The sequence below is a fragment of the Chenopodium album genome, chromosome 5 (genome assembly GCF_948465745.1).
Source record: "Chenopodium album chromosome 5, dcCheAlbu1.1, whole genome shotgun sequence".
Lineage (NCBI taxonomy): Eukaryota > Viridiplantae > Streptophyta > Magnoliopsida > Caryophyllales > Amaranthaceae > Chenopodium > Chenopodium album.
This window is the reverse complement of record NC_137838.1, coordinates 60,135,929-60,208,017: the sequence shown is the minus strand read 5'-3', so window position 1 is coordinate 60,208,017 and position 72,089 is coordinate 60,135,929. Positions and strand designations below refer to the sequence as shown.

The 72,089-nt window shown below is 37.5% G+C and overlaps 1 protein-coding gene, 2 long non-coding RNA genes and 1 pseudogene across 4 annotated transcripts; 1 reads left to right on the top strand and 3 right to left on the bottom strand.

The window, feature by feature from the left end:
• The first annotated feature begins 20,128 nt into the window (after positions 1–20,128).
• LOC145632953 (glutaredoxin-C11 pseudogene) lies at positions 20,129–20,437 on the top strand (annotated as a pseudogene).
• Positions 20,438–29,407: 8,970 nt separating this feature from the next.
• On the bottom strand, positions 29,408–34,691 carry LOC145632140 (uncharacterized). Of its 2 annotated transcripts, none has more exons than XM_081684437.1 (5): positions 34,574–34,691; positions 34,061–34,204; positions 32,936–33,192; positions 31,314–31,759; positions 29,408–29,739 (listed from the first exon to the last, which is right to left on the bottom strand). In XM_081684437.1, exons 2-5 carry the CDS (start codon positions 34,165–34,167, stop codon positions 29,482–29,484), a joined length of 1,068 nt encoding a protein of 355 aa, XP_081540563.1. In that variant the 5' UTR covers positions 34,168–34,204; positions 34,574–34,691; the 3' UTR covers positions 29,408–29,481. The 2 variants fall into 2 exon arrangements, with proteins under 2 accessions (XP_081540563.1, XP_081540562.1); XM_081684436.1 differs by having other exon boundaries at positions 34,463–34,610.
• Positions 34,692–43,715: 9,024 nt separating this feature from the next.
• On the bottom strand, positions 43,716–46,422 carry LOC145630804 (uncharacterized). The gene is made up of 2 exons (XR_014112254.1): positions 46,151–46,422; positions 43,716–43,926 (listed from the first exon to the last, which is right to left on the bottom strand). It is a non-coding gene; the product is annotated as an uncharacterized LOC145630804 (long non-coding RNA).
• A 6,270-nt stretch (positions 46,423–52,692) lies between these two features.
• Positions 52,693–56,225, bottom strand: LOC145630803 (uncharacterized). The gene is made up of 2 exons (XR_014112253.1): positions 56,105–56,225; positions 52,693–52,935 (listed from the first exon to the last, which is right to left on the bottom strand). It is a non-coding gene; the product is annotated as an uncharacterized LOC145630803 (long non-coding RNA).
• Between the last annotated feature and the right edge of the window lie 15,864 nt (positions 56,226–72,089).

Here is a 72,089-nt window from a genome sequence, read left to right as displayed (position 1 = left end):
GGATAAACAAATGTAACCTTCACTAAGTATCGAACTTAGTCAGGTAGATAGGGAATCCGCCTGGGTATGACCCGGATGGATAATCAAACAATAACTCAATTTTGCAAACAAAGTCTGAATCTTCATTAATTGACTCACTGTTTACAAAAAGTTTACAATCTCAGAAATAGTACTTTTTTAGATTGTCTACATTCCAAGTTCTAGGCAGACGCCTGCCGTCTGGAGTTTCCAGGCGATAGGTGTCATCCCTTACTTCTTCATAGATCCGGTAGGGGCCTTCCTAATTTGGGGTTAGCTTCCCCAGCTCATTGGCCCTACCGGTTGCCTCCATTTTTCGTAACACTAAGTCGTCAACTTTCAAAGGACGCTTGTGTACTTTTTTGTTGTAGGCTCTAGTCATTCTCAGACGGTAAATCTCATGACACAAGGCGGCATTGCCCCGGCGCTCTGGGAGTGAATCCAATGCCAGGCGCATTGCTTCCCAATTTGCCTCTTCATCATACAGCATGACTCTGAGAGTCGGCTCGTAGTGTTCGATGGGCAAGACGGCCTCAGCACCGTAAACCATGAGAAATGGGGTTTCACCGGTTGCCCCTTTCGCTGTTGTCCGGATGGCCCATAGGACATGGATTAATTCTTCTGCCCATAAGCCACCAGCTCTTTCTATTTTTTTTTTTAATGCCGTCTGAGATAAGTTTGTTAAAAGCTTCAACTTGGCCGTTTGCTTGGGGCCGGCCAACAGATGCAAAACAACTTGAGATCCCCTTATCTCCCAACCAAGTTTTTAGCTGAGGCGTCTCAAACTGAGGACCATTATCAAACACCATAGACATGGGTACCCCGTTCCGGGTGATAACATTCTTCCAGATGAAGGAAATGACGTCTGAGGTCTTGATGTTTTTAATCGCCTCAGCCTCAACCCACTTGGTGAAATAATCCACAGCCACTAAGATATAACGCTTTCCGCCTGGAGCAGGCGTGTAGGGACCCAGAATGTCCATACCCCACTTTGCAAACGGGATTGGACTGTGGATGGCCGTCAGATCAGTAGCCGGACGATGAATAAGTTTTCCAAACTTTTGGCACTTGTCACATTTTTTCACCAATTCCTTGGCGTCTGCCTCAAGAGTGGGCCAAAAGTAATGTCGTCTGGCTCTGACGGCTAGGGACCTGCCGCCTATGTAGGAGGCGCAGAATCCCGAGTGCAAGTCTTCGAGAACTTCTTTCCCTTTTTCTGGGGTGACACACTTCAACAAAGGCTTCAGAAACCCCGCCTTGAAGAGTTCTCCATTTTTCAACTCGAAGCTTGCAGCTCGCTTCTTCAGGACGGCTACTTCCTGTGGCGAATCAGAAAGTGTGTCGTCTGAGAGATAAGCCCGGATGCCATCCATCCAGGTAGAGCTTCGGTCCAAAACTCCAATGGGATCTTCATTGATGCTTCTCTTTTCCAGAACTTCCCAAAAGACAGACCGGGGCGTATCATGGCAGGCGGAAGATGCCAGTTTTGACAACGCATCCGCCTGGTTATTTTCAGACCTAGGCACTTGGTTCAGCCGGAATTCCTCAAGTGCCCCGGCCTCCTCTTTGACTGCCTGAAGATATTTGATCATAGCCGGATGGGTAGCCTCATAACTTCCCTCATACTGGCTAACAACCAATTGAGAATCAGAGTAGGCGTCAATTTTCATGGCCCCCGCCGCCTTACACATACGCATGCCGGCTAGCAGGGCTTCATATTCCGCCTCATTGTTAGAGGCCTGAAACTTGAAGCGTAGTGCATACTCAAATCTGTCTCCTTCAGGAGACTCATAAATTACGCCTGCACCACAGCCGTTCTTTGTAGAGCTCCCGTCTACATACACTTTCCAAACCTGATCAAGATTATCTGGAGCCACCGGACGAGTCATTTCTACAATGAAGTCGGCAAACGCCTGACCCTTCACTGCCTTTCTTGGTTCGTAAGTGATTTCAAGACTTTGCATTTCAATAGCCCATTTCAACATTCTCCCGGATGAGTCCAAGGTAGACATTGGCCGCTTGAGTGGCTGGTCCGTGTAGATCACCACCGGATGTGCCAAAAAGTAAGGCTTTAATTTTTTAAATGCCATATACAAAGCAAGACCAAATTTTTCAACCATGGGGTACCGGAGTTCAGCATTTTTAAGAACATGGCTAATGAAGTAAACCGGGAGCTGCACGCCGTCTCGCTCAGCAAGGAGAACGGCACTGAGGGCATGGTCTGAGACGGATAAGTACATGTACAACGTCTCCCTAGGCAAAGGGCTGACCAACCTAGGTAGAGAGTGTAAATGCTCTTTCAACCTCTGGAACGCCGTCTCAGCTTCATCCCCCCATTCAAATCTGGTCTTCTTCCTGATTGCTTGGAAGAAATAGAGGCATTTGTCGCCTGACCGGCTGAGGAATCTTCCCAAGGCGGCCAGGCAACCGGTGAGTCTCTGGACTTCCTTGACAGAACGGGGTGACTTCATGTCAATCACCGCCTGTATCTTCTCAGGGTTAGCCTCTATCCCCCTTTGATCAATCAGGAATCTGAGAAACTTCCCAGACTCAACACCAAAGACGCATTTCTTAGGATTTAACATAACCTTATGCCGCCTGAGTGTGGTGAAGGTTTCTCGGAGATCAGCAAGGTGATCCGCCTACTGCTTGGATTTAACTATCATGTCATCAATGTACGCCTCCACATTCCTCCCAATCTGATTAACAAAGACCGTATTAATCATCCGTTGGAAAGTGGCAGGCGCATTTTTCAAGCCAAACGGCATCACAGTATAACAGAATAACCCCTGATCAGTGACGAAGGTCGTCTTCTCTTGATCTTTTTTCCACAGGGGTATCTGATGGAAGCCGGAATAGGCATCCATAAAACTCATCAAGGCGTGGCCGGCTGTAGAGTCGACCAGACTGTCGATCTTTGGAAGCGGATAACTGTCCTTTGGACACGCCTTGTTGAGGTCTGTGTAATCAACACACATGCGCCAGGTCCCATTCGGTTTCTTAACAAGGACCACATTGGCCACCCAGTCGGGAAAATTACAAGGCCGAATGAACCTGGCATCTAGCAGCTTTTTGACTTCGGCAGCTGCCGCCTGACTTCTTTCCTCGCCGTGGTTTCTTTTCTTTTGTCGGATGGGCTTCTTTTTGGGATCCACGGCGAGTTTGAGGACAGCGAGATCCGGGCTGACGTCTGGCATCTCTTCCACTTCAAAGGAAAAAATGTCTTTGAATTCTTTCAGTAGAAGGTGCAAGCTTGCACCCAAAGTAGCATGCGCAACCGTCCCAACCTTAACAGTACGTTCTGGACGGCTGTCATCCAGAACGAGATCAATGCATTCGCCAGCCGGTTGGGGACAGAGCTCATCTAACCGCTCACCGGTCAGTGATTGCTATTTTTTCTCCTTCTTCACCTCCACCAGCAGAGGTGCCTTTCTTTTCTTACCGGCTGCTGGTGGGGCGGGAGCTGAGTCGGCATCCTTGACATTGTCAAGGTCTATTGGTTCCTGACCGCCTGGGGCCACGGTATCTCGAACGGCTGAGAGATAGCACTCTCGGGCCGTCTTCTGATCCCCATTCAAGGAACCAACAGAGCCGTCATCCCTCTCATACTTAATGAGCATGAGGGAAGGGATGATTACCGCCTTGGCTACGTTGAGGGTTGGCCTGCCAAGAATGATGTTATAGGCGGTCAACTCCTCAACGACCAAGAATCTGACGACAATGTGTCGTCCCTGGCCTTTCTCCCCCAGCCGGATGGGTAAGTCAATTCTCCCGGCTGGGTAGACCATCCCACCCCCAAAATCAACCAAGGGGTGGGTGACTGGATGCATGCTGCTGACATTGTATTTCAGCTTTTGCAGGCACCGGAGGCTGATGATGTCTGATGAGCTGTTGGTGTCTATAAGGATCCGTCCAACCAGCTGGTTGGCAACCTTACATTCAATGACCACCGGGTCATCATGCGGGCGGCGGACGCTGCCCCTGTCCTTCTCAGTGATCAGGTTGTCTGGGAAGGAGGAGCTGGCTTCCGCCTGCTCATCATCATCTTTTTCCATCTTTCGAAGATGGCTCTTGGTGCCCCGGATGGTAGGGCCACCACATGAGAACCCGCCTGCTATAGTGTAGACCGGCTCTTTGTCGGTATCCGAACTACTAGCAGGCTGGGGGGTAGTCTTGGAGGACTGACCCTTGTTTTTCTTTTTTGCCCCGGCTGGGGACTTAGAAATGTAGGACTTCAACAGCCCTTTGTCAGCCAGACGGTCCAACGCACGCTGAAGACTGAAGCAGTCGTTGGTGTCATGGCCAACTTCCTCATGGAACTGACAGAATTTATTCTTGTTCCGTGACTGGATAGAACTCTTCATAGGATTCGGCTTCTCAATGGACAGCCGATCCTTTACCTCCATGAGGATGGAGTTGGAGTCTTTGTTAAACTCGTACTTGGGGACGTACGGTTTAAACTCTTTCTTTTTCTTCTGGGACGGCTGGTCAGAGTCACTAACCGTCCAGACTTCTTTTCTCTTCTTGCTCTCTTCTTTCTTTTTTGCCGGCTGAGCAGGCTGGTTGTCTTTCTTCTTGTCAGACTTCTTAGAGTCCGACTGGCTACCAGGCGAGCAGAGGTCGGTAGCTTGAATATAGCTTTCCGCCTCCCTCAGGGCCGCCTGTAAGGTGAAAGCCCCTTTTCTGACGAGGTCGAACTTAAAGGTCGACCCGTCTCTCAGACCCTTAAAAAAGTCTGTAAAAGCTACCTCGTCAGACAGTCCTTGAATCTGGATTCTTATCAGATTAAACCGCCTGACATATGAGCGCAGCCCTTCTCTCTCTCCCTGCTTAACAGTGCTCAAATCAAGGCTCGTTTTCTTAGCAAGGATGTTCATTGAGAAGTTGGAAGCAAACAGGAAGGCAAGCTTCCTGAAACTATCGATGGACCCGGCTGGCAGATTGCCAAACCATTGTTGGGCAATGCCCTTCAATCTAGCCGGGAAACACCGACACCACGCGGCATCATCCAACCCCTGCAGATACATGAGGTTGGTGTACGCCATGAGGTGGTCTTCCGGGTTGGAGGTACCGTCATAGGTACCAACCAACACATTCTTAACCTTGGCCGGCTGAGCCGCCTCGGTTATCTCCCGAGTGAACGCTGAAGGTTGTTCACCCAGGCGCAGCAGGCGAAGCTGCCAGTCCAATGGTTGGACGTTTGGGTATGCCGCCTGACCCCCAAAGAAGGCCGGCTGCATGAAGTGAGGAGGATACTGCCCGTAGGCCTGAGTAGGCACATACGGGACAGCTCCGATCATATGAGGGCCAGTATGGACGGTATTACCGCCCGTCTGACTCTCATGCAAGGAAGGTGCACTTCCTGCAGAAATGTTGTTGAAGCTGTCTGGGAAATTCGACGTTGAAGCCGACTCAGACAGCGATGGATTTCTCTTCCGGTTGATAATTTCCCGGGCATCAAGAGTTGATTTTTTACTTCTCACCGGCTGCTGAGGCCGGCGAGTGTTATTGGTGTTCCCCCCAGGAAGGAGAATTTTTGACCAATCAATGGTCCCGGCTGCCTTCTCCTTTGGATGGGGAGTGGGCTGCCGGTTTCTGACTGACTTCTCCTTCTCTGGAGGAGTCTTCTTCGCCGACTGGCCTTTACTTGGACCAGCCCTGCTTTTGGTGATCAGCTCTTTAATTTCACCCTTGAAACTCGTCATGAACCTCATGAGTTCGTCTCGGGTGACGGGGGCTGATCCAGCTGCCGTTTAGGTTGCCCCTTCCGGCTGCCCAGGGGGTCTGCTCAGACCCGCCTGGGAGGCGCCCCGCTCCAGAGTCTCTCTGGCCCGGATGCGCTTGACTCTAAGGGAGACGTCTTCGGCTGTAGAGGTTTCGACCTGAGGATCCTCATCCTCCTCATGGTCTGTAAAAACTTCTGGGTCTTCACCCAGACGGTTAGGGGGTGGTACAGACTCTTGAACCATCTTCGAGGTACTCTCCCCACAGACGGCGCCAAATGTTTTGGGTGTTTTTTTCTCTCGGGAGAGTTACGTCACGAAGTCTGGTCTGGCCGGTCTGTACCTGCAAATGTTATAGGGTCATTGGGAATTGCCCCTGATTAGGTCACTGAACCCTAATCATTGGTGGGCTGCGCCGTTTTCCAGCGTTCTCGGGATTTGGGCCTGATGGCCGCCTTTTCCCCTTTATTTCTGAAATGACACGTGTCAAGCAGGGATTGGTCCATTTTGGACCAATATGAGGCTGACACGTGTCACCCTCTGATTGGGCCACGTGGCAGGGTAAAAATACCCTAAACATGTATGGTACAAAAAAGAAGTATATTGAATCATTTGATAAACATTACAAGTCCAGTTCCATTCCAAAGACTGTATACCTGAATGTTCCAAATGAAAAGGTGGACTGATTGTCCACTTATCAAAGTTCCTTCTAAAAAGGGATGGACAAACTTTCTGAAACCCATTAAAAGGGCAGATTTCTGAAGCTCATCCATGGAAATAAGGGCCTAGTGCTAGGCCCTGCTCTCGGACTATAGGGAATATATCTTAGGCCCAGGCCCAAGCCAAGGCCATTCTCTATACTAACTTGGAAACCAGGCTTGGATGATAGAAGGTAGTCTTTTAAGTTGGCAAACTCACCTTAACTACATACTAGCAAATAGCAAAGAAGAATAGAACTTTTACCATTCTTTCCATATTCTTCCCTTGCTTGATCGCATAAACTTTGTCATCCCACAGTTTGTAAACAATAAAACAGAAAGATAATTATTTGGGTCCAATTTACTCCAATTGGGTTTGTCCAAAATGAATCAATTATCAAGCCCAAGGCAAAGGTTCAACTCTCCCAAGTCATGCCAAGTCAGTCAAAGGCCCGGTCATTGTGGCAAGCCTATTTGACCTCAAGGCCCATCTCTCCTATTTGAGCAAAGGTATAAAAGCCATCATTTCCCTCTCTTTACATTCATGCACAGAACGCCTCAAGCAATTAATACTCTTGCATAGCTTTCTTTCTCTAAACACTGTCTTTACTTTGGCATCGGATGGGTCTTCCTCGACACAACCCCCGAGGCTAGTTTACGTGTGTTTGCTGTGGAGGAAATCCTCGGCCCAACCATCACTTGGACCGAGGTCAATCTTCAACCCACAATAAGGACCTCATCCGAAGGCCCCATTGTTTTCACCCGAAATAATTTGGCGCCGTCTATGGGGAAGACATTCGAAAACAAGTCAAAAATCAACCAATCTTTCACCCTTAGCAACATGGCTAAAAATCGCAAGAATGGTAAAAGTGCCAAGAGCGATGGCCCTTCTTCTTCAAAGAGGACCCTAACCTCGACGGGGGAGAACCCACTCTCCTCACTGTCACTGCCTCCATCACCTTCTTCAGATGCACCTTCCTCGGAGAGGGCTGTGTCTAAGAGGGCGACCCCGGAGAGGTCACAATTTCCATCCAATCATTCTCGACGGAAGACCAACTCATACCAACCGAAGGAATCCGATGGTAAGAGTCCAACTCGAAGCGTCCATTCTCGTTCTCAGCCGAGGACGACTCCTCAATCAAGACCCTCTACGGAGGAAGTGGCCGAGTGGTGAGAGCCGTGGCGGTCTTCATGAATTTCATGAAGTCCCAAGCGGGCAACTTTCCACCACCTACACGTGAATACTCACCTATCCGGCCGAGACACCTGAGAAGGAGAACCGACTAGGAGATATATGGACAAGCTCCATCATTCAAGGAGCTAGACGACAAGTGGGACGAGGACACTTGGAGGACTGAACGGGAAAGAAAGAGAAACCAGCAATTCTTCGAAGAATCTGAACCCCGCAACACCCGCAGCTACAAGAGCTGTAACTTTGCCTCTGCACGGCCCGAGCCTGCTCATTGAAACGTTCATGAACGTCTCGGCTCTAGGGAGATGACCGTGCATAGCCGCCTCATACCCCGAGGGAACCGTCTTAGCCGAGAACAAAAACCACTACCACCTCTATGAGAGGGAGAAGCAAGGTCCCTTCGGCTGGACAAAAGGGGAAAACCGTGATGGTTCCCACCAGCTCACCCTTCCAAAACTGAATTTTGGAAGAGCATGTGCCGACGGTGAAAATCCCGGAACACATTACATATGATGGTACTTCGGATCCGAAGGACCACATTGCCTCTTACGAGGGGCGCATGTATATGAACCCCAGGTCCAAAGCGAACTGGTGCAAATATTTCCCGAATACTCTAAAAGGTGTTGCACAGCATGGAACACCAAAAGAGTGAAGGAGGGCTCGATAATCGATTGGAAAGACCTTTCCAACCAATTCAAGAGCAAGTTTTCTACGGCAAATCGCCGAGAGAAAACAACTGCAGAGCTCATCAGGTTTTCGCCGAGCAAAAAGTCCGCAACATGGAAGTTTATGTGGACGATTCCATCGTCAAAAGCAAAGAAAGTAAAGACCAAGTCGCAAACCTGGCCGAAACCTTCGCCACCCTAAGAAAGCACCAAATGAAGCTGAATCCGAAGAAGTGTGTCTTCGGCGTGAAGTCAGGCAAGTTCCTCGGATTCATGGTCATCAAAAGAGGGAAGCCATTCCCACAAAGGTGCAAGCAGTGCTCGATCTTCCCGAGCCAAAAACAATGAGGGATGTTCAGCGTCTCACCGGATAATGGAAGCCTTGTCCAAGTTCATCTGCAGGGCTTCAGACAAAGGGTTACACTTCTTCAAAGCGCTAAAATCCTAAAATCAAAGAGCATTTCAAGCAGCCCCGCAATCATCTAGCTCAACTCCCGGCACGCCCAGCCGAAGGAGAAACTTTGTACTTATACGTGGCAGTTAGCCCAGCCACTATAAGCGCGGTTTTGCTAAGAGAAGAAGAAAAAATTCAGCAACCGATCTACTTTTCCAGGCACACTGCGACGGATGCCGAGAACCGCTACCCCTTACTCGAAAAAGTTGCATATACAGTAGTGGTAGCCGCTCGGAAGCTGAGACCATACTTTGATTGTCATCAAATAGTGGTCTTAGGCTAGTGAAGTGGGACTTCGAGCTCACCGAGTTCAGCATCAGCTACCAGCCGAGAACAGCCATCAAGGCTCAAGCTCTAGCGGGCTTCCTGGCCGAATGTTCGTACGAGGAGACGCTAGACGAAGAAAAGAAAATCTGAACCGTTTTTATGGATGGATCCTCCACCGTAAATGGTTCGGGGGCAGGGGTAGTCATAACCTCGCACGAAGGCAAGTCCTTTGAATATGCGCTCAAATTTTCATTCAAAGCTGAATAGGAAGCAGTGATCGCTAGAATAGAGCTGTGCATTTCATTGGATGTCGAACATGTCTTAAAACAGACTCTCAGCTCGTCGCAAATCAGATGGAGGCGAATATGAGGCCAAAGAGCCCTCAATGATAGCTTACCTCGCAATGATAGCCCTCAATGATAGTCTTCGGAAGAGAGCTGCTGAAAAAGTATTTCTCAGCTCCACTTCTTAAGTGCGTGGGACCAACAGATGCTGTTTACTTCCTTTGGGAGATTCAACTCGACATCTGCGATAACCACATAAAGGGGGAGAACTTTAGCCCACAAAGCATTAAGGGCAGGGTATTACTGGCCCACCATGATCTAAGATGCCAAGTAGCTGGTTAGAAAATGCGAGACATGTCAAAAATTCGCATCAGTTATCCATCAGCCAGCCCGAGACCTTCATCTAATACTAAATCCGCTTCCATTTGCCCAATGGGGACTGGATATCTCGGGGCCTTTTCCTGATGCTCTGTACCAAAAGAGATGGCTGGTAGTCGGCATTGACTATTTCAGCAAATGGATCGAGGCCGAGACAACCTCAAACATCACGGAGCAAACTGTGAGGAAGTTCCATCCGAAGGTTTTTGCTTTTGATCATGGGAAGCAATTTGATAATTTTCCGCTAAGGCGGTACACAGACCAGTTGGCATCAAATTGCCATACTCAGCGGTGTGTCATCTGCAGAGTAATGGTCAGGCCGAAGCCGCAAAAAAGCAAATCCTCAACGCTCTCAAGAAGAGGGTTGAAGATCAAAAGTCCAAGTGCATAGGGGAACTCCCTGGAAACCTTTGTTCACTTCGGACAACTGAAAAAAAGGCTACGAGACATTCACCTTTTGAGCTGGTGTATGGATCTGAAGCCGTTCTTCCAGTGGAAATAAGCTCGGAGAGCTTATTACGTGTGAATCTGTCTCGACCGAGAACAAACAACTCATGAAAGAATCCCTCGATTTCTTAGACAAGGTCAGAGACTCGACCCGAGACGGGATGGTTGCATACAAGCAAAGAATCAGCAAGTTCTACAATTGAAGAGTCCACGCGAGACCTCTCAAAATAGGAGATCTTATTCTTCGGAATGCTGCAGCTATGCAAAAAAGCCGTATTCATGGAAAACTCTCAAGCCACTTGGGAGGGACCCTATGAAATTTATGATGAAGTTTAGCCATGGACATACTGACTTCGGCAATTGGATAAAACTGAGTTGAAGAATCACTGGAATTCTGATGTACTTAAGAAATATCATGTGTAACCACTTGGGGGCAGAACAATCTATGTAAGTGCATCTTCAGAATTAATGAAATGGCCTTTGAGCAACCATTTTTATCAAATTTTTTGAGTTTCCACTTTTTGTCTTCCTAAAATTTCTTAAAGATTCTGTCTCGACACTGTCTGAAGCATAGCCCAAATGTGGCATTGTGTTGCAGATTGCCGAGGAACTAGCTTAAAAGGTACAATGGCTTCACCCCCGAAGTATAGCCAATTTCTGGCTCTGTACTTCAGATGAGTCAGTTCCTGGGGCAAAGAAGTCGTGGACAAATCTGAAGTATTGCCTAAAAATTAGCATTGTACTTCAGAGGAGTCATATCCGAGGCATTGCCAAAGCAAAGGCCTTGTGTTTCAAATAGTCATTCCCTTAGAAAAATTTTAAAAATCGAGAGATACTGCTTTGGAGTCAAAGACTTCTGAGTAGCGAACTCATAGATTCTCAAAACAAAAGAAGAGAAAAGAAAGAACTGAAACTCTAAAAATTATATTCAAGTACTAGAATTCAGCTAGGATGAACCTTCGTCTGCCAAAGAAAAAGTTCAGTCAGGAACCATAGAAACCTAAAGTCTACAACTTCAGATTTCTAAGGGGGTAAGAGATACTCTGCTGTGAGTAAAACTCCCAAGCCGAAGTTTACACTTAGAAAAATTTTGCGAAAATTTCAAAAATTCAGAAAAAGGCAAAGACAAGCTAAGCAAGAAAAACAAGGCAATGAGAAAAGAAAGTTATTCATCCATAAAAGGAAAATATGCTCGGACATCGAGCTACACCAAGTTCATTCAAAAAGTTTAGAATTTTCAAACCAGACACAAGGAAATAATAAATCGACAGCCGCCCACATGCGGAAAAACACAGCTGCCGAACTACGTACAACTACTCAAAAGCAAATTAAACTAGAGTTTGTACATCAAGGCAAGCTGAAGCAAAAAAATATTCAAGGCAAAAAATAGATGCGGAAAATACAACAGTTAAGCGCAAGTAGATCCGCAAGACTTTGTAAACAGTTGCCTCGAATTCCTATGCTTCAGCAGCAGAAGGATCAGGCGGACAACACCTTGGACTTTGGGAAGCTCAGGTGATGAAGAGGCAGGTTGAGCATAAGTCCTTTCAGACTCCCTCTTTCTCTTCAGCCTTTTCCCTTAGTCGGGGTTCCTTCTCGGCCCAACGTGCCAGTTTCAGCAGGGTGAGCTGAATGCAGATGAGAATCCCTCTCATCCATGGACCATTCTTTAGCCACATCCCAATTGATGCAGGGGTTGAGGTGGAAAGTGAGGCGCCGAGATGCCTTGAAGCCATTATCAAAACCCTCGTCATATTGCACTTGGGTGTAGATTTGGAATTGCAGCAGCTTTTGAGCAGCCTCGAGATCAACTTGAACCTTATCAGCTGCACCACAGCTTGACTTGAGCCTGAGACAGTTCAACATCTTTGCCCTTTAACTGACCATCTAAGGCTTCCAGTTAAGCGTCTTTGGCAAGCTCAATGTATTTAGATTCTAACTCAGTATCCTAAGTCTCCATCTCATTCCCAAGCCGTTGAATCTCATCCCTGAGCTCTTACTTTCTCCGTTGGGTTGTTGCCTCGACCAAAGCAACCTTAGCCTTGAAATTCTCAACCATTTGGAATAGGGCAACTTTGATCTCCCTCTGGATCCTCTGCTCGATCCGAACCCAGAATCCTGGAACATCTTCATCCCCATACTCTTGAATCAGAGCTTGGTTTTCGTCAATGACGGGGAAGATGTCCTGCTCCATTTCTCGCCAAAAAGTCTTGAACTGAGACGCCATTTTTTCACACTCTGCCTTATGTTCAATAGTAGCTTTCTCAGCTTCTAGCTGCTTCTGCTCAGCTTCTTCAACTCTTTCTTCCTTGGCCCACTCAGATCGTCGTTCATCTCCACGGCCAATAAATGGTTCTGAAGGACCTGCAGAATAAGAGAAGTTCAAAAAAAAAAAACTTAAAAACTTATGTACAAAACTTGAGTAAAGAGGAATTTACCTGCATCAGCAGCCTTTGGTTTTGGACAAAAAGATCTGGTTCCCTTGCCGACGACTCACGCGCGCCAACAGCAGCTCCAGCAGTCCAGTACCTCGCCCTTTCCAACTCAGACATGTTAGAAGGGTTGCCAAAGTACCTTTTGGCCGAAGGACGCCACAATCGCTCAGGAACTAGGACCAAGGGGGTGGAACCAAACCCCATCTCAGAAGACTACAAAGTCTTACACGAGTTAACAGGGGAAGAGGGCACATTGTTGTTTGGTTGCTCTTCAACTTTCTTTATTCTCTTCCTTGACCTCTTTCAGGCCTTCTTCAGCAAAAACTTTCGGGATCTTCTCCAAGATCTCTAGGTCATCATCGCCCTCAAGAGGGGCGATCAAGTTTTCAGCCTCCCGCTGAATCTTTTCAATAAAATCTTCGGCCCTATGCCGAGGAGATGAAGTGACCTTCTTAAAAAGTTCCTCCTGAGTGCCAGCCAACTTCTCAGGAGGGGGAGTTTGTTGTGTGACTTCTTCCTCCCCGAATTTCTCAGGGGGAGGAGGAGTCTTCTATGGTCCAGCTCCTTCGGCAGGAACCTAAGGAGGGGAGGATTCTTCTCTTTTCCTCCTCAAGCCGAGGTCTCTTTGAAGGGACTGGGGCATCTTGAAACTCTTTTTCTCCTAATCAGCCCCTCCATTTCCTCTTCTTCCTCGTCTGATGAAGAAAAGTCTTCTTCTAACGGTCATTTCTTATTTCCTTCCTCTTCGTCCTGCAACAGAAGGAAATAAAGGGGGCAAGGAGCAATATGAACAACAAAAAAAATAAAAAAAATGACAACAGCAACATCTTCAGCAAAGGAAGAAAAAGTGGAAAAAATGATAAGGCAAAGTCTAGAGGACATACTGAAGTCTTCACGAGTGTCTTCAGCTTCACCGTCTTCTTCCTCAACCTCCTTCTCTTCTGCTTCAGATTCACGAGCTATAGTAGAAGTTTTAGTAGCAGCAAAAGCCTCAGCAACTGGTGTGTCTCATCAGGTGATTCGGCTATAGCTTGTTTTAGGGGTCCTAGAAGGAAGAACGGATCCCGCTTCTTTCAGCAAGCCTTCTACGCCGTGTATTTGACTATGGTGAGTCTAGTAGAACGCAAGGCAATAGGCTGCTCCGAAGATCCAAGGATTCTAGGGGCGTTGTTGGTCACGTGTCTGGCAACATTAATTCAAAGCTTGTCATAGTCAATCCCACAATTCCCTTCGATCAACACTGAAAAACCAAAGCCCAAGGGTTAGATAACAGAAAAAGACAAGGAATAAAATAAAAAAGAAAGGAAATAAAAGTCTTCGGCCCCAGCCGAACTCCTTACCCCCTTGTAACTTTCGGGCCGTTTCGGCTGAGGTCGACAACAGCAAGCATCTTCTCTTAGAAGATGTAGTGGTAGCAGGGAAGCCATGTCTCAGGCACTTGAGTAAAGATGCCCGATCTCCAAGGATTTGCCTTCTTGCCGAAGAGGGTCAGAAACCTCTTCTTAACTTCGCTGAGCACCTTGGGATCAGGGCCAATTTTCTTCATCTTTGAGTCTGACTTACTCAAGCACCGTGGCCCACCAAAAAAGTTCAGATGGCTTTCCTCATAGGGTGCCAGAACCCATAACCATTGGCCTCGCCATTCTTTATCCGAAGTTTCATTCGGCCAAGAGGTGAGATGTCCTCGGATGGTCTCAATTCACCACCAACCAGGACCATGCTCCGTGTTAGACTAAATGTTCGACATCAGCTTAAGGAGCCTCCGAAAAATGTAAACGCTCGGCTCTAGACATAAAAAGGAAAGTCCAAAGATAGGTCATCATTCTTCGGATACTCCCAGGGATCAGCTGGCATAAAGAAATGTTGTACGCATTCAACACCTGAATGACGAAGGGATGCGGAGGAAACCGAAGTCCACCCTGCAACTGCCGCGTGTACACCCCGATGTACCCAGGCGGAGAGCGATGAATTCTATCTTCGGCGGTGGGCATTCGGCACCAATATCCATCCATCTCAAGAATGCCATAAAAAATCTCGATTTGCTTGGAAAACCGATAAGCAGCATGTTTCTCTACCCACCAAGCGTATGGACGGTAGTCATCAGCCCGTTGTTGGCGCGGACATCCCTCCACTCACTTGCTCCGGTGGGCAAGTCCCGGCTGTCGAAAGCTCAGCTCAGCTCGAAGTGCTAGCCCCTTCCGAACCTCGAGACGGCGTTGACGACAGGGGTACTGCCGGAATTGGTTCCGGAGCCGCCCTTCTTGAAGAAGATTCCCCCCTCTTCATCTGGCGAGGATTACGACCAGTCAACGGCGGCATGGCCTCCAACGGCAGTCGTTGTTGAAGGACTGGTTGAAGAGCTTCTCTTTCCTTGTCAGGGTTCATTGGCCTCTTCCCTCGATCTCGAGCCATTTATGTCGCCGGAAATTCAGGAAAATTAGGAAAAAAGGGAAGTACTCGAAAAAGCAAGGGTATACTAGAAATCAAAGAAACCGAAGAAATTTCGGAGAAAATTACCTTTATCAAAAGCGGACTTCGCCGATCTACAAGTTTGGAGCAACAAAATTTTGTTTCGGGGTCCAAATCTCAGAGAATGGGCGGAAAACAAAAAATAGAAATCGGAAATCGGTTAATAGTGGGGTTTCGCGAAGAGTGAACTTGGTTGTGCAAAGAAATGAGGAGAGGTGGGATGAGTGGCTTAAATCTTTCCAAAAATGGAATTCTGGGAGTCCGCGCCACTAAAACCCCTACTAACTCCACTTTAATGCAACCGTTAAACAAACTTCTCCTAATTAACTACCCGTGAAACCTTCCAACTTCCCTAATTATTATCTAACCAGCCATAATTACACTAATAACTGCCAAATTCAAAAAAATAATTAAAACAATATTTTGCAAGTCAAAACCCAACCCGTCGTGCTTCTGAATGGGGTCTGGGGGGCAAGTTGTTTGAGTCCAATTTACTCCAATTGGGCCGGTCCAAAATGATTCAATTATCAAGCCCAAGGCAAAGCTTCAACTCTCCCAAGTCATGCCAAGTCAGTCAAAGGCCCGATCAACGAGGCAAGCCCATTTGACCGCAAGGACCATCTCTCCTATTTGAACAAAGGTATAAAAGCCATCATTTCCCTTTCTTTACATTCATGCATAAAAAGCCTTAAGCAATTAATACTCTTGCATAGCTTTTACTCTCTAAATACTGTACTGACTTTGGCGTCAGAGGGCCCTTCCTCGACACAACCCCCGAGGCTAGTTTACGTGTGTTTGTTGTGCAGGAAATCCTCGGCCCAGCCATCACTTGGACTGAGATCAGTCTTCAGCCCACAATAAGGACCTTATCCGAAGGTCCCATTGTTTTTACCCGAAACAATGAATTTTTTTTTCCTTACACGTGTTATACATATCCTCCACATGACGAGGTGTGCGTTCCATGCATGTAGCGCACCTGCCATGCCCTCTCTAGCATGTACTATGCACACAACTAGAGAAGTACGTTCAGGTGTAAATTGCACTCTTGATGTTAGAGTTAAACTGCAATACTAACATCTCATAAAAGTATCTTATTGGTGCATGAAGCTTTATTTTCCTTGTATTGTAAAAGAATAAATAATATGGCCTAAGTTTTTGGAACTTTCATTAAATAGTTAAATTTTATATTATAGCTATTCATAAGTTTTCACATTATCCATGCACCTTTACTATTCGGCTTTACTGGGTAACATAATGCTGCCTTAACTGAAACGTAGCTCAATGTTAAAACACAGCTAATTGACAGAATCACGTAGTAAACACTAAAAAACTAAGTTCAACAATCTATCTATCTATATATTATACTAAAAGACAAGCGCCTCAATGTGAGGATGACAAATGTCACGCTCTCATTGGCTTATCTTAAGTATTAAATATATCTATATAATTACTGTTTACATATTCAAGCATAGTTATTTTTGTTAAACTTCAAACAATAAAAGCAAGTTTCTATACATGCATAAGATTTTCATGATTTCCTAACATAAATATTGATTTAATTTTTGTTATAATAAATATATACTTTCCAATACTACAAATAATCCATAAAGTCTTTCCAATCTTTATTTATAGTCAAGTTAAAGAATAATAACTAATTTGAAGCAATATGATTAAAGTGGCATAATTAAGGAAACAAATATTTCATATTTTGAAAGGCTAATATTTTTTTTTTTTTGTATGAAAATTAAATAAAATCGATAAGAATTTAGTTTGACGTCAATTATGAAATCAATACAAACATTTATAAAAAATCATATGTACAATAAAATATTGTGCACTTATTATAAAAGTTACCCTGTAATGAATAAAAGTTATTTATGCTTTATTGATAAAAGTTACCCAAAATAGTCTACAAATTATCCTAAATTCAATTCAAGTAATCGGATGAATACAAAAGTTTTATCGTTTGTTGTGCTCCTTGACAAATACTGAATGCTGAGCCGAAATGTTGTCTTGGAAAAAAATACATAATCTTGAACATAAATTTAATTTTAATCGGCCTTTCATTTTCTATACAATGTCTTTTACAATCACCTTTTGTTTTTCTTGCATAAAAAAAAAAAAAAAAAAAAAAAAAAAAAAAAAAAAAAAAAACTGAACCAACAACCAATCAAAACAAGAAGAATAAAAGTTAAAGTTTAATTAGACATTTGACAGAATAGGGATAGATATAAAATTTATTATAACTATTACTCGTGTTTTAAATTGTAATATTCGTATTAACAATGCTATTACTTATGATTTTTTTTTTAGAAAAACTAACATTTTGATTTAAAAATCGTGCATTGCTCATGTACTATACTAGATATACAACCATCATGTGCAATAATTTATGTTGTTTTATACATAATAATACTTTTAACTATAATAGTATGTGTATATAATATAATATTTTTTATAATATAAAAAATATATGTATATAATATAATATTTTATAACACGTGTCCTCCATACAAAGTGTTTGGTTGTTGGTGTAGTGGTGATTGAGACTACACTTGGTAGGGAGGACCTGTGTTCGCTCCCCTGCAACAACAATCGGAACGGGAGTGGAACCTAATAGCCTAGAACAGATCCTCAAATCTGGATTAGCCCAAAGGGTGAACCGGATAGAACACCCAAAACTCAATGCATATATGACGGGAATTAACTTATCCTTTATCTATCTTATACAAAACTCCAAAGTCTAATTTTTTTTTTTCAAAATATAATTATAACATTTGTAAATTTTTGTTAATATGAAAGATATAAACCTATCAAAATGTAGGGATAAATCTTAGTATTATATACTCCGTATATTTTATTTATATAAAATTATCAGTATCCATACCTATATACGAAGTATTTGTGTTGTATACTATATTTAATCAGCTGTTGGTTATATATATGACTATTATATAATATATAGTTTTTGGAACAATGCTTAACTTAGGAAAATATATGTTCTGGTAGGTCAAATATAAGGTTATTATTATGTCTATAGATTTAATGAGTGCGACGGGTAAATAAAACATGTATATATTAGATTGATTGTAGCTACTGATGCGGATAGTATGATAAGAAAATTTTAGTTTTTTCTCAACGGGGGATATAAATAAATTAGTCCACTTCTTATATAGCTATGTGGAGCATTATTCAATTATTTTTCAATTAATAAAATAACATTATAAAAAATTAAAAGAAATTCAAATAACATAAAATACTATTCAAATCACGTTCCATTAATTTTTTTTTATTGACCATTAGTAACCAAGTCCTTTAATAGTAAATGAATTACCTTTGTTTTTATTTTTATTTTCCCTACGGGTTTAATAGTTTGATTTATAAACCGTGCATCGCACGGGCACTATGCTAGTCAGAACACTAAAACATCAATCTACTGTAAACTCCTGTATGACTCTGAGCTTGCTTGGGAAAAAGCTTCTTAATTCTATTTCTCAGTCCAAAGTGAGTGTATAAAATGGTCTAGCTGACCTTGCTCCTTCAGAGTTCAGTGTACACATCAGCTGCCTCGCCATTGGAACTTCAGCTGACCAAAAAGCATCATTCTGCTCATAAAAGATCATGTAAAAATATACAGCTACAGGCCTACAGTAGTAAAATAACTTTCGTTCTGAACTGGGACTCTTTCATTCACCTGCTACTGCAGTTCATTCCTTTTCCTTTTAGATTTTAGCTTGTATCATCATCCTTCAACAGGAAAAAAAGAATATATGAACAAAGACAACATTTTGAAAGAGAATTGTAGAATTGTCTTAAATAAAATACAAAAGACTTGATCACAGACAAAATATAAATGAAGATTTTTACATCATGTTCACCAGACCATAATTAACAAAGGTTAGACGGTTTTTTAATGCATATAAGATTAAGATTGTGAGAATTCTAATTGGTCATCAACAATCCCGCTGAAGAAGCAATAAAGAAAATGATTAGGCCTGGGATATTTTAATTAAAATTACCTCAGGAGTTCTTAGTCTTGGAAATGGATATTCACAGAATATATGACACACAGATAACAAAGATTAGCTGTCTGATGAACATTACTAGAGTAGCATTGTCGAAATTAAACTCTTAGATTTTCCAGATCAGATTATTGGTGCATCTGGTTGTCTGCATAAAGTATCAATTGGCCATGTTGTGGAATGACAACTTGCAATGACCAAGAAACAAAGGATAGATTCCCTATTAAATAATGAAGGGAAGTTAGAGACTCAGATTTAGCTTCATACAATAAGGGACATAGTCAAATTTATCAGCTTGTCTCAAATTGAAAAGACGAGGAATAACTAACCCAAGAACAATTAAACACCATACGATACATTAAAAAAAATTGCCTCTGAGGATCTATGTGTGAAGTGCATCACCGGCCTATGTCCTGCAAAAGAATAGTTCAACCTTTCTTATCTAGTTTTCCAGTGAATGGAGGAACAATTATTGTACCTTTGTTGTCTCTCATGTGAAAAATGATGCTAATATTTTCATGACCACAGTTCACTCTTTATCAGAGAATATATCTGTTCTAGTTAAATCCTTTTGTTGCATACTTTGTTACAATCTACATACTAGACTAGGCAACTATGAGAAAAACTTTCCTGTTTAGAATGGAATTTCAACATTTCTTACCAAGAATAAGCACATGAAAAATTTAAACAAATTTCCAGTTTAAGAATGGTGTTTCAATAATTCATAGTAATCTGAAACACTTTCTAAAATAGATTCAGAAAAGAATTCAGCCATCATGAAACTTGACAACACTTGTTCATCACACAAGGGGTCATGTCATGCAAAATCAAGGGGAAGAAGAATTTTTCTTATCCTTAAGGAGGTCTAAAGCCGAAAACTTCAACCTTATCTGCTGCTGAATTATTATCCTTTTCAGATGAAGGCTTTTTCCACCTTTATAAATTGGTGCTAGAATGCCAAAGGTTGATCCGATCACATGAACATAACCTCAGAGCACAAAACTTCCAACATGTTCCAACAACTTTGATGCTAGAAATTCTAACAAAAAACTAAGGCAGCAGTGAAATTCAGTAAGATGGAGAGAGTAAACGAGTTAGCAAAAACTAAGGCAGCAATGATATTCAGCAAGAGCACAGACTGCATGAGCCACAGCATTGAGACACTGCTCCATGAACTTGGTGCAAGCCCAGGAGTTCATGAACTGGATCAAGATCCCAAAGGACGGGAAATGGAATGGGCCTTACAAAAATTGGGCTGTAATCCAACTGTGCCTGCAGTCTTTATTGGTGGAAAGTATGTGGGCTCAGCAGGAGATGTTCTTGCTGCTCACCTTAATGGTTCTCTCAAAGATAGGCTCATGCAAGCAAAAGCTATCTGGCTTTAACACCACTATTATTCAAGAATAAAGGCATATATTATATGCTTGTATCCAAAGGATTTCTATACATAAGCTTTATGTATCAATAGCTATAGTGAAATGTACAGAACAAACTCTAATACAGCTTGCAGTTACTTTGTAGGGGTAGAAAATGTCATGCAGCTTACCAAATAGCCTGCAAATAATCAAGTATTTAGATGCAAAACCAGTCCTTATAAGTTAAAAGTACATGTATATATTTGCAAAAATGACTTAAAAATCTTACTAGATCAAATTTTAGGAAATAAAGTTTTATAGGCAGTTTTCTTGCATTAAGTTAATCTTTTGATTGGCAATTTAGCATGAATTCATACATGAAAATCAAATTTCAGGAAATCAAGTTTTATAGGCAGTTTTTCTTGCATTAAGACATTAAGTTGATCTTTTGATTGGCATGAATTCATACATAAAATCAAATTTCAGGAAATCAAGTTTTGCAGGCAATTTTTCTTGCGTTAAGTTAATCTTTTGATTGGCATGAATTCATACATGAAAAATATCATTTACGAATACTCTTTCACTAACAACAGTCCAACACAATCGATCAGTCGACTTAGAATCTCTGTCAAACACACACTTTTGACTTCACTGCTTCTTTTGGTAGTCAACATTCTTCCAAAGGAAGAAGACAGCTAAATTTTAATGGCCCTGGGTGCTTGGAAAAGCAAAGAGCATAGGTTCTTTTTATCATATCAGTAAGCATCTTGCATCTACAGATACAAAAACTCTGTTGAATTTGTGTGCGTTCACAACTGTTATAACTGTTATTCTGAAACATCCAGAAACATTAAGCTTATATTTTATCATTTATAATAGCTTCTCAATTCTTTATGTTTTTTTATTGCTTTCTGACTAATAATGTGGAAACATGATTTGAAAGAAGATGTTGTCAGACTGATACTTGTTTCCTAATTAAGCACAATTTAGGCATCTAAGGGAGGGGAGAGGGATTCATACCAAAGATAAGACACGGTTTTCTTAGAAAAGACAAGTAATTATAGAGTAAGCATGATTAAAAGATGATGCTAGCCTCCAATTTAGGCATCTAATGGAGGGGAGGGGGATTCATACCAAAGATAAGACGCGGTTTTTTTTAGTAAAGACAAGAAATTATAGAGTAAGCATGATTAGAAGTTGATGCTAGCTTCCAACTATCAATCTATCCCTCCATTCTTGCCTAAGGGGCAAAAGATGAATAATACTTTTATATGAAGAGAAACCCATGTGAGATTTGAGTATGGAAGAAATAGGTGGATTCTTTATTTTATATTTTGTTTTTGGTGCATGAATAAAGGCTAAAGTTTGCATGATTATGAACGTTCGTTACTTTCCCAATTGGTAAGCCTTGCATACATTATGTTTTACAAAAATCAACAAAGAGGTGTAAAGAATGGCTCCAATAGCAATGTGAAGAATCTTACAGGTCCATCATGTATTTAAGAATCAGGTCAAGTTGATGAGAACAACGCCGAATCATGGCCCATCAAAAGCTAATCCTGATAAATCTTCTCCATTGAGATATTGAACGAAGTAGATTTCAGAGAATCTGGTGAAAGACAAACCACCTTAGTTAGTAAGTAGTATTTGCATCTTTATTAGTTTCTCTGTTATTGTACTGTAACTTACATAGTAACAGTCACCATCATATTGCTACGAAACACAGGCTGTCATTCGAAAAGCAAATTAAAAAAACTATATAGTTTATTATCGTGGCCAACCATAGATTAGTACTAAGTTTATCACTTGATTAAAATGACAGGACAAATTAGTCTAATATATCAGCCAACCAAGTTGATTATTCAAAGAGAAGTACACACACAATAGTTCCAATCTCCTTGAAAGTAGCTTTAAAAACTTTTAGCATCTAACGAAAAAGCACAATATCTTTTCAATGTTCTGGGACAGATGAGAAGTCCTATACTCAAGCTACCCTTATAAATACTTCAGCAAGGTAATGCAAAGTTCCGCCAACCAAACCTTCAAGACAATTATCACTCCTCTCTTCTATTTTCTTTCGTTTCCTACAGAATATCATACTGCTCGAAAACTCAGTTAACAGGATCAGTTTCTTAGGCCTGTTGGCATAACGAGTTTAAGTTGTGCCACAGGACCTCTGAGGCTCTGACATTTACTAAAACACAAACAAAGATGGACAAGGTACTAAAGGTAGCCTCGGAAAATGGTGTGGTGATCTTTAGCAAGAGTTCCTGTTGCCTATGCTACAGTGTTAACATTTTGTTCCAAGAACTCGGAGTTACCCCTTTCATCTATGAGATTGATAAGGACCCCGATGGCAAGGAAATGGAGAAGGCGATCATGAAGCTAGGATGCAACACACCAGTGCCAGCAGTGTTCATTGGTGGGCAGCTGAAAGGCTCCACCAACGAGATCATGTCACTTCACCTAAGGGGAGCTCTCATCCCACTGCTCAGGCAATACCATGGTTTTAATAATTGATCGTCATATTGTAATTTCCCTTGCTAGCTGCAGTGTCAAAAGAAATGTTTAGGTGAATAAAGTTTAATTTGATCAACATTATAGTTGTCTAAGTAGATGGTCTATGTTGTTTTACATTTAGCTAATATTCAGATGGTTTAAGAGCAGCTAAAGCATGTAATATTTCTTTGCAATGAAAGTCATCTTTATTATATATGTAAACTTTTATTCCAATGTTCAGTCTGTATTTCAAATCAAATTTGACATACTACGAATTCAAAATATAGTTTTGGATCAATTTTTTATACATTAACAATGAGATAGGGTTGATAATAAGTCATATTACATAGAGGTGGTAGTAGAAAAATACTAACCAACATGATATTTTTCTGACATGAAAATTTATAACATCAAACATTTCAAAATCTGAGCTTACAAGAACTATAGAATACCCTCATTTAGAATAGCTCTTTCTCGAGAGTTAGACTACTAACCATATGATGGTGATTGAGCCGATGATTTACCAGTGTTCCAAAATAGAGCTAACAGTCACTTGTTCTCCAGAAGCATGATAATTTTCTATGTTAATGTGGTGTTAAACGTGATCAATGAGAAACATTTCTGATTCTCATTAAGAATTTTTTAAGCATACTAATGCTTTGTAACATTATTTACTAATAGCACATGGTCTCAGACTCTCAGATTCCAAAAAGGTCTGGTCATTTCTAGAATCTCTGCTCAATCACTACTTGATGTTAACAGCAGAGAAGATGTCCAAAAATCGATATCTTCCCTAGAACGAAAGCAATAAAGTCGAGAGAAAAAGATTTCAGAAACAAAAAGAGAACATATTGTTAAAACTTTTGATATGTGCTCTTACCACATTGAAGCACAAATTTAAAAAAAAAGCCAAGAAGGAAATGCCCTTCTTTTTCCAACTTCGTGGTGCTCCTACTTGCATCTTTTTATCTTAGAATCTTTGATGAAAAAGGACAATGGCAATATATTCCACAATTTTCGCTTTTTACAGAATATATATATGTTTAATTGACGTATAATAATTAGAAACCATTAGTCCTGAACTTTCTACTGCTGCCGCTTTGGGAAGGCTGGACCAATGACTATATTCTAAGCTAGTTTGATTGAAATCAATTCAGTAAAAAAATCAAACTGTGTACATATCTTTATAACTAGTGCCATGCATTGAAACCTCGATTTAGTGTTGCATACTTGCATCATGATAAACTTTTGGTCCAAGGTAAGTTTTAATGTTGCTATAATCTGTAACTTATACCAGCTCCTCTAAGACAGATGGTTGATCGTAGGGTTAAGCTAAACTTTATCACCAAAAGTAATACTAGAGCCCTTTTTAAGTGTCGTTACAACCATATAGGATACGATGAACCAACATTATAGACCACCATAAGTCTAAAGTACTACAACACACATATCAATGTGTCATAGGATATATCTTACCATTGATTCCCGAAATCAACTAGGAGTTCCTCACAACTCCACCAACACTTTAGTCTCGTATCAAAAGTTGGTTGTGGTAACTTACTGGTGCAGCACATAGAGAATCCCAATACTTATATTCCATAACAACAACCAAATTCACGTTAGGTTAGAATATAAAATCAGCTGATCTTTAATTTATCAACCACGTTATTATCACCAATGATCACTTGGAATCTAAGTGAAAACTATTAATAACAGACCATTTCCTCATCCTTATGTGATCACTGTGAAAGGTTCTGATTCTGACTGCACTAGTATGAGAGTATAAATAAGCTCATAATTATCGCTTAAACTGATACTTTTTCACTGACCTGCACACCTGCCTCCTCAGCTAACACAAAACAGAAATAGCTATTCTGAAGACTGACTGAACATCAAAAGTGAAGTATATAATGACCCAAAAGTCTTTCTTAGTAATATTAAGTCACATATCACTATACTTAATAGTAATGCTAGAGGATATGTTCTTTCAGAAAGCTGCAGGAATTGAATTCAATATAATTTAACTGCTTTTTCCTCACAAATCTCTAACTTACATTAACTAATTTTGCATCATTAATTGCTTGATGATACTCCGGTTACTCCCTATATATTCATTGTCATACGCATATGCTAATGTTGTGAAAGAGTATAAAACTAATTATGGGGGCTTTAACTATCATTTTAAACTTTTGGTTTAGTTGGCCTTCTGACATGTGGTGTCAAAGCCTGAAAAGAAGGTTACAAATTCAAATGTCATCCACTCATCCTTTTCAAAGTAGAAAATTATGCAATGTATATGAAGTTCATGCTACATCCACTATTCAAGTCCAAAAGGCGGCTCTCATGTGAAGGGTCATGATAGAATATATCCAAGATGTAGCTTTTTCAACTATCAGGTTTAGTTGGAGTTTTGACATGGTAATGCAGTTAAGTCACCTATGCTTCTTTCCCTCCAGAAATTTCTATTACATCCATTGACAGAAATCATAAAATATTTTGAGGTTGACAAACATTGACTTTTCATTCAAATTTGCTACAATCACATATAATCATATCTTTAAGTTCTTTAACTGTCATTTGTTGACATTCAACCTACCAAAAGGGAAGCAATCTGAACTGCTTAGCTAGCTTTCCTTCCCTAACACCCACGTTTTAGATGCAAAAAACAGATCAAAAAGGCACAATAAAGTATTTTATCTAGCTAGAAAGGCACAATTATTAATATTATTATGTCTTCCTTTTTCTTCTTATGGGTGGAAACTTGTAACAGAATACTCATATCATGTAACTTCATTGAGACCACCTTTCCTAGGATTCCTATCTATATTTTTTTGTGAAAAATCCTATCGAAAAGGCTTTATTCTAAACCACAGATTGGTAGTGAGCAAATATTCTGAATAGACCAAAACAGAATGACAGGGATGAAGTAGTTTAAAACTCCATAAAAGGAAACTAAAGCTAGTTATTAGATAATCCCATCTTAGAGAAGAAGTCTTTTGGGTTTGGCACTGTTATTTGCTGCACTTCTAAATTTAAGTCACAATAATAAATCGTGAAGTACTATTACTTATGTGAATTCTAAAGTTCAAAACTAATCTAGCAAATTGACTCTCAGTCTCTTACACGTGTAGATTAGTAATACTAATGAGACTATTCATCTTAGATGATGTCTGTAAGTCTTACAATTTAAGTTGATGTATGCGAGTCTGCTGACTGTTTCCATTTCGTACCTAAAGTTTGGTGCAGCAGGCTTTGCGCGATGACCTATTTTTGGTCACTGTCCTCACTGAGGCTTCAACTTAGGCTGCACATCTTTTGGCCTACAACAAAATGTAAAAAGTATCATCTAAACAAAGCATTCAACTAAACTAAAAGTCTAAGACAGTAAATTTCATTGTACTGGTGCTGCATGATGAGTCAAACAAAGATCATGGAAGTGAAAGAGCAAGACCCTAACTAAACCTCCATGCTGTGAGTTCAGAGACAGAAAGTACTCAGATCCTGACCTTAGAAATGAAAGCGAAAATGGTATTTAAGTTGGTAAAAGAGATGCAAATTAAAGTAAACTGGAAGAGATCCCCGTTTGGCAAACTGTGATGAGGTTAGAATCAACTAATCAAGAATACCCTTGGTCCTGTGCCGACCAAGTCAAGTCTCTATCGCGAATGATCACTTGGAATATATGTATGGATACTAACTATAGCAAGCTATGTATCAGCCCAATTTATGTGATCGGTGTAAGAGATTCTGATTCCTATTTCACCCGTTCATGTTAATTCATAATCAACATTCAAAGTGGTGTATCTTACACGGAGCCGCCTTACTAACTTCCCTAGAACCAAATAATATATTTGTAGCAAAATAATCAACACCAACAGTATTATTCAAAAAGGTGCCACTGAAATGGACCTAGCTAGTTGCCTTAGGTTCTAACCAATGTTACTTGGACTCGGATGCAAAATTATCAGGTTCTTGTGCATGTTATTATACAAGAAAAAAGAATATAGTAAATTCTGTACAGGTCTGATCATGAAAAGAAAAACCAAGATAAAGTTACCTCATTCAAACAGAAGCCCGGGATAAACATCGAGCTTAATTATGCATGCATAGCTTGTACACCATATTTGTGTAAGACTATATAGGAGCCATAGTCTCCACCAACTCTATGACCTGCATAAGTCTAAACACTCATCAAAATCATCTCTAAGAACCCCAACAGAGACAATCTCACCATGGTTAAGGGTAGAAAGCTAAAAGCCTAGCAGCTGTGTGACAGTGATAATTGTAATTGCAAACAATAACTATCAAGAAAAAGACAAGAATATGAGTAATTACCTAAGAAAAGCCAATGCAAAATGCTTAAAATTATCATTACATAAATATGCATTGCCAATTTGCCATCACCAACTTGCCCAGTCACCAAAGCAATGCACACAACATAGTTGAAGACAGTGAATTCTAAATTCTAATACAAGAATTATTTTGACAGTACAATAAACTATGTAATGATTCAATGTGTACCAAATGACGATAAAGTCATATTGTATGACAAATGAGGTTCTATAAAAGCAAAAGAGCCCTTGTAAAAGAAAATCATTACCAGTTATTTATGTCCACAAACTCAGAAGTAAATTCAAAATGTACTACACAAGCATGCCTATTGAAACCTACTTGTAATATTTTTTTTCCAGCATCATTTCTATTGAAGGTTACTTACAACTGTAGATGTAAAAGATGGTCAAGTGGTCAATCTATGAAACAAATGAAAAGTATGTAATTTGCAAAATCAATAAAATCATGATTTATAAAAAGTGATTGCAAAATTTTACTGGGAGAATTCAGGGACAGGCTTTCAAAGGTAATTAGGGTATTAAGTATGAGTTTATGGGATTAACTTGCCCATAAGACTTGTGTTATGGGGATGAATTGCCGCTTTGGTTGTTTAATTGTCAATGAGAATTTAAAACGGATTAGTGAACAATTAGATAAGGAAAGTTATTATGAAAAGACTTCTCTAAGATTCATACCATGGGACTATTTGCTGCTGAACTCTGTTTCTACAATTCCTGTGACAAGAAATAATGCAAGATATAGATATTTAACAGTCGAATTCCAATGTGGGATAACTAAACAATACTTTCATTTTTTGTAATTGAAAGTTTCTCTATATCATCAAACCAACAATTAATTGTTAATTACAGTAATTTTGTGCTCCATGGCCAATAGTGATGGCCAGTCCCCTACGGGATGAAGAGAGTATCAAAGTACGGTGCATGTGCAGTGAGATCAGAATTTCAGTGCACTTCTCTCTTTTTTCTTAAAGTCCATTTCATAAAACTTTTGTAGAATATAGTAGACCACATTCTCGTTTGAAGTCTATCAAGCTTTACTGATGTAATTCTCTCCCTTGATGTTTTTTGGCTAGTGTTTGAGCATGTTAATCACTTTACTGTTTTTCTGTTTGCAGTATAGTTCCATTTTCTCATGTACAGTTACAGTACAAGATGTTTTATCCACATCAGCATGAGGCTGCTCTCAACAATGGTTTGGTTTCATTGTACAGTCATTATCGTAGGATTACTGATACATCAGCATCATATCCAAGTACTGGAAGTTCTAGTTCAGCCAAGACTTGAAGTCTAGCTGGTTTTACCAACATGAAGCTTAAGTGAATCTCTGAACTTTAATTAGGAAACTTGGAAGTTTTGAATGATGCAGACGTGTTTTGATTATTCCATGAACATTACATTCGTTAGCGAATAGAATGATGCAGACAGACCACACTCACTACTCTAGCACGCAGCCTATTGGTGAGCAAAACTACACATGATATATTCAGTTTAGGACAGTTTCGTACAGAATAACTGAAAGAGCAGTGTATTAAAAATAAACTATCACAACTGTTATAACTGGACATATCTTTATCCTATAGGATAATGGGAGTAATCTAATGAGAGGGGGAAAAAATAAAAAAGAGTTGCTCTAAGACTGGAAATTTTGGGGAGTTGGGGTGGAGGAATGACTCATATCCTTACTTCCAGCTATATTTCTTTCAATAGCTGTTGAGGGATTGAAATATTTAGACTCTATTAAGGGTAATTCAGAGGGACGGAAGGAAGGAATGAGTGGTGCTCAACGGAGGACGAAGCAAAGGAGGGGAATGACTAAGTTTCAATTAAAAGTTCCTTGTCGACGAGATTGTTGAGATGATGAAACTAAATTCTCAAGTGTGATTTTTTTTTTTTTTTTTTTTTTTGGGACAAGCTGTTTATAAGCTCAGATAAATGTTTTGTTGAAACAGTATACAATATTTGACTTTAGAAAATACAAAAGATTTTTCATGCAACTTTTGTCAGTAGTAATGTTAGTTCAGTACAACAGTATTTAACAGCCTCTCAAATAATCAACACTCCCATACTACTTATTATTGCATGTTATAAACAATACTTTATTGCAGAATATATAAATACATATATCAATCATACATCACCAAAGTTGATATAAGAAAAAGAATAGCTCACAGTATTTGCTATAAAATTGGCTATTGGCAAATACATAATTGTAAGTAATTTAAATTAAGAGTTTAGTCCATATGTCTTCCTTGTTTTCCCAACAAATAAATCTCCTGATTTTATCAATCCAGGAAAGCACCCACTCATGGTAAAACCATTAATTTCTGCTACAGCATCTTTCTTACCTAGTGAAACAAAAGCGATTGGACGACCAGGCTTGTAAACAGTCATTTTCTCCTCAGACCCTCCTCCAAGTAGCAACCTCAAATTCTTCGCAGTTAACTCAGCATGTCTCATTGCCAAATAACCTTGTTTTAGTTCCTGAAAGACAGAGAAAGAACCAGATTTATATATGCCTATGACAATCTGATAATCATACCAAAATTAATGATACATGCAAGAAAATCACATACATCTTTTTGAAAATTGTAGGATTCCATAGAGAGAAAGACTAGCTAAAATTATTGGAATATAATGTCAAATATTTCTTGAGCCCCACTTTAGGTACAAAGTAAAATGCTAATGTTCGCATTACACAGCATACATTCAGATCATACATTCATCTGAGGTACACTGAAATAAAAGGATGTTTAAGTTTTAGCTCTTTTTCAATTCCACTTTTGAGGAATTTTCTTCAAAAAGCATCAGCTCCAGATTGAGTGGACCTGATAAAGCTATTGAAATGACTACTTTAAGGGGAGGGTGGTGGAATCCACCAATGTCTTGCTTTGGAAAAATGCTAGCTATAATCCTCCAGAATCATTATAAATGGAACAAGACCAGGCTCATGGCAGACCAAAAAAAATAAAAAATAAATAGCAGTAACAGCAGGAAAAATAAAAGTGGATATGAGAAACAAAACAGCTGATCAAGTTACAAAAAAGTTACATTCAAGAGGAATTTCAGTCAACTTGTAGATTGATTCGACATGTATTATAGTGCACTTCTGACTCCATGAATAAAGTTCAGAAGATGAAAACTAACTCAGACATGGCAATTTGCAACACTTCAAATATAAGAAGTGAAAATGAACTCTTTGGCTAGTGGATAATATTATGGTTCTCATTATTTTTAGGCAGGCACGAGAACTTTTTCAAGGCATTTAAATGTTGGCCAGTAATTAACCCTCCAAAAGTGATCTCATATTGTGGAATCCAAGTAAATAATAGGCTTGTGCAAATCAGTAAGTCATTACACATTAAGAAGACATATAGGCAAAGTGTAATATTGTGCATAGTGAACCCAGAATTGCATAGAGCAATTAGCACCATGAGTAAATTGATGTTCTAAAATATGGAAGGAAGTGAGGGCTAAGTATAATATGAAAAAACCAAAAAATAAAATAAATAAATAAATAAAATAATAATTTCATCCGTGTCACAGGTTTTAGGTTAAAGGATCAAGAAGAATGAAGGATTTGTTCTAACAGCATCCATGTAGATCACGACTCATGGCGACTTCTATATGCCTTAAGCCATTGTCTTTGGTCATGTACTCTTTCACTGTTGGCGGGAGGAAAGCAATTTTTACAAAAATTAACAGCTTCAAGAGATTCAACCATTAAATCTAAGATTATGGATGTGGAAAAAGCACATGCATCATGAGCACTAGTAACTGATAATAACTCAACTGTAGTTAGAACTTAGAAGTGTTGAAAATTATGGAGCTTGTATAAACTGTATTGTACAAAGTGTCATGTGATTAGACTCGTGGTCACTCTATTGTATAATGTATCCAGGTTTCAGCTTTAAAGGTTTGAGTGTAAAATTGAAAAATTGATGAGTTTCAATTTTAGGTCTCAGGAGCTTAAATTCTTGATTTTTAAATTTTTAAAATAATAAAATGGATGTTTAGTCATTTAAAAAGAAAATATATGTGCAAAAATAAGGACTTACTGGAAGATTCGTAATATCTCCAATAGCAAAGATGCTTCTATGACCCTCGACCCTCAAGTGCTTGTCAACTACCAATTTCCCTTTCATATCCAGATTGTCCATTAATATTGTATCTTTAAGCCATGAAGACCCTGATTGACTCCCAGTGCAGCTAAAATACTGATCAGCAAGTATAGTCTCTCCACCAGAAGTTTGATATACACCTTCTGAAGTTGGTGTCAAATCAACAGACTGATTAAGGATCACTTCAACTTTCTTTGAGGTCAACCACTCCAAAGCTTTCTGTGATGCCTTAGATCCAATAAACTGCAGCAATCTAGGTCCACGGTGTACCAGAGTAATTTTTTTATCAGGAAACTCATTAACGATTTCACCAGCAAGCTCTACACCACTGGGGCCACCTCCAATGATCATTATCGAACTTGAAGACTTTATTTTATTTAACTCTGCAAGAACAGATACAAAGAGAAATAAGAACAGATTTGATTGTCTGATTGCTGAGCCCCAATAAAGTGGCTCATACTAATATTAAAATCTATAGACGCAGTCTCTTTTTCAATTTTTCTGAACACACATAAACAGCACTTGAGAAGCATATTGGTGCGCACACACACACACACACACACACACACACACAAGCACACACACACACACACACACACACACACACACACACAAAGCACTTGAGAAGCATACTAGTGCTTTTGAGAAGTTGCCTTCGTTGTACAAATGAACACTATCAATTATTGTCTATCGCAAGTGATCAAAAAGTTGATGAAGTGTTATTCTATTAGAGATCCTATTTACCTTGCTCTTGGATCGTATGGGATTTAATTTAGGCCATCAAAAGCTAGGTTGGAAGGAAAAAGATGGGCCAAATGAACAACCCTAGGCTATAGTAGGGCCATGCACCAAACCAACCCAACACACCACCTTCCTTGGTGGTTTTGGTTCTTGGCTTACTGTAGGGAGTAGGTACAGGCACCCTTGGTACTCCAAAGGGATTGGACTAGTATTTTAATCACTTACTTAGATTTTGCTTACAAGTTTTTATTAATCCACTTAAAATAGTTTTTTGCTGTTTAAAGCACTTGAAATTATTTTTCCTATTTCAAATAGGATTAAGTTGTTAACTTTTTGTTTCCTTAATTTCTAAGGGTTACTCTTTATTTCTAAGAGCTAGGGACTTGTCCTAACCTTAATAAGAGTTGTCTGAGGTGGCTACAATAGTATTAATACACCATCAGGCTGTATGAAATTTTAAGAATATTGGATTAAATTGTTAAGCGTATTTCATGCTTTGTGAGTTACCTAGCTTGCTGCCATTAATTTTCAAAACAAGAATGTTTTAAGGATTATCTAGCTAGTAGTAGACTAATTCGTTTGATAACCAAATCATTTATTAAAGATTTGCGGATTGGGGAAAACTTCACTAAAGTAGCAGTTAGGACTTATAATCCACATCAAAAAGTCAGAAACAGGATAGGATAATTAAAAATCCTTTTTATACATCCTTTTTTAAATGGCATGTAAATATTACTTATTTTCTTTGATTACATTCTTATTGACATACAAATTATAGCATGATTGCTTAGTTCAAATTTATAATAAAGATAACTGACCTTCTTGGTACTTGCTTAGACCTTCAGCTCTGGTAACAGGATCAGAATATACGTGACCTGTAGCAATTACAAGGTAATCATATGGAACACGATCACCCCGTGCAGTTAAGACTTCACTCTCTGTGATATGTCTAGCATAAGAAGTAATTAACTTCACTTGTGACAGAAAATCACTATAGTTCACTAAGGATCTTTCAGCAAATGACAGATCCACCATAGATCTCAAGGAAGCCCATATGATCTCAAAATACTCCTTTCTGTAGTTCATTGCAATTAAATATTATTTTTATTATACAAACAAATTTGAAGAAAAATAAATGTAGTATCCAAAACAAGAATAATATATTAAATTAAGGATGAAAGAAGACTAAACTCTATTGACTTTCCACATTTTTTGTTGTCTTGGACTATTCAATATTACCAAAACATTTACAAAGTTAAGCTAACAAGCATGCACAATATCCCACACTGTATATAAGAGTTTCATAAATCATAATTTACTTAAGCGTGGTATTAAGTACTGTAGTCTGAAGATATATAATCGTTCCAACTAGGAGGTGCGCCCCCTAATATATATTACAAATGAGTATGTGAGCTTTTTTTATGTGAATAGGGTGCCCCTTATTCCCGAGTGCATGTGCACATAGGAAATTTCACTGTGTGCCCCTCTTCTTCATGTTAACACATTTCTTAATCAATCTGTAGTATTTCCAATGGCAAGCTGTTCGTCAAATTAGCTTGTCATGAGACATAGTATTTCAAGTTAATCTCCTTTCTACCCAGTTTGTATCTTAAGGGTTAACTACCGAGTAGATTGTTAGTTGAACTTGTCAATAAATGGTTGGCCACCATTATTCATCTTTTTGCCAACTTTTTGTCAAACAAATTAATATGTTTAAGTTATTTTTTCATTCCAACTTCAATGGTCATAGCTTGGGACTTTTAAAAATCGCAAGTCACTAGCTACAACCGTCGAAAATGCTCTAACATACACTAATGATAAAAACTATCATACTACCAGATGTACCATACAAACATAACAAAGGGGTTATCTATCAATGATGAAAACAAAAACACTAGACTTAAACAAAAATTTACACAAATAAAAAAAGGCAAAAGACATACGGATCAATTAAAGTTACATTGGCATGATCTTGAAGATTTTTAGCAAGAAGAGCACCAGCAATTCCTCCTCCTACCACCACCACGTTTTTCGGCGATTTGGAATGCATTTTCAAATCAACCAAACTCTTTCTTTTACAAAAATTACTGCCACAACAAAATTAAATTCACTCAAATTTCAATATAATTCAATAAATCAACCAAAAAATAAGTTTACTTATAACAAGCAATACAATAAGAACAGATGCAAAACAGGAAATTAAAGCCAAGTATTATAGAAAGTAAACTTGCATTGCAGAATTGGAGAAGAATTTCCAATATTCGAATTTAGAATTTTATATTAAGGAAATTGAAATCAAATTACAAAATTAAATAAACAATGGAGTAAACAAAATAAGAACAAACCCTTTTGATCGTTGTTATCTGGGAATCAAAATAATTGAATCTTGAAAGATTATAGAATATGATTAAATCAAATAAAAATGAAGGGATTATATAGAATTTTGAATTTTTCACCTTTTATAGAAATGATTAAGAAATTGTTGGGAGGAAAGGAGCGACTGGGTTCTGAAACAGGAAGAAACTGCTGACGTCAAGGATGATGTGTAAGGGGTAGTAGCGATTTATTCCAGAAACTTCTACTCGCATCTGCTGGTAACTTGTTCGCTTCCTATCTGTCTCCAAAACTCTGCATTATTTATCTTAAGTTCACTTTATGGAGTATATATATAATATAAGGTAATTTTGACTTTTACCACCTTTAAATAACCACTTAATTGAATTTATCACCTCCAAAAAAAAAAATTCTTTACCACCACATATAGATAAAAATAAATACCAGTTGGTTGTTGGTGTAGTGGTGATTGAGACTACATTTGGTAGGGAGGACCCGTGTTCGATCCCCCGTAACAACAATTGGGAGGGGACTGGAACCTAACCACCCAGAAAAAAAAAAAAAAAAAAAAAAATCATTTTATCACCTAATTCTAAAGGCCTGTTTCAGCTCCATTCTTTTAAGCTCTTATTACAACGATAATAATAATAATAATAATAATAATAATAATAGCCTATTTTTCTTAAATATTTTAATATGTATATTTGTAAATACACATATGTATAATAATAAATAATCAATAAGTAATCAAAGATCACTAATCCGTAGTTAAAAATAACTAATTAATAAGTTCATTTCAGTTCAGTTCAATTCAGTTTAGTTCAGTTCAGCTCAGTTTAGTTCAGTTCAGTTCAGCTCAGTTTAGTTCAGCTCAGCTCGGTTCAGTTCAGTTCAGTTCAGTTCAGCTCAGTTTAGTTCAGCTCAGCTCGGTTCAGTTCAGTTCAGTTCAGCTGAGTTCAGTCAATGAGAACAGGCCCTAACTCCAGTGACGGAAACTGACTGTGGGACTCACAATCTGTCATATTCCTCCAAATTTAATGTCCCAAACCCTATTTCTCTCTCTCTGTAATCCCCCGTATTTTTTAAATATTTTATAAATGAAATTTTATTTTATTTATAATATTTATTTGTTATTTTCCGAAATTTAATTTCAAAAGTTTCAAATTATTAATTTGAGTGAAAAAAAATATATTATTTTGGTACAAATCATTTTATAAACCTTCATTCTATAATTTAATTCAATACAACTCAAGCTTAGTCCATTTCAATCATTTGACCCATTAATTTTATGAGGTCCAATCTTTCTATTTACCCTACAACATTCTCCTCTATAAATACCCCATTAATCCCCAAATTTTTTCCACACAAAAAGGTTAGTTTTATTTTCTCCTTTGTTTTATTAATTTGTATAATTATAATTATTGATTTATGGGTTTTAATTTTATTGTTTGAAAGTAATTTAATTAGTATCAAGTTGTATTTTGATGATTAAACTTTATAATTTCAAATTTATAAATGTCATAATTTTCAGATTTTGTAAAATTTATAACCTAGGGTTTTTAATTATTGAAAATCATGATTTTAGGGTTTATATGAACAATTGATTTAGGGCTTTTATAGTAATGATGTTTTAAAATTTTGGTAATTATAACTAGTAATTAGTTTAGCTTAATTCCAGATTATTTTGAACACTTAAATTCGTGTTTTAATTTTTAGATTTCCGTTCATTAATATTAATCCCGTTTTAATCCCGGTCAGGTTCTGAACTCATCCGATTTTGATAAAAAAAAAAGTACAGTTTTCCATGTAGAAATAACATTTTAAGAAAGACCCACTACCTTTGGTAGTAACCACCACCGTCTCGTGGCCAAATTCAGCCTCTAAATATGATTTTCGGGCAGTTTTTGATTTTAACGAAGTTTTTTTATACTTAAAATATTATCCTTGAGTTTGATTAATAAAATTAATTATGCTTAAAGTTAATTAAGCATAAATATATGTTTTTATTGAAGTTTTAAGTGCTGAAAATAGTTTCTAAGTACTACTTTTGATGTTTTATAAAGAGGGTTTAATCACCCATTAAAAAGGGAGATTATTAGGGGTTTTTAAATAATTTTAAGATTTTTATTAAACTTTAAACTTGCTGTAATTTCATGTATAAGAGTGTATTTTAAGGTTTTTATGAAGAAAATTTAAAGAACTATATATAAGCCTTTAATTTTAACTAAAGGGAAGGTTTTAAAGTGTTGTTTGATTTGGATTTTGAAGGTTTTAAAGTAAGTTAGTATTGCTGTAAATTTGATTGATTGGGTATTGATTGAGATGTTATTGTTTGGTTTAGGAGAGGAGTTTATTGAAGGTGATTTCTAATTTTTAAGCAGCCAACCGAATTGTTTACACAAGGTACGTACGAGTTACGAAACCTAACCTTGCTTTTAGGTGCATGTTTAAGGACGGATTGAGAACTTAGTATCATGTATAGGTATAACTGGGTTAAATTGTTTGGTTATACATTGTGAATTTCGTATGATGTGCACTATTTTATATTGCAAATATTATTTGTGCTCTAATTATGCAAGGTGCGCTTAGAGGCAAAGGTATGTGATTGGTGTAATAGTTAATTTATTACTCATTCATGATTATTGAAATAGGATGAGTAAAGGAAGAATTCAAGTCTTATAAGACGAGGTTAAGGTTTTGGGGTGCCTTATGCACTCAAGGTGTTTATACACTGAGGTAGTTAAAGGAATAAATAATAAATATTGCTTGTCACTAATAAATCAAGAATTGAAATTGGAAAGTTGTTTTACTTGATTGAATTGATATTGGATTGATTGTATTGTTTGCATACGAGTCATCACCAAGTCTAAACCTATAAATCATGTAAAGTGCAAGATGGATGAGCAATAAAACTCTTGATTGGTGCACTTCTGGAGTAATGACAATCAGGGGTTGGGGTACATGGAGTATTAGCCGTGTACTTTTATCGAGGTCGTCTGATCTACGAGTCTCCTATTTCAAATATTATTTTTTTAAAAAAACTAGGAGTTAGGTGAGATCTCATACTAACTATGGTCACGGAGTCGCACCCGTGGTCGTTGGATGTTTATTGATGTTTCCAAAAGGGGGCATGGAGTTTTTTCTTTTATTGATGTTCCAAATGGAGCATGGGTTGGACAACCTTGTCTATTGCATAATCCAGTGAATAAAAAAATAAGGATTTACCTATTATTAATTAATGGAGTCTTAGTAATATAAATAGTTGAGTCATGTGTCGAGTCTATAAACTAATGATGTGTGATGATTGATTATTAGTAGCATGTTAGGGATTTCTTTTATGTTTTGCTGCTTGTATGTACTCAGCTTTGCTGATTGCGTGCTTTTGTGTGTGTCTTCCTTTGGTCATGGCCTTCGCCTTTCAATGACCCTGTGACGATCCAATTTTTACACTTGTAATATTGGGGAGCATATTAACCACAGGTTCTTACACATGCAGCATCTGAATTGAATCAGGGTTGTGGGATTTTGAGTGGAGAGTTAGTTATTGTTCGCAGTTTATTTTCTTTTGCAAGTTTGAATTTATTTAAACTCGGTTTTATTTTTATATTATTTCTTCTAGTTTGGATTTTGAATAAGGGCCTTAATGGTTCCAACTTGTAACACTTAATTTGGTTTATTTCGTTGGTTTTGAAACTTATTTATAACTGAGTTAGTTTTTCCGCTGCTATTTTCTGATAAAGCCTTAACGTTTGAACACGTGGCGGTAGCACGCCAGTAGTTCTCTTGAATATTGTTCAGGGTCCTCACATATTTAAAGAGAGAATTATTGGGGTGTTACACTCCCTCTCTCTCTCTCTCTCTCTCTCTCTCTCTCTCCTTCCCTATTCAATTTCTATCATTTTCTCACCTTCTTCCTCATAAATTTCTTCCCTCCCCTCTAAATTTTCATCTCTCTATATAAAAGTAAACCCTAAATCTATTGCATTCTTTAATTTTTCAAACTTTGTAGTTGAAGACGAGGTCGAACCACAAAATCGCAACACAATTATCATATCCTAAGACATTTCCTTCTGAAATTCATTAACAACACTACAACAACATTGAAATTAGTTTCATTTTAACACAATTATCATATCCTAAGCCTAATTTTACTATCCAATTGCAATTTCAAAAGAACCCCAATTTAATTTTAACTACCAAGACCCCTAATTTTTTTTTCCTCTGAATTTGGGATTCAATTAATAAGTCATATGTGCAATTTCAATTACGCTAAACAATTGGAACATAATCACGACAAGAATTGCAAAAAATTACAAAATACATCATGGAATTTGCGTACCTTCTTCCTATTTCTTGTAGAACAACCGACTTGATTCAAAAACCACAAATCTGGACGAATTTGATGTACGATAGTTAGGGATCCATCAAATTTAAGGATTTGGGAAGAAAATCGCATAAAATTAAACAAGCTCAATTACACATTGATTTTGTAGAAAGGAAGAAGTTGGGTTGAAATAGAAAATGAAATCGAGAGAAATTGGGGAAATTTTCAAAGAGTAGCCGTTATTGTGGCCCCACAGTAAGTTTCCGTCACCGGAGTTAGGATTATGAGGTAAAACGATTTTTTTTATGTGGTGGTAAAGTTAATCTTTTTTTTTTTTTTTTTTTTTTTTTTTTTTTTGGGATGTGGTAAATTCAATTAAGTGGTTATTAGTTGGATTCATCTCTGGTTTATTAATTTGTAATATTCAATTGTTATAATTTTAGTTATTGATAATTAAAGTTATTGTTAGTCAATATTCTGCATTGGCATTAGATTGCCAACCTTTACTTAATGCTTTCATGGTCACTCCTTTGAATGATAATTATGATGAAAGTATTGTTAATTTTGCTACTAATAATTGTCCCCGAAATGTCTATATTCAAGCTAAAATGTTGAAGGATGAGGTCGGGTAATGTTTATTTTAAAAAATGATGAGGTTGTTTCTACTAGGGCGAAGTATGATAGAGGTCTTAAATTTCTTTGTTTTAGTTTACTAAGAAATGTGGATGATAGTGTTATGCTCAGGAATGCTATTGCTTAGGAATTAAATCTTGCAACTTGTGCCCATAAGGTCCATGACTATGAACAAACTTGTTCCTTAGTTTTAAAATTTAACATTTGCTATGCTAAAGCTCTTTATAGTAGGGTCTTAGCGAAGATCAAACTTTGTCAATTAGAAGAGGCAGTGTATGAGGATCTTGGCAAGGCAACCAAGTCGGAGCCTCATAAGCAGGATATTCTCCGTGAGTTGAAGAAAGTGATGGGACTATGCTGTGAGGCTAGCAAGCTCAATGGTAATAGGGGTGTCGAGAATTTTGTCATAATTTAACTCACTATAATCACTATATAAAGGGAAAAGTCAGTGAGCGTCCTGGTAATAACCAAAGTGGTGTTATCAACTTGCCCATCTCAAACCTAACTAGTGATATGGAGGTAGAGAGCTCTATTCCTTATCCACAACACTTATGCTCCTTTGGAAATTAAGGAAGAAGATGAAGGATTTATGTCTTCGTCAAGTGCATTACTAGATATATAATGGATTTAATTATGGAAATAATTAAGTTTGTTCTTTTAGGTCGTCATTGTCTGTTGCTAGACGTGATCAATGATGTTTGGGCTAGTCAAATAGTCCAAAGCCCAATAGAATGGATCCTATAAGGTCACACAAAAGGGTGCAGTAGTAGTTTATCCCTAGACCCAAGACTAGGCACCTATACCTACACCCTCTCCTAAATGATGCGCATAATACCCACTACACAACAACTACTACAATACTTTTTTACAAAAAAAAAAAGTCACCATTTTCATTTATTCATTTCAATTTCTGTGCACATTCTCTCTCCTTATCCATTCTCTCTTTACATCATTTCTCTTCCATTTTCTTTCTCATCAAACTTTAATGGCAAAATTATTACAATATTATCACAAGAAATCTTTCTATCACTATGAAATTCAACAAAACAAGACAAAATTTGAAAAAATAAGTTATTTGTTCAAATTTGGAACCAAAAAAAGTATAGTTTTATTAATTTTTTTTGTTGCGAATGTATTTTAGAAACATAATCGAAACATCAACATTGGTAAATGTATCATTGTAAGTATCATACTATTGTTTTAGTATTTTTTTTTTGTTCAAAAATTAGTAAATTAAACCAGTACATTCTTCAATTTTTTTTACAGAGCGAAAGAAACAGTAGTATTAATAATTAATTCGTACTGATTTTTTTTAAATTTTTTTTTGGACAAATGTTCATTTTCATTTTGAAAAATGTGCATTTATATATAGTATATTGTTATTCACATAATAATGTTAATTCTTTTTCAAAGTTTGGAGTGAAAAATTATTTTGATGAATGTTCATTTTTATTATTGTAAGATGTTCAATTACATATTAGTATATAGTCATTCACAATTTTACACATGCATTAACATTTTGATAAAAAATTTGTATTTGTGTCATCTTCTTCCCAATATTTCATGTTCATTTCAATTTTGAATTTCAATATATGTTTTTTCTCATATGAATATATGGTCAATCCCGTATTGATAGCTTCAAGGGTTTATTCACGTATATATTTCATGTTCATTGATCGTTATCTTTCACAATCATTTTCAAACTAATATATGTTCATTTATATATTAATAAATATTCGTTTCCATAAAATAGTTGATTATTTCCGAATTAATATATGTTCATTTATATATTAATAGATGTTCATATTGATCATGTCAATTGTTATACTCATTTATGTTCATATGCAGATAAAAATTGATTCATTTCAACACTTATATATTCTTGTTCAAATCTAGTGATTCATATGTTTTTGTCTATTACGAATCATGGATAAATTAAATTAGACCATGCAATAGCATGAAAAAATGATGATGGCAAACAGGAAAAAAAAAAAAAATCAAGAAGGCATGGAGTCGTCAGGCAACTTAAACCAATAACACAATTATCTTGAATTGTTCGAATTTGGCCTGGATTAATACCCAATAGTTCATTTGTTTGGTGATATACAATTTCATTTTGATTTTTATGAAGGTGTAGACACCCATTTGTGTCTCCCAAAAACCAAACCCGGTGATGAGTACTTTTCACGTCGAATCATAATCGAATGAAGTGAAAGTGTGGAAAGTCTAGTGTTGCGGATAGTTTTAATTTCTTTTCTTTTCTCTCTGTTTTTGAAAACCTATTTTAAGAAAACAGCTAATCCAGTTTGGTTGGCTCATAGAAAGGGTCCAATAATGGCGTAGTTGGATGGGGCTTGAAAAGAGTTTTCCAACGATATATTATAAGCCCAATTCCGATGAATAATGAGGAAGTTATGACCAAATTACTGAAATGGGCCCGGTTTGAGCCTTATATGCGGCCCAATGATCTAGAGGAGGGCCTAATATGGATTTATCATTCCTAATGCAATTAGGAATGATTTTAGTCTTCTAGATTCTTTTAGAAGGTTCTTTTCATTCCTAATTCAATTAGCATTGATAAATTGACTTTTGTTGACTTTTTAGAGATTTAATCAGAATAAAAGAGTGTTTTTAAGGAAAATACGATTTTGCCCTCTGTACGGTTAAATTTTATCTGAATTTAGAAAATACGTAAAAAATTTGATTAGCGCCTGGCGCTAGCGTTAGCGCCTGGCTCTAATGTTCAGCGCCTGGCGCTAACTTCGTTTTTTCACGTCGAAACTCTGATTTGTTTTTCTATCTTTTTTGGCTGATTTTCTCTATAAATAGCCTCTTAAAATTCTGTTTTCAATCATCTACAATCTCTTATTCTCAAGAATTTTCTAATTCTCTTCTCTCTCGAAGCTAGAGCTCTCTTTCTCTCTCTTTTCAAACTAAACAAAATTCCGCATTCACAAGACCAAGAAACACCTAGCCAAGTTCGAAGTTGCCTTCGCCCTAGACGTGAAAGGTTTTAATTTCTGAGGGTTTGGTCCCTAATCTTTATTTCAATTATTTAATTTAATTCTTTTAATTATTATTTTCCTTGAAGTTACTAATGCGTGTATTTTGTTATTAGAAAGAGGTACGAGTGTAGGCGTCGCTCGAAGTGCGCCTACGTTAAAGCATGTGTGAATATGCTTGGCACTCATAGGAAGTGGGAATTGACATAATACGATTAGGGACAAGGAAAGTAGGGAGCCGCCAACAAGTTTTTAAGGAACTTGTAAACCGTTCACGGATCATAAAAGGCAACCACAAGAAAGGGACAACGATAGGCAACAACGATTGACCTGTGAAGGTTACACCCCATTCATAATCCATTAGATTACTAACTCCATATGGTTCGGAACCACGAAAGGAGGATCGGGGATGAAGGTACGAAGTGAGTCATGGAGTCACAATCGCCCGTATTGGCCTCTACTCGATTCTTATAGTGAAAAGTGATTCATGCGATCTCAAAGGCATGCAAACAAAATATTCAATTTGCTCCAAACTATTATTAGGCTAAATTGGTTGAATATTAATGCAACACATTATTTCTAAAATATTGGTGATCACTTGATTAAACAACAAGATTAATAAGGAACCTAAACCGGTTGTCCAAATTATCTTATTAGGCGTGATTTTCAATTACATATTCCCTTTAACATGCAAAATGGTGATCATAAAAAATATAATAGAATTATCATTAATATTGGAAGCAATTTAACAATAATAGCGTTAGTCAAATAAAATAATAAACCTAATCATGATGCTAGAAATATTAAAAATAAAAATAAGAGTAATTAAGTGAATCAATTACTCATTTTACGCGTTTCCTTGAATTGCTACATCATGAATAAACTGTTAGTAACTTCAATTAAAATATAAATCAAATTGAAACAATTAAATTAAGAGTAGAGTTGATTTGGTCCAAACCCTCAGTTAATTATACCTTTCACGCCTTGGTTTAAGTATAGAACTTCGGTTTAAGTATGGACTCCTTGGAGTGCTTAGGAGAAGTATTATGGAAGAATAGGGAGGCTAGTGTTTAGGATAAAGAGGGAGAAGAGAATTATTTTGTGATCAATCTTGTTGATGATTAAAAAAAGGGAGATATGATGTAACACCCCGTCCTTTTGGAACTGGAAGCGTTAGCGGAATTACGCTTGAACGGGAGGCTACTTAACTTCGATTGGCAAAGTCAAGCTTAACCTATGTCCAAAGGACAAATTTAACTCATTCACACAACCAAATTAAGTTGTTTAAGCTAAGCGCAAACTATGTGAACAAAAGAAAATAGCAAACAAACTTTAACACGGACAAATCAATTACATTAAAAAAGCCAAGGGCAGAACAACCCTTATCGGCCAAACTGGACTAAATTCAAAGTAATTAAACAGTAAACTAACAACAAAGGCATACAAGCCTAAAAGTTAGGTTCTAAACTCTCAATCCCCATCCCATCGTCACAGATATCAAATAAACAAATGAAACCTGCAAATTATAACAACGTTCCACAATCAGTGGGGAGCAACTAGCAGTTCTCCCTCAAATCAGAAATAGAAGATCTTAGACTTAAATTAACAGAAAGAAACCATAACCATAATCAACTTGAAAACTCAAATGAAATCACTTAAAACCATCAAACCATACAAACAATGAAATATTTCAAAATAAACTTAAAACAGAAATATCAATATTAAAACACTCAATTTCAATCATAATAATATATAGACTTCAAATAAGTAATAATTTAATAATATAAATATTTCAAACCCAAAACCTTCAAAACAGTAGAACTGGCATGGAGGGAACGCTAGTGGCCTTGCAATCCACTTCCTAAGGTTTGTCAGGACGAATCCCCGGTCATCTCGCAGAGACCGTGTCTAAGATTGGCCAACTCCCGGTTATGGGTAGATGCCTATAAGGTCTTACACACCCCCGGACGACAACAATTAACCCAGGTTGAGCTACCTAAGACTCGCAATCCAGGTAGTTAGCATGTTCATTAACCATCGGGAAGCAACTCGGCCTCACACCCGACTATGGCCCCACACACAATTCAAAAATCACTTAAAATAGATAATACAATATATTTCACTCAGAAATGTGCAGAGAAGCCAAAAATGGTCTTACACTCAATTCAAACTGCATAAGAAAATCATATTTCTTAAATTCAATTGAAACTCCCTTTCAAAACACACTTCAACTTAATAAAACACAAAAGGTATCGTCTGAGTTTGGGAATATAATTAATTATCGAAATTCAACAATTAAGTGCATTCACAACTCTTGGCGAAGTGATGCTAAAGACAGTGTTATCCTTCTCTAAAGCATTACGACGTCGACAATACAATTACAACCCACACATAGAAATATTTCACTTTAGGGGTTTATAATACCCAAAAATTCACACATCACTTATTAACATATAAATTCAACTAACATATAATAGTTATAATAAAAATCCCATAAATTCATTTTATTAAACAACAAATCCAAACTAGAATTTCATAAAACAACCAAAACAGGACAACAACAAGTAACTCCGAAAATCATCATAAAAACCCAACCAAACATGCTTAAAATGCAAAATAAAAATTAAGGCTTATACGTAAACTCATTAGGCATCATATAAAACCATTCCGGACTTAAAATTCAAAAGAGAACATGCCAAATTAAAATCATATTTACAGCAGCCCCTACACTAATGTACAGCAGTACCAATTATACCAAATCACCCAAAAACCCACCTTAAACATGAAACTAAGCTTAGCCCATTTTAGTACACACTCTAAAAACACAATAGGTCATATTAAACATGCATTTGCGCTTAGAAATCAAGGAATACACAATTGAAAATCACCATCCTTCACACGCCTAGCAGATTAGAGGCAGCAGCTATGTTGCACTAATTTAGGCACTTTAAACTATCTTAAATTATATAAAATCATGCTATATCAATTTAGGGAATATCCTAACATGATGCTAATTCAAATTAGGCAATAAAATCAATCAAGATAATTAATTTAAGACCTAAGAAGATATACTAAACATGCTGTCAGCAATCCAAGAGTTTAGAATATACATGCTCATAAAAAGATAGAATTTTGCATATAAACATGGAATTTCGCTATGGTATAAACTTATAATAATCCTAAAATGATAATCTAGAAGATATATATTCAATTAACCTCAATAGCAAGAGTTTATCATGCCCTAAAATACTGCTACTCACACGTCCAAACACAGCACTGGCAGCACTACATTGGCTCACAATTTCAGTTGTTTGGTGGCCTTAAACACCTCCAAATTTTACCCATAATATATCAAATCGATCGTAAAACAATCCTCTACAATAATAAGAAATAAAATCATTGAATTCATGACTCATTCATGACCAATAAACACCACATACACTGCAGACTTATACGCACATAATCAGATTACATAATCAGTTTTAAGTACCCCAAAAATCATCACAAACATAATATAATCATAACAAAATATCATACACATATTAAGGATTGATTGTAAGATAATTGAAGCATAAAAAATATGATTCAAACACCCAAAATCACCTTAATTGAACACGAAATTCTGACATACATATCAAGAACGAAAATCAACAAATCAATCTAACCCTAACATGATTTCTACCTATCAATTCAACCCTAAAACCTAGCATTTCTAACCTAAGGGAAGAAAGGCTAGTTACCTTGATATATAGGCCACCAAAACCCAAAGAAAAGGACAGCAACACCGCACACAAACAGCAGCAACCACACGCACAACACCCACCCAAACAGTCTTGTTCCCTTGCCTCGTTTTTGCTTGTTCTAGAGGAGAGATAGAGCACGATTTTGGCAAAGATTATGGCAGCAAGTTAAGCTTTGATTTCCCCTTGATTTCCACCTTGAATTCCACGAAAAAGATGGGGAGAAGAAAAGCGAGTTGCTGCATCTTTTGGGTGGAGAAAACTGACTTCTTTGTACGTGAAATGAGAAGAGGAAGTGAAAGGGTTTTGGGCAGTACATTGCTGGGTTTAATTAGGCTTAATGAGGGTAAATATGGGGGTTACTTTGAATTGAATTTGATCAGTAATCAAGCCTTGTGGCTTCCGTGAAAAGGGAGAGAAATTGGGCTTCAAATGAGCTTCAAATAACCCTAATTTAAGCTACACTTATGGGCTTGATTGAATGATTAATGTAGGCTTAAGAATGGAATTAGGAAAGCTAATAAACAAGCCTATCCTAATATATTTAGTCATGGAAGTTTTGAGCAAAAACCCGACCAATATATAAATGCTAGTTGACCCAAAATTAGACCAGGAAAGGAAAGTAACGGAAGACATTTTAAAACACGTTCAAAAACAACAATATAGATTATATTATTGATATCTCAATAATAATAATGAAAATAACAATTTAAATCACATTACAAAAAAATATTTATATATAGGTCATATGTACCAAAGAGCGACATAAAAGACAAAATGCGAAACCAATAATATTATTCATTTATAATGACCTAAATAATTAAAGGACATTGTAATGAGTTTTATAAATATAAAATAAAGAATAGTTTATAAACAATATCAATTCGATAAACGAGTTAACGGATTCACCCAATATCACTTTACTTATCGATATTGATACAATTGAATGTAAAACGTCTTAAAAACCCTAAAATCATTTTATACATATAGAATTGACACTGTAGTCAAGGAATCACCCATGATGACCTGTATCAATTTTAATAGGTTAAATATCTGAATTGAAACTTAAACTTAAGGAATCACCCTTTAAAGCTAATCTCAATTCAGACAAGTCAAATACAGTTTGAAATGATTAAAACTCAAATATACAACCCTTTTAAATAATAACTTTCAAAAGTTTTGTCAAAATATTATAATTAGGGTTTCAAAAGCTTGGGATTACCCTTATATTAAAATAACGAAATTAACATTTCAATTTAGAAATTGATATTTAAATTAGAAATTAGGTTTACTAGGTTTAAATACACATAAAATAATGGTTCAAAAATACGGGGTGTTACATATGACCTCTATTTATAGAGAAAAAAGAAGGGTCGAAAAAACAAGATAGGATCCGAATTAAATCGGAATAAAACTCGATAGACTGCAGTTTTTGCGGTTTTTGTTTTTATCATATCTTTTGATCCAGAAATCGGAATAAGATGAATAAGATATAGTTGGAAAGATATTGAAGTCTAATTTCTAAACCAATTAGAATCAGATTAAAATATTTTATAGAATAAAAGATATGTCTGAAATAGTGAGACGGTGTCAGTTTTGGATAGAGTTTGACATTTTATTCATATCTTTTCCGTTATAGCTCGGAATTGATATTATAATATATCATTGGAAAGATAATTTCAAGAGCTATCCAAACATATAAAATTTGGATAAAAAATTTGAGGCACAAAAATAATATCTGTCTATCTTTGAACGTCTTTCAATTCGGATAAAATTAGGACTTTAAAAAAAGGAGTTTTATTCAATTTCAAACTCTTTAATCTTATCTTTTCAAAAAGGATAATTAGGATCTTTTAGAAACTTGTAGAAGTTTCTAATTAATACTAATTGGTTTAGGAATTGGATTAAATCATTTGGACCCTCCACATGATCATTGGGTCGTAGGTAAGGTGGGCTTAGGTTCAGTTTGGGCTCAGTTTAATATTTTGGCCATAACTTATTCGTTATAACTCGGATTTGGGCTTATAATATATCGTTGGAAAGCTCTTTAAAATCCTCATCCAACTATTTAATCATTGGACCCTGATTATGGACCAAAATAAACTGGATTAAATATTTTTATAAAAGGACACGAAATGAATGATTTTAAAGGACACGAAATGAATTATTTTGGGTTTAAAGGCACGAAAAGAGGAAAATAAGTTATGATTTGGGGAAATGGGCTAGGAATTGGGTTGGTTTATGAAATGGAAATATGGATTTAAGCACTCCAAGATTAAATACTCAACCCGACCAATAATGGCGGTGAAAGGTTGTTCATCATCAGGTTTGGTTTTGAGGAGACATTTTTAGGTGTCTACAACGAGGCATCCAAGTAAGTGCTCTAATTGATTTATTGATATTATGATGTAGAAATCATGCATAGGTTGTTATTATGATTCCTAGCGTCATGTTAGGGTATTTTGATCTTCCTAGTATCATGTTTAGGGTGACAACTAAAAAATGCTAATATCAAGTATGATTAAAAGTATGATGCCTTTTATATTCTTCCTAATATTTATGATTGTTAGTATCATGCTAGGGTTAAATCTTTGATCTTTATTGCTTAGTGACATGCTAGGGTTTGTTATTAATCTTGTTAGTATCATGCCTAGGATCTTGTTATTATTATGCTTTAACATGATTATTTTTTATAATTGTTATTATGATTATTATTATGTTGCTTGATGTTTATTGCTTGATCACACCTTTTATGCTTGTTTAAAGGGAATTTGTACTTGTAATCACGCTTATGTAAGATAATTATTAATCTTGTTTAGAGTTAATTTGATTATAATTCAAGTGATCGCCAATAATAGATTTATTTGTGCATTAATATTCAACCAACATAGATAAACAGGTTTAGGGTTAACCTATTGATTGCATGTTAGTCAGAAAGCGCACATGAATACGATCAGAATAAAGTAGAGGCCTATTATTAGGGCAGATTCAATCTCTTTTAGGTTGGATTTGTACCTTCATCCCCGAACTACCAGTCATGGTTCCAGACCTATTGGAGTTGACGATCTCCTAGATCGTTAAGGAGTGTAACCTTCACCTCCTGAACAGTTTACAAGTTCCTAAAACTTGCTGGTGACTCTTTTGCTCTAGCTTCCCTCCCTTTGGACGCTACCGTACTTTAGTGTATGATCACAGTGGGGTTCAAGATAAGGGTAATGCTTGAAATATTCCCTACAGTTTTTGGCGACTCCACTAGGGAGGATTTCTATTTTAATTCCTGAAATTTATTTCGGCAATGATTTAGAATGAGTGGATGAGACTCGAAAAGTTCTAAGTATTTCATGTGCGTAATTTTGATTAACATTATTGTCATATGCATAAAAAAGATCTCATTGGAAAGACCACTCGTAATGAGTTAAAACATAGGATTTTTACACGTAGGAAATTTGAGGAATATCTTTCACAACTAGGATCGAAATAATGCTGCGCGAAACTGGAAAATTTTATCAAGCACAGAAAGCTGCTGAGGCATGTAGGAACTAGCATCAGCAAACAAAGACTAGCGCCAACATTTTGACGTTAGCGCCAGGCAACAGCTTCTGTCGCCAGGCGTTAAAGCCAAAAGGTGGCGCTGGACTCTGTTTGCTGGCGCCAAGTTCTTCCAATACCGAGCCAGAAATATGTGTTCTAATTTCGACCAGTTTTTAGCACTGTTTGCTCGATCCTACTTTCTGATTGAGTTTTTCTCACTTTTCTGAAACCCATATGTGTTCTACATATGGACATAACCCCCCTGGGAATTCATGCTCCATCTACCTGATTGAACGCTCTGAGCAACAAAGGGTACATCCGAGAATGTTGAATTTACCAAAACATGGAAGCGAGTTTTTCTAAACTTGCGATGTCCCATCCACTCGCGCCAACCCTTCACAGTTAGGCTTCCGCGCGGTGCATCCGGACAATTAACCATGGACCCTCTGTTGACCAACCCATATCCCGAACTTTAGAGAACTAGAGCCATGGTTAGGTTGCAAACTCATTGCATCATGTTGTGCCTACTTGACTAATTGTGCATTATTGGTTGTGCATACTCTATGTGTTTTTCCTAACCGTTTGTTTGACTTGTGCTAAGATTAAATAAATTGATTTATGACTAATAGAATTTTTCCTAATTAATTAATTAATTAATTTGAGTAAATAAAGTTTAATAATTTAATCAGAGTTGACTTAGTACGACTTTAGGCATACCCTGTAGAGTAATAATACCGAAAGCAGTTCCAGATCGACGTTCCAGCAATGGCGCCAAGATTTAAACTGTAGCGCCACTCCGTGGGTCGTAGCGCCTGGCGACAGTCCTGTCGTCTGGCGCTACACTGCAAAGAGAGGCGTCAGTCCTGTCATTTTGGCGACAGTTCGGTTTGTTGCTCGAGTCATCACCTTATGTCTAATTGAGCAGTTTTCTAGTCAATTCAGTTGATTTTTACTGGTAATAATACCTTGTTAAGTCATTAATCGAGTCTAAGCATTAAGTCCCATGGTCTTACACAAGAGTCAAAGCATGTCACTTACACTCACCATATAAAGCACACACTAATGTACACTTTGACCATGTTTAAGGGAGTCTTGTATGCGGGTATTTTCCGTCATTTTTTTAGGGGGGTAAGTCGGATATTAATCCTCCAAATAAATCAACTTGTTTGAACCCTATACTTAACTCCCAAAAATATATACCTTATTTTTGCCAAAAATATACACCTATTTTTGCCTTTTCTTTTTCAAACCGTAAAGTCAAGGTCAATTTGAGTCAAGTAATTAAAACAAAAATGGTTTAATTTCCAACGCGTGGTCAAGAAAGGAAGGGCGCGCGCGCGTTTGATTAAAGACAACATTTTTATTCAAGTCCAACTTTTCGACAAACCCATTGCTCTTAAAAGGAAAGCTAAGACAATAATGACAACTCAAGAGGAAGTTAATGAGCTTAGGAACCAACTGATTACTGTGACCGAGGCGTTAAAGGTCCTAACCCTCAAGATTGATGATCCTGTGAAACAACAACAGATGGACCTCATGCAAGAGAGTCTGAGCAAATTGTCTAGTGACTATAAGTTTCAAGGAATTAGCTCACAAGGGGTCTCGGTGAACAAGGAACTTCTTTTGCAGAAGTTCAATGCCAACGACATCCCGAAATTCAAAGCAACTGACAACCCTTACTTTCATTTAAGAGCCTTCGAAACAATAATGAGTATTAAGGGTATTGACAAGAAGGTGTTTCCCTCTTTGTTCTCCCTATCTCTCGAAACCGTTTGCCAACAATGTTTCTTTTCTCTTGAGAAAGAAAAAACCTCTACTTGGGAATCTATAGTAAACGATTTCATTAATAGATACAAGTGCAATATTCAAGTTGAGACTGACTATAGGGAACTTGAGATCCTCAAGCAGAAGAAGAATGAAGGTTTCACCTCTTTCTTTAACAAATGGAGAGAAACCTCAGCTAAAATGATCGAGGTACCAAGTGAAAAAGAATCCGTGAGGTTATTCATCAAGAACCTTCAAGAGAAGTATTCCAAGCATCTTAAATACCAGAATAATCTCCACACATTCAAGGTTGTCTATGACATTGGAATACAAATAGAAGACGACCTGGCTAAGCTGAAAGCTGCTAACAATAACTCCAACAGTGGCTGGAAAGGCAAGAAGAACGACAATCCTTCTTCTTCCAAAACCACCCACTCAAATAATGTTGGCACACACCTTTAACTTAAGTGAAGTCCTCGCTATGAATAATCAAGGAAAAAAGAAACCATTTAGGAGGAACTTTACTCCTATTGGTATGAGTTATGACACCGCATGTGACCGATTAAATGAAAAAGGTCTTATAGCTCCTATTGGACCATTTGGGGACCCACCAGCCGAGAAGAGGACGGCTAATTGGAACCCCAATGCACATTGCAAGTACCACCAAGGTAGGGGCTATCTTACCGAGAATTGTTGGAAGCTACTACTACAAAAAGAGTGTTTTCTGGACGCTTTTTAGGCCTTTTTTCGACGCTAAAAAGTGTCAAAAAATTATTTATCGACGCTGCAAAAAAGCGTCGAAAATCTGTGAGTCGAAAATTTTTCAGGGACACAAAAAAGCGTCGAGATTCTCGACGCTTTTTAGTGTCCAAACTAATATACGAAGCGTCGAAAATTACGTATTTCGTGCATTATTCCAAATGTGTGTAGTTTTTTAGCGACGCTTTTTCCTGTCCACATAATCAAATTTAGCGACGCTTTTTGTTGTCTTGCGTTTATTCGTGTCAGCTTATGGTATGGCGGGAAACTCTTTGAAATTTGAAGATGTGCAAATATGTAGACATTAAAAAGCGTCTAGAATTTTTTTTAAGCTTTTTTTTCCCTTTTATTAAAATATTACCGTCATATATACATTATAGTTATTTAAATTTATCATAAATTAAATTAATAACATTAAAATTAAAATAAACAAATATTCTATATAACTAGATCAGATAAAAAAAAACAATAATTAATCAACAATAATAAGAGTGCGTAGTTAATTACCAAATTTATAAAAGAAAACATCAACACAATTAATAAAAATAATAATAAAAAAAAGTCGCATATTATAGTAGCTTGTCCGATCCCTAAATAAATACATCACTAATAGAAATAAGACTAAAAACCAAAATAGATAGATGACGGCGTTATAGACGATTTAGTTGCTTGTTTTGATGCTCAAGTGTCCCGGCCTATTCTCTTGTTGCACCTACATTGCCTTTTCCAATCTTCAAAAAAAAAAAAAAATACAAAGTATAAATTAGTACATTACACAATATAGGCTTATACACACACACACAAGCTCTAAATTTCATACACACTCACAAGCATTTTTGAATTTCACACACAAGCATTACACAAACGTCTTTGAGAATGCCAACACTTACAACATGAATCTTATAAACGTTAGGCTGGCAGTCTTATAACAACAATCTTACACACACACACACACACACACAAGCATTACCCAAACATCAGGTTGGCAGTCTAAGGGGGATGCCAAAGGATGGGTGTAGGCGTCGCTCGAAGTGCGCCTACGTTAAAAGCATGTGGTGAATATGCTTGGCACTCATAGGAAGTGGGAATTGACATACGATTAGGGACACGATTAGGGACAAGGAAAGTAGGGAGCCGCCAACAAGTTTTTAAGGAACTTGTAAACCGTTCACGGATCATAAAAGGCAACCACGATAAAGGGACAACGAAGGAAACAACGATTGACCCGTGAAGGTTACACCCCATTCATAATCCATGAGATTACTAACTCCATATGGTTCGGAACCACGAAAGGAGGATCGGGGATGATGGTACGAAGTGAGTCATGGAGTCACATTCGCCCGTATTGGCCTCTACTCGATTCTTATATTGAAAAGCATTCCTGTGATCTCAAAGGCATACAAACAAAATATTCAATTCGCTCCAAACTATTATTTAACTAAATTGGTTGAATATTAATGCACACATATAATTCTAAAATATTGGTGATCACTTGAATTAATTAACAAGATTAAAAAGGATCCTAAACCGGTTGTCCAAATTATCTTATTAGGCGTGATTTTCAATTACATATTCCCTTTAACATGTAATATGGTGATCAATAAATATAATAGAACAAACATTAATATTGGAAACAATTTAATCACAATTCCAACAACATAAAATCGTTAGAAAAATAATAGAAATAAAAGGAACATGATTCTTACTTTGATTCTGTTTGTTTACAACTACAAAATAATAAACGAGTTAGTAACTTCAAGGAAATAATAAAACAATAATTAAATTAAATTAAATAAAGTAGAGTTGATTTGGGGCCAAACCCTCAAACAGTTCTACCTTTCACGCCTTGGCTTAATGACAGAACCACGAGTAAAGTATGGACTCCTTTGAGCACTTGAAGAAGGAATTTTGAAATGAAAAAGGGTAGGATAGTTTTTAGGCTAAAACATAGAAGAGAGAAAAATAACCAGAGAATTAATTGATGCCCCGTACATCAGAAATGAGGGGTATTTATAGGGAAAATGTGCTGAGGGAGCACACGGAACCCTAAAATGATAAAAACCCTAAAAAAGTATCCCGTGACACGGCAAACTGTACAGTGACACGGGAAGTCCCACCGTCAGACGGGAAACATTCCCGTGACACGGTGCAATTTTGGTGTGACGCGGGAAATTTTCAGAAAACGGGAAAGAAAACGCGTTAAGGGTTTACGCGGAAAAGACACGGAATGTCCCGTGTCACGGCAGACTTCCCGTGTCACGGGAAATCCCACCGTCAGACTGGAAGGATTCCCGTGACACGGTGGCTGTCTACCGTGGCGCGGGAATTTCCAGCCCACTTTTCTGTCTAAATACATTTTTAACCCTAATTTCATTCGGCATTTTAAGTGCCGATTGATAATTTCGGGCCTTTTCTGACTTATTATTATTTGGGATAAAATAAGAAAATAATCAAATAAAAATAAACAAAAGGTTTGGGCCAAAAATAACAAAACAATAAAATAAAAAAGGTTTGGGCTAAAATTAAATAATAAGTTTGGGCTGAAATTAAAACTATGCTTTTTCCAAACATCAAGACTAGTCCATGGACTGTTCAAAAATATGAATTTAATCAAATACGATTTTTTAAGCACTCTCGGGATTAAATACTTAACCCGACCAATAGTGGCGGTGAAAGGTTGTTCATCATCGGGTTTGGTTTTGGGGAGACATTTTTAGGTGTCTACAATGGGGCCACCTCACAAAAGAATTGGGGATTATTCAATGCAAATGGGAAGCCAGTCTATATCAGTATGGGTCTGTTTTGTCTAATAATACAATAAACCAGACTTATTGTACTGCAAGAGATGGTGTTGACAAGAGGATTGTTCCCCTTTATTGCAGGCGAGCCTTGCTATGAGCCTGATAATGTATTTGCTCATGCTACTTATGCTTTCAACACTTATTATCAGAACACAGGAAAAGCACTCAACATTTTAAGTGAAGTTCACATTTTTACTTAGTAATTATACTAGTGCCTGAAGAAATACGCTTAGTAATTATACTAGTGCCTGAAGAAATACAAGAAGAGAATCCTAATCATCTATCGAGATAAGATACTATCAAATAACATGTGCACAAAGATGACCTTAGGACTTGAAAATGCTAATCATTCATATCATAACAGTATAATCAATCATTAATTGAAAACCATATGTGCGTTTTATTTTAAAAAAATCAACCTGCCAAGAAAGAAACATCAATGATTTCCCCCTGAAGACAAGTTAGCTGACATATTGGAAGCTAACATGTTAGCTAAACAAAGGGAAACAGATTGGAAGTTGACATGTTAGCTAGTAAGTGTTGAGAAAATACTGGACAAAACCATTATGTTGGATTTAGGTTCTTTAGGTAAAGTATTCATTCTCCCTTAAAAACTCAAGAGCTATTTCTTATGTAGTAAATGAATCCCCAAATCTCATTATATTGCTGATCTATTCTATGAACATTATCAGAGCGGCTCACAATATCTAAAGCAACCTAAATCTTTGCTCAACCTTAGCAAAGAAATCCCACACATTCATTAGTATAGAACTACAGATAAAATAATATTCCATTCCATCATGCTTTATATCATGGTTTTAAGCTCAAATATAGCAGCATGATATAGCAGCAAAAGATGGACGATAAGTCGTAGACATCTCAGGCATTCAGATTAGGCAGAGGAGCAGGACAACAAGCAGCAGTGGAGCAGGCAGACAAGCAGTATAAATGGATTTAGTTCTGAATTCAAACTTCCAAAAAATCAGGTCTGAATTCAGTTCTGAATTAAATTATGGATTCAGTTCTGAACTTCATATCTAAATTCAATTCTGGATTTCAGCTTTGATTTCAGTTATAAAGAAAAATGTGACTTTGTTACCTGATGTTTTGCCTTTCCTAAGAATTCAGATGCTTTGTTTAGAAGACCCGGAGATGCATTCCCTTGACAAATTGCACCTACAATTTGAGAAAATTGTCCAACAAGCGCTTTAAGAAGAAGATTGTTGTGTCCGACTGTAGGGAATATTTCAAGCATTACCCCTATATTGAACCCCACTGTGATCATACACTAAAGTACGGTGGCGTCCAAAGGGAAAAAAAGATAGAGCAAAAGAGTCGCCAACAAGTTTTTTTAGGAACTTGTAAACCGTTCACGAGGTGAAGGTTACACCCCTTAACGATCCAAGAGATCGTCAACTCCATAAGGTCTTGAACCAAATAGGGTTCGGGGATTGTAGGGAATAGTTTCAAGCCTTTAAAATCCCACTAGCTCGAACCCCACTGTGATCATACACTAAAGTACAGTGGCGTCCAAAAGGGAAGAATATAGAGCAAAAGAGTCGCCAACAAGTTTTTTAGGAACTTGTAAACCGTTCACGAGGTGAAGGTTACACTCCTTAACGATCCAAGAGATCGTCAACTCCATAAGGTCATGAACCAAAATAGGGTTCGGGGATGATGGTACAAATCCAACCTAAAAGAGATTGAACCTGCCCTAATAATAGACCTCTACTTTATTCTGCTCGTATTCATGTGCGCTTTCTGACTAACATACAATCAATAGATTAACCCTAAACCTGTTTAATCTATATTGGTTGAATTTAATGCACAAATAAACTATTATTGGCGATCACTTGAATTATAATCACAGTTAACCCTAAACAAGATTATTAATTATCTTATTAAGCGTGATTGCAAATACCAATTCCCTTTAACATGCAATAAAGGTGATCAAGCAATAAATAAATATCAAGCAACATAATAAATAATCAATATCATGAATAACAATTATAATAATAATAATAACAATTATAATCATAATCATGTTCATGTTAATATTAAAGCATAATAAAAATAGCAAGATCCTAGGCATGATACTAACAAGATTAATAACAAACCCTAGCATGTCACTAAGCAATAAAAATCAAACCTTTAACCCTAACATGATACTAACAATAAAAAATATTAGGAAGAAAATAAAAGACATCATACTTTTAATCATACTTGATATTAGAGTTACCCTAGACATGATACTAGGAAGATCAAAACGCCCTAACATAACATTAGGATTCATAATAACAACCTAAGCATGATTTCTACATCATAATATCAATTAAAACCAATAAAGTACTTACGTGGATGCCTCGTACCTCTTTCTAATAACAAAATACACACGTTAGTAACTTCAAGGAAAATAATAATAAAAAAAATTAAATTAAATAATTGAAATAGAGATTTGGGACCAAACCCTCAGAAATTAAAACCTTTCACGTCTAGGGCGAAGGCAACTTCGAATATGGCTAGGTGTTTCTAGATCTTGTGAATGCGGAATTTTGTATTTGAGAAAAGGCTAATTTAGAAAAAGAGAGAGAGAGAATAGTCAAGAAAATCTTGATGAGAGTTGGTGATTGAAAAAGGGGAGATATGACCTCTATTTATAGGAAAAAAGAGGGTCGAAGAATTAAGAAAAGAATCCAAATTCGAATCGAAATAAAACTCGTAGACAGCAGTTTTTACGGATTTTGTTTTTATCATATCTTTTGATCCAGAAGTCTAAATAAGGCATATAATATGTCGTTGGAAAGATCTTGAAGTCTACTTTCCAACCCAATTAAAATAAGATTAAAATATTTTGTAGATAAAAAGATATAGCCGAAATAGTAGGACGGTATCAGTTTTGGATAAAGTTTCATGTCTCATTCATATCTTTTTCGTTATAGCTCGGATTTAATATTATAATATATCATTGGAAAGATAATTTAAAGATCTATCCAACCATATAAAATTTGGATAAAAAATATGAGGCACGAAAATAATATCTGACTGTCTTTGAACATGTTTAAATTCGAATAGAATTAGGACTTTAAAAAAGGAAAGTTTTATAAAAAAGGAAAGTTTTATAAAAAAGGAAAGTTTATATTTAAATCAAATTCCTTAATCTTATCTTTTCAAAAAAGGATAATTAAGATATTTTAGAAACTTATAGAAGATTCTAATCAATCCTAATTAGTTTAGGAATAGGATTAAACCTTTGGTCCCTCCTCATGATCATTAGGTCGTAGGTAAAATCCGGTTTGGGCCCAGTTTAGTATTTTGGCCATAACTTCCTCAATATTCATCGGAATTGGGCTTATAATATATCGTTGTAAAGGTCTTTTCAAGTACCATCCAATTACACCATTATTGGACCCTCATCATGGACCAAACTAAACTGGAATGGACGTTTTCATAAAATAGAGTGGGTTTTCGAAAACAGAAAGAAGAGAAAAGAAAATAAAAGCTTTCCGCAACACTAGACTTTTCCACACTTTCGTTTCATTATGATTCGACGTGAAAGGTAATCATCACCGGGTTTGGTTTTGGGGAGACACAAATGGGTGTCTACAGAAGCCCCCACTTTGACTGAGTTTGGAGAAACGCAAGTTTCGAAAATAAAAGTCAAAGTAACGATAGGGACGGAGAATGATTCAGAACGTTCTACGATCCTAAATCAATCTTGTAACGCCGATACCTGCAAAACTAGCATTAGTTAAACAGATAGAAGAGTTAAGAAACGCGTATCTTGCACCGTCGAGCACACGTCTCTGAAAGTAACCGATTTGCTTTGATGACCTCCTGCAAGCTAGAGAATGTCATCCCGCTTGAAAACCGCTACGCCCATAACTGCTTCCAAATTAGAAGATTGCTTCGCCTGAAACTATCCTCCTCCGCATTGATAATATTCCACGTCCAAGGGAATATCATCGAAAATTATTTCTCTTGAAATAATTCTCATCCGTATTATGATCATCTTCCATGCCTCAGGAATTATGATCGAAGACAATTTCGCCCTGAAATTACCTTCAGTTGTTTGTGACAACTTTCCACAATCTATGGAACGCCATCTTGCTGCTTGTTTTGACGATCTTCCGCAATCTAGGGAACGCCGTCGATCAATGTTGCTACATCTTGAGCCTTTTCTTGAATCATAGTGACAACCTTCCCAATCATAGCAAAAGTCGTCGAAGACTGCCCATTTTGTGCTATCTTCTCAAATCTTGGGTGACAACCTCCACAATCTTAGCGAATGCCGTCGAAGACCGCCCATCTCGTGCCATCTTCTCAAATCTTTGGTGACAACCTCCACAATCTTAGCGAATGCCGTCGAAAATAACTTTACTTGAAGTCATCCTCAGTTGTTGCGATAATATTCCAAAGAAAATTACCGAAGACCAACACTTGTCGATCTTTAAAGCTCGCTCGAACTTTGCTTCCGCTATGCTTGTACATCGGCGCTCTTTTGCTTTGAACCTGTATGTCGGTGCCTTTTCTGCTTTTGAGCCAATGCCTAGGCGCTTTAAGCTAAGTGAGACGATCTTTCATCAGGTCGATCACTTATTGCAATTGTAATCTAACTGACTACTTAATCATGTCAAATTGCTTATAGGGGCTAACTAGCGTACCAAGGAACCCGAAATTGCTGTATGAAGTCGAAATCACCTTTCTGGGAGGCTTCGAGCTCTGTCGTTGCTGAGATATCTTTGGCGCTAGGAATTGACTCTGTCGCCGAATGCTGTGATAGGGTCTTCCCTGTTCTGCTGCACCTGTGTTTATTTTTAACTATAGAACTTTGCCAATCTTTTTAATCATCTTAGGGTTGACCTAAGGCTTTAACGTTGCTTGACTCATCGACTTGACACGACTTAAGGCATAAACTTGACTCGATATGTTGACTGACTCGAGGTTGACTCAACTCGAAGTGAAATGACATGTGTGACTCAAATCAAAGTTATCTGACACGACATGACTCAATGTGTACATGACTCGTGTGTGCTTTGTAATGTGATCGTGCGACTCGAAAATGCAAAAAAAGCAAAAATTTTCCGTCAATTATGGAGGGTACCGACTTTCTCCCGAAAAAGAAAGACGTGAAAAAGAAAATCAAGAGTTTGAAGATGCATGTTGAATGAGCTTAGTCAAATGTTGTTTGATACTATCTCTCAAGGTTCAAGGATTAATCCATCCTAGGCTATCTCAATGGTTGACTCAATGATGAAAGCATTTGGGTAACTTAGGCACGGAGGCTAAGCACTTCATACTTCATGATGCAATGATGATTACGATTGATGAGCGATTTTGATATGACAAGGCATGCTTCAGCGTTGTATTAAGATTTCATGACAAAGGGTTCCTAAGGGAAATATATTTAGTCATGTATCTGTGCAGTGTGTGATAGTGACACTAAAGTTAGGCCGCAAGAGCTAAGTGTGTGAAAAGATATTATTGAAAAGAGTCAAATGGTGGTGACTCTTAGGCTAGGTAAGCTAATAATGTAGGGATCAAGCCCCCAAGTCTAGCTCTAAATTAATAAGGATGAGCATTGGAGATCCCTTGATATGATCATGGTGTAAGTGTGTGAATGTGAATATGAATGCATGTTTATTACGGCCGCACCTCGATGGGAGGTTGCCTACGTATCCGTTAGGAATCAGGCCGAACGTAGCTCTAGCCAAACCTTGCACAAGTGTGTATACCTCAAAAATGTCTTTTAAGGGTTGTAACGTGGTTAGGCTAAAGGTTTAAAGAAGAAGGGGATAAAGGCTCAAGACCCTAGATAAGCCCCCAGGGTGTGCAACCTTGCTTTTGAATATTTGTATTTTTATGCTTGAGGTTTTCTACTCTTTTTTTTAGCTCTTTTGTTTTAGCATTTATTTTATTTTAATAAGTGTGAGCAATCCCGATCATGCGGTCTATCACTCACTTGGCATTCATGTTTCTCAGGCATGGTACCGAGCACTCGATAAGAGACGCAATCTGAGACGTGTTCTTATCAAAGATATTTTCATATCAAAGACATTGGAACACTTGCCCTTTTGTACACTTGTTTTCGTTTTTTATTATTGCTTATTTTTTGCTATTGCTTTCTTTTGGATTTGCTCAAGCTTTCTTTAGAATTGCATAAGTTGCACGCCATCCCATCCCAAGGTTAGGTAGATGTAGGTTGAAAAAATAAGGGTCTATCGTTAGACGAGGCTCAAAGTGGTTTATGAAGAAAGGATTGTATAATTGAAGGGCGAAAGGAGATATGATGTGGCTACAAGGGGTGCCTCAAATCATTGATATACCTTGTGCTTAATTCGACATGGTTTTTTTTTTTTTTTTTTTTTTTTTTTTTTTTTTTTTTTGCAATGTAATGAAATGATCATGTGCAAGAACATAGATGCTCATTTATTAAAGGAAAATAAAGAATCTACAAAGTTAATCTAAGGGAAAAGAAAGGATGCCTATGCTAGACTTATTGGGGAAAGAGTAAAAATGAAAAAGAAATAGAAAAAGAGGTCATGAAATCTTTTCGTTGGAACTCGCCTCTTGTCTTGTGTTGTTTCCTTTATCATCACTCGCTCTTCTTGTTAACTGGAGGCATGGGAAGCTTGTTATTATCAATCAAATGTTGGATAGCCTCCTTTAGCTTCCAACAGCTCTCAGTAGTATGACCCCTACCTTGATGATACTTGCAGTGTTCGTCTGGATTCCAACTAGGCAATCTCTTTTCAGGTGCGGGATCTTGAATAGGTCCAATGGGAGTAATGAGTCCTTTGGCATGGAGTCGATCGAAGGCAGTATCGTAGCTCATCCCAATAGGGGTGAAGTCTTTCCTTAGTTGCTTCTTAGATCATTGGTTATCTATGGCTAAAACTTCACTGAGATCAAAGGTACTAATATTGTTACTAGAGTGGGCGTTTTCGGAAGAAGAAGGATTGTCGCTCTTCTTTCCTTTCCAGCCACCGTGGTTACTATTGTTAGTAGCTTTTTTCTTTGCAAGGTCATCTTCGATCTCGATACCTATGTCATAGACGGCCTTGAAAGTATTCAAGTTGTGTTGATATTTTAAGTGCTTTGAATACTTTTCTTGGAGATTCTTGATAAACATCCTCACAGACTCCTTTTCGGTGGGGACTTCAATCATCTTAGCGGAAGTTTCCCTCCATTTATTAAAGAAAGAAGTAAAGCCTTCATTCTCTTTTTGTCTTAGCATCTCAAGTTGTCTATGATCGGTTTCAAGTTGAATATTGCACTTGTACCTATCAACGAAAGCGTTTGGTATCGATTCCCAGGTAGAGGTTTTCTCCTTGTCAAGGGAGAAGAACCATTGTTGGCAAACGGTTTCAAGAGATAGTGGGAACATAGAGGAGAAAACCTTCTTATCGATACCCTTAATGTTCATTATAGTTTCAAAAGCTCTTAGATGGAAGTAAGGGTTATCTGTTGCCTTGAATTTAGGGATGTCAGTGGCGTTGAACTTATGCGGAAGAAGTTCTTTGTCCAGCGAGACCCCTTGCAAACTCATGCCCTGAAATTTATAGTCACTAGATAGCTTGCTTAGACTCTCTTGCATGAGATCCATCTGTTGTTGCTTCACGGGATCATCAACCTTGAGGGTGAGTAGCTTCAGTGTTTCAGTCATGGTAACCAATTGGTTCCTAAGCTCATTGACTTCTTCTTGAGTTGCCATTATCTTCTTAGCCTTCCTCTTCTGACGAATCGGTTTATCAAAAAGCGAGACTTGAATAAAGAGGTTGTCCTTGATTAATCACCCTTCTCTCCTCGACCAAGTACTGTGGGAAAGGAATTTGAGGATACTTATCATTAATTATTTAACTCAAACTTTATTCAACATGCAATGGATGGAGGAATGAAGGAAAATTGGAATAAAATGTGAAAGAAGATTTAGATGGAGGGATATGAAGAATTAGGAATAGAATGTACCCCCCAACTCAAATGACGGAAAGATCGACTCATGCATGGACCTACGACATGGTCATGGTGACGTGTACTCAAAGTGTGTGCTAAGATTAGTGAGTGTAGATGACATGTTAAGGCTCGTGTCATGACCATGTGGCTAGACTATGTGACCAAGACTCGATTAATGACTCGACAAGGTGTTATTGACAGCGAAAATTAACCGAATTAATTAGCAAACTAGTTAATTAGACCCTAGGTGATAACTCGACAAATAATCCGAACTGTCGGCCAAGCGACAGGACTGGCGTCACAATATGGTGGTTGGCGCCAGACTTTTTAGTAAATGTCTGGCGCTACACACCATACAGTGGCGCTACAACCCAGATTTTGGCACCAATATTGGAGCCTCGGTCTGGGACTGTTTTTGATATTATTAGTCAACTGGGGTATGCCTAAAGTCGTACTAGGTCAATTCCGATTAAAAGAAGAAAAAGCTTTATTGACTCGAATTAATTAATTAATTAGGCAAAGTTCTTTAAGTCATTAATTATAATCTCAACACAAATCAACAAACGGTTAGGAGGAGCATAGAATATATATGCACAACAAATAATGCACAATTAGGCAAGTAAGCACAATATGATGCAATGAGTTCGCAACCTAACCATGGCTCTAGTTCTCTAAAGTTTGGGATATAGTTTAGTCAAACAGGATCCATGGTTAATTGTTCAGATGCACCGCGTAGAAGCCTAACCGTGAAGGGTTAACGCGTGTGGATAGAACACCGCGAGTTTTTAGAAAAAACTCACTTCCATGGTTTGGTGAATTCAACCTCTCAGATGTACCCTTTGTTGCCAGGAGCGTTCAATCGGGTAGATAGAGCATGAATTCCCAGAGGGTTATGTCCATATGTAGAACACATATGGGTTTCAGAAAAATGAGAAAAAATTCAATCAGGAAGTAGGATCGAGCAAACAATACGAAAAACTGGTCGAAATTAGAACGCATATTTCTGGCTCGGTATTGGGGGAAATTGGCGCCAGCAAACAGAGACTGGCGCCAACTTTTAACTGTAGCGCCTGGCGCCAATACTGGCGTCTGGAGCTACGGCAAAAAGTGTGGCGCCAAGCTCTAGCCCCTGACGCTACTTCCCACATGCCTCAGCAACTTTCTGTGCTCAATAAAATCATCCAGTTTCGCGCGGTGTTATTTCAGTCCTAGTTGTGAAAGACGTTTCTCAATTTTCCTACGTGTAAAATCCTATGTTTTTTGACTCATTACGGATGGTCTTTCCAATGAGAACCTTTTTATGCATATGACAATAATGTTAATCAAAATTACGCACATGAAATACTTAGAACTTTTCGAGTCTCATCCACTCATTCTAAATCATTGCCGAAACAAATTCAGGAATTAAAATAGAAATCCTCCCCAGTGGAGTCGCCAAAAACTGTAGGGAATAGTTTCAAGCCTTTAAAATCCCACTAGCTCGAACCCCACTGTGATCATACACTAAAGTACGGTGGCGTCCAAAAGGGAAGAATATAGAGCAAAAGAGTCGCCAACAAGTTTTTTAGGAACTTGAAAACCGTTCACGAGGTGAAGGTTACACCCCTTAACGATCCAAGAGATCGTCAACTCCATAAGGTCATGAACCAAAATAGGGTTTGGGGATGATGGTACAAATCCAACCTAAAAGAGATTGAACCTGCCCTAATAATAGGCCTCTACTTTATTCTGCTCGTATTCATGTGCGCTTTCTGACTAACATACAATCAATAGATTAACCCTAAACCTGTTTAATCTATGTTGGTTGAATTTAATGCACAAATAAACTATTATTGGCAATCACTTGAATTATAATCACAATTAACCCTAAACAAGATTATTAATTATCTTATTAAGCGTGATTGCAAATACCAATTCCCTTTAACATGTAATAAAGGTGATCAAGCAATAAATAAATATCAAGCAACATAATAAATAATCAATATCATGAATAACAATTATAATAATAATAATAACAATTATAATCATAATCATGTTCATGTTAATATTAAAGCATAATAAAAATAGCAAGATCCTAGGCATGATACTAACAAGATTAATAACAAACCCTAGCATGTCACTAAGCAATAAAAATCAAACCTTTAACCCTAACATGATACTAACAATCATAAATATTAGGAAGAAAATAAAAGACATCATACTTTTAATCATACTTGATATTAGAGTTACCCTAGACATGATACTAGGAATATCAAAACGCCCTAACATAACATTAGGAATCATAATAACAACCTAAGCATGATTTCTACATCATAATATCAATTAAAACCAATAAAGTACTTACGTGGATGCCTCGTACCTCTTTCTAATAACAAAATACACACGTTAGTAACTTCAAGGAAAATAATAATAAAAAAAATTAAATTAAATAATTGAAATAGAGATTTGGGACCAAACCCTCAGAAATTAAAACCTTTCACGTCTAGGGCGAAGGCAACTTCGAATATGGCTAGGTGTATCTAGATCTAATGAATGCGAAATTTTGTATTTGAGAAAAGGCCGGTTTAGAAAAAGAGAGAGAGAGAATAATCAAGAAAATCTTGATGAGAGTTGGTGATTGAAAAAGGGGAGATATGACCTCTATTTATAGGAAAAAAGAGGGTCGAAGAATTAAGAAAAGAATCCAAATTCGAATCGAAATAAAACTCGTAGACAGCAGTTTTTATGGATTTTGTTTTTATCATATCTTTGGATCCAGAAGTCCAAATAAGGCATATAATATGTCGTTGGAAAGATCTTGAAGTCTACTTTCCAACCCAATTAAAATCAGATTAAAATATTTTGTAGATAAAAAGATACAGCCGAAATAGTAGGACGGTATCAGTTTTGGATAAAGTTTCATGTCTCATTCATATCTTTTTCGTTATAGCTCGGATTTAATATTATAATATATCATTGGAAAGATAATTTAAATATCTATCCAACCATATAAAATTTGGATAAAAAATATGAAGCACGAAAATAATATCTGACTGTCTTTGAACATGTTTAAATTCGAATAGAATTAGGACTTTAAAAAAGGAAAGTTTTATAAAAAAGGAAAGTTTATATTTAAATCAAATTCCTTAATCTTATCTTTTCAAAAAAGGATAATTAAGATATTTTAGAAACTTATAGAAGATTCTAATCAATCCTAATTAGTTTAGGAATAGGATTAAACCTTTGGACCCTCCTCATGATCATTGGGTCGTAGGTAAAATCCGGTTTGGGCCCAGTTTAGTATTTTGGCCATAACTTTCTCAATATTCATCGGAATTGGGCTTACAATATATCGTTGGAAAGGTCTTTTCAAGTACCATCCAATTACACCATTATTGGACCCTTATTATGGACCAAACTAAACTGGAATGGACGTTTTCATAAAATAGAGTGGGTTTACGAAAACAGAAAGAAGAGAAAAGAAAATAAATGCTTTCCGCAACACTAGACTTTTCCACACTTTCGTTTCATTCGATTATGATTCGACGTGAAAGGTAATCATCACCGGGTTTGGTTTTGGGGAGACACAAATGGGTGTCTACGGGGATGAAGGTACAAATCCAACCTAAAAGAGATTGAACCTGCCCTAATAATAGGCCTCTACTTTATTCTGATCGTATCCATGTGCGCTTTCTGACTAACATGCAATCATTAGGTTACCCTAAACCTGTTTATCTATGTTGGTTAAATATTAATGCACAAATAAACTATTATTGGCGATCACTTGAATTATAATCAAATTAACCCTAAACAAGATTATTAATTATCTTATTAAGCGTGATTACAAGTACCAATTCCCTTTAAACATGCATAAAAGGCGTGATCAAGCAATAAAAATAAATAATCAAGCAACATAATAATCATAAATTATAACAATCATAATAATAATAATTAAAAAATAATCATAATCATGTTAAAGCATAATAATAGCAAGATCCTAGGCATGATACTAACAAGATTAATAACAAACCCTAGCATGTCACTAAGCAATAAAAATCAAATCTTTAACCCTAACATGATACTAACAATCATAAATATTAGGAAGAAAATAAAAGGCATCATAACAATCATATTTAATATTAAATTTACCCTAGACATGATACTAGGAATATCATAACAATCATATTTAATATTGAAGATTGCTTCGCTTGGAACGATCCTCTTCCGCTTTGATAATATTCCACGTCCAAGGGAACACTATCGAAGATTGCTTTGCTTGAAACAATCCTCTTCCGCTTTGTGACCATCTTCCACGTCTAAGGGAACATGATCGAAGACAACTTCGCTTGAAATCACCTTCAGTTGTTTTTGACAACTTTCCACAATCTAGAGAATGCTGTCAAAGATATCCTTGCTTAAAGCTATCCTCATTTGTTGCGATAATTTTCCAAGGAAATTACCGAAGATCTCCTTTTATCGATCTTTAAAAGTTCGCTTGAACTTTGCTTCCGCTATGCCTGTACGTCGGCGCTTTTGCTGCTTGAACCTGTATGTCGGTGCCTTTTGAATTATGAACCAATAAGTCGATGCCTTTTGCGAATGAACCAGTATGTCGGTGCCTTTTGTTAATGAGCCAATGCTTAGGCGCTTTAAGCTAAGTGAGACGATCTTTCATCAGGTCGATCACTTTGTGCAATCAAGCCGATTACTAAAAATCGTGTCAAATTGCTTAGAGGGGCTAACTGGCGTACCAAGGAACCCAAAATATATTGCAAAAAAATTAGAACAACCGTACTGAGTGGCTGAACATTCTAGCGCCGCTGAAATAACATCAGCGCCACATAACTGGCCGTAGCGCCAGTCGCTGGGATTAGCGCCAAGCGCCAAGCCTATCTGTTGACGCCAAGGTCTAGCGCTTGGTGCCAGAATAGGGTATTCCTTAAATAACCTTTTCTTCTTCATTTTCGCTGCTGCTCGTCGCGTTTGTTGCTCGAAAATCCCCAGAAATTCATTTGCTTCGTTCTTACTCGTTTCTCAACCAAATTCGCTCAAATTTGTTGCAAATCAAAGCTAATTCCATCCATTTTCCCGATCTATGTAAGTTTTCTTCAAACTCACATCTGTTTTTATGAATTTTGCATGTGTTTATTCTCAAATTTCATGAAAATTCAAAACTTAGAATGCTTAATTCTCTTTGTTTGTCAAATTTTATTCCATGAAATTGCTTGATTATGTTTATATATTGCCTTGGGAGTAATTTGAGACTTGTTTGACTCAATTTGGTGAAGAAATGAACGAATTGCCATTGTTGGACCTCTTAAGGTCGAGAATACAATGTGGGCCGTTCTTGATGTTTTTACTAGCAATTGTTGTCCAATTTGTCACAATAATCACTATAGTATTGCAAGAAATTGTTTGATTGCTTGAAAAATGCCGTTATGCTCAATTTGAATTTGTGCTCTGTTTTAGTACTACGTACTCTGTTTTTTTTTGTGAACATAGTATCATGGGGCTAGGCGAACCTTAGATTCTATAGAACCTTAATTTATGATAATTATGCACAATGTAGCATGGCTAGACAACGAGGTTCCGGTTCATGGTCCCGAGACGTTCGACGGGAGCATGAGCCCGTAGAGGACGATGCCGAGCCTTCCACTTCGCTTGGTCGACTCCCCGAGTGGGATGAGCGGACCTTATACTTTTCCCCCTTCCATCACATTTTTGAGAGGGTGAGACGGGGCATCACTGTTGGGAGGACACGCTGTCATGGTTTTGGCTGTGATGGCCTGGGCGATTTCCCCAGAGATGATCAGACGAGACTTCTATGGGAGTCTTGCGGTCTTACTGCGTTGTACGATACCTCCGAGGCAATGATTGCCTCTAGCGGGGGTCACCATGTAGTTCGTGCTCTGGTGGAGTTCTTTTGGGACACCACCAAAACTTTCCACTTTCCTTGGGGTGAGATGATGGTCACTTCTACCGACTTCAGTCTCATCACAAGACTGGTGTTTAGTTCCGTGCCACTGCCGTTCGACAGCGGGATCGACGTCTTTTCCCCTGAGGTTGAGGAGCTGTTGGGTCCGATTGTTGTTCGGGCTCGAGCTGAGGTAGAGTCGTCTCAATTCAGCGCTAGGAGGATTCGTCGCTCGACTCTAGCAGCGGCTTTGGACGATGATGCGACTACCCGAGAGCAGCGGGTGCGCATCTTTGCACTTATTTTGTTGTCAGGGACGTTTTCCTCTGAGAAGGGTAGTAGGTGTAGGCGTCGCTTGAAGTGCGCCTACGTTAAAAGCATGTGGTGAATATGCTTGGCACTCATAGGAAGTGGGAATTGACATTACGATTAGGGACAACGATTAGGGACAAATAAAGTAGGGAGCCGCCAACAAGTTTTTAAGGAACTTGTAAACCGTTCACGGATCATAAAAGGCAACCACGATAAGGGACAACGATAGGCAACAACGATTGACCCGTGAAGGTTACACCCCATTCATAATCCATGAGATTACTAACTCCATATGGTTCAGAACCACGAAAGGAGGATCGGGGATGATGGTACGAAGTGAGTCATGGAGTCACATTCGCCCGTATTGGCCTCTACTCGATTCTTATATTGAAAAGCATTCCTGTGATCTCAAAGGCATACAAACAATAATTAAATTCGCTCCAAACTATTATTTAACTAAATTGGTTTAACATTAATGCACACATAATTCTAAAATATTGGTGATCACTTCAATTAATAATAAGATTAAAAGGATCCTAAACCGGTTGTCCAAATTATCTTATTAGGCGTGATTTTCAATTACATATTCCCTTTAAACATGCAATATGGTGATCATAAATATAATAAAACAACATTAATATTAAAACCAATTTAATCACAATTCCAACAACATAAAATCGTTAGAAAAATAATAAAAATAAAAGGAGCATGACTCTTACTTTGATTCTGTTTGTTTGCAACTTTCACGCCTTGGCTTAAGGATAGAACCACGAGTGAAGTATGAACTCCTTTGAGTTCTTGAAGAAGGAATTTTGAAGTGAAAAGGGGTAGGCTAGTGTTTAGGCTAAAGCATAGAAGAGAGAAAATAAAATAAGAGAATTACTCGGTGCCACGTACATCAGAAATGAGGGGGTATCTATAGGGAAAATGTGCTGAGGGAGCACACGGAACCCTAAAATGATAAAAACCCTAAAAAAATATCCCGTGACACGGTCAGACTGTACCGTGACACGGGAAGCTCCACTGTCAGACGACACACTTTCCCGTGACACGGTACACTTTTGGCGTGACGCGGGAAATTATCAGAAAAACGGGATAGAAAACGCGTCAAGGGTTTACGCGGAAAAGACACGGAAAGTCCCATGTCACGGCAGACTTCCCGTGTCACGGGAAATCCCACCGTCAGACGGGAAGGATTCCCGTGACACGGTAGGTACCTGCTGTGGCGCGGGAAATTCCAGCCCGTATTTCCGTCTAAATACATTTTTAACCCTAATTTCTTTCGGTATTTTAAGTGCCGATTGATGATTTCGGGCTTTTTCTGACTTATTATTATTTGGGCTAAAATAAGAAAATAATTAAATAAAAATAAATAAAGGGTTTGGGCCAAAAATAAATAATAAAACAATAAAATAAAAAGGTTTGGGCTTAAAATTAATTAATAAGTTTGGGCTGAAATTAAAACTATGCTTTCACCAAACATCAAGACTAATCCATGGACTATTCAAAAATATGAATTTAATAAAATATGATTTTTTAAGCACTCTCGGGATTAAATATTAAACCTGACCAATAGTGGCGGTGAAAGGTTGTTCATCATCGGGTTTGGTTTTGGGGAGACATTTTTAGGTGTCTACAGTAGGGCGCTGCTTTACTACGTTCCCGTCGTCCGCGATCTGCAACGGATCGGGGCTTATGACTTGGCCAGCTTGGCCTATGCTGATTTCATTCGAGCGCTGAGGGACTCGTGTCGACACCGGTCCTTTGGGACGAGTGTTGCTTTGTCCAGCTTTTGGAGGGTCGTAGAGGTAAACCTTATTCCCTGTAAAGTTTAGCATGTCCTGAAAATAATGTATGCATGATGCATGTTCTTAGGCCAGGAGGCTAAGGACAATTACATCACGTGACACGATAGATGAATGAACTTAAGTCATGGAGCTAAGCATCATATACGGTGTAAAGAAGCGATTTTGAACGTCACTTAGGTCTGGAAGCTAAGCACGTATAGTGATTATTGCATAATGAACGTTGCTTAGGTCAAGGAGCTAAGCACGATATGCTTTGTATGATTAAAAATCATTTATATATAAATGTTTCTTAGCACATTATGCGAAACAATGAACATTGCTCAGGTCAGGAAGCTAAGCAAGTATACAATGTTTCTTCTACTGAATGTTGTCTTTAAATATGATGAAACATGCACAGTGTTGAAACAAGTTTTCATGATAAAGGGCTCTTAAAGGGAAGGATGATTGATATGGATATGGATGTGTGAGTGAAGTGTGTGAATGTGATGCTAAGGCTGGCTGCAAGGGTTATGGCGATGGAAAGAGATGTGAGAAGAGTTAAAGATGATGACTCTTCAGGCTGGGTAAGCTAATGTGATTTGGGTTCAAGCCCCCAAGTCTAGCTCTAAATGGGTAGGGATAAGCATTGGATATTCTTTGACTCGATCATGCATGGATATGAATATGAATGTGGCCGCACCTCGATGTGAGGTTGCCTACGTATCCGTTAAGAATCAGGCCGAACGTAGCTCTAACCGAACTTTGCACAAGTGTATGTACACCTCAAAGAGGTCTTTCAAGGGTTGTAATGTGGTTAAGTTAATGGTTTAAGGAAGAAAGGGATAAAAGCTCAAGACCCGATTGAGGAGATGATTCCTCCGGCTCCTGAGGACTAGCGCTTCGTAGAGCGGTCGATTCCTCGCCACCAGACTCGGGTAAGCTTGTTTATTTGCAACTTCTGTCCATACATATGTTATGCATGTTTACTGACTTATTTCTTTGGCAGTTCTCGCGCGAGGTGGTTTCGGCGATGGCACGATGTATAGATGCCTTCCGGAGCCATCTTGTCCGGATGAGGAACGTGGCTACCTGCCGTCGGGACGATGCCGTTCAGGAGGTAGTCTTGCCTTCATATGTTTTGC

What these genes read in the sequence shown, in the direction of transcription:
- LOC145632140 (XM_081684437.1), bottom strand. Translation starts at nt 34,167, where the DNA reads ATGCATTCCAAATCGCCGAAAAACGTGGTGGTGGTAGGAGGAGGAATT. An exon ending in TCTAAGCAAGTACCAAGAAG is followed by an intron (nt 31,760 to 32,935) that starts GTCAGTTATCTT and finishes CTGTTCTTGCAG; the next exon opens with AGTTAAATAAAATAAAGTCT. An exon ending in GAGATATTACGAATCTTCCA is followed by an intron (nt 29,740 to 31,313) that starts GTAAGTCCTTAT and finishes TCTGTCTTTCAG; the next exon opens with GAACTAAAACAAGGTTATTT.